Source organism: Sander lucioperca, chromosome 21 (assembly GCF_008315115.2).
Source record: "Sander lucioperca isolate FBNREF2018 chromosome 21, SLUC_FBN_1.2, whole genome shotgun sequence".
NCBI lineage: Eukaryota > Metazoa > Chordata > Actinopteri > Perciformes > Percidae > Sander > Sander lucioperca.
The window spans coordinates 6,440,966-6,508,212 of record NC_050193.1 but is presented as its reverse complement, the minus strand read 5'-3'; the positions used below and the strand labels follow the sequence as shown (position 1 = coordinate 6,508,212).

Sequence of the window (67,247 nt, the reverse complement as noted above, 5' to 3'; positions counted from 1 at the left end):
ACAAGGCAATCAAAGTGCTTTACATAAAATAGCAAACATCAAAAAGCAAAGAGCAAAAATATAAAATAATAAATATAAAAATATTAACAAATACAAATTTAATAAGAGATCAAATACAAGAATAAAATTCACAGTTCAGTATAAAAATTGATAAGAGATAAAATGCAAGAATAAAATTCATGGTACAGTATAAGAATTAAGGAAAGGCAACATCAAAAAGAAAGGTCATCAGCCTTGATTTAAAGAGTTGCGGCATACCTGCACTTTTCTAAAAAAGAAGGATCATTTGTGTAGATAATCCCAGATGTTTTCTGTGAGATTTAGTGGGGAAAAAAACCTTCACAAAACTTCAGCAAGAAATACATTTGTGAGTTTTTTTTTTAAGGTTTTTGAAAAGTTTGACCAGAACAATCATTGGGATGCAGTAAATGGTCCTCCTGCCCACAAAACGCTGACAACCAATCAGAAAATGATTGTGGGCCTGTCAAGCCTTGATCTGTACCAAATTCACGAGGACTGGAAACTAATTTCACGGGTTTGAAAAACATGTTTTAAGGCAGAAAAACTAGACTAATGGAAATGAGTATGATAAATGTGGTGCATTAGCTTAAATGCTAAGTAAATAATAGCACACTGTCAGACCAATGTGGTACTACTATTTTTCACATTAGTCAATTAAATGATGGGACTTTTTTTTAAATGCCCAGCAGAATGTAATAAAACTCTTGTCAGTTGGTGTTGATGAAAATGCGACAACATATAATCTAAAAATAATAATAATCTGTCTTTCTTTTTAAGAGGGAGCAGTTGCAATCCTTTCAACTCACACTCCTTTCAACCCTTCCTGCTTTAATGACTTGCACCTTTTTGCAAAGTAAATGCATTCATTTGCAAAAAGAGCAAGTCAGCTTAAAATTGGCATCAATCACACTTCCCCCATACCTACCACTTACCGATTTGTCCTTCTTAGTGCATTTCAGCCAGTTCATTTCAGCCATTTTCTTGAGAGTCAATTACAGCATTTGCATACAGTAAGCAGTTGTGTTTAAATGAATTTCTCTTTAGTGGATGCTTCCTGCCCATCTGTGCAAGCACCAATGAGAGCCGAAAATATGTGGGACATCCACCTAAACCTCTAATTTAGGCTAACAGTATAGACTAACTGACCTAAGGAAAGTGATGAGTAGCGGCTGCTTGGCTTAGCAAATATGAGGTTGATCACCTGTGATGGACAATTTGCACTGTACTGTATGTGATTTATCCTGAATGTAATGTGTGACAACATCAGTCTTGTAATTCCCCTGGAAGCATAGCCTATATTCCATGGAAAATATACTATGTGAAATAGATTGCTTGAGACATTATTATTCCCCTTCAACTGATGTTACAACCCAGTTATGATGATGAGGACAATCACACACACATCTTAAGGCAGAAGAGAATCAGCTTGGCATTTAAGGTTGTTGTGTTTATGACAGCAATTTTTCCCATGTTCAAACTATTTGAATGGAATCATCACAAACAGTGAATTCCCTCGTGGCAGAAAAGTAAATCTTACGGAGACCCCGTAGGGTCACAGTGGGATTCTTTTGTTAGAACTATTTTTGCGTTACCTCACAAAACTAATTTTGCATTTACCTTGAGCCATAGGAGCAGTTGGTGTGTTCCAGTCCAGTTATAATACACTGCCAGTTTAGGGAAATACCGAATGGAGAGATGATGTGACACTTTACATGCATTTATTGCACATTACTTCTTTCGAAAGGTCGAGCTCCGACAGTAAACAGCTACTGGCTGTGAGCACAGCTGCTCTGCCTAGCTGTAGAGGGCGTGGATGTGGATATTGCTCGGACTACGACTGCATTTATTTTTCCAATCAATGGTGCAATGGATATGGCTACCATAGCTGTAATGTGACTGCACATACACAACCCCATGTTGTGACATGGGATTGTGTGTGTGCAGTGAATTGAAATTAATTATAAATAAACGTGTCAAAGCAATAACCATAACAACCAAATGGTTGGCTACAGCACAGCATCGGTGTACTTCCTTTTTTTAAATAGCACAAATCAACAAAAGAAATACCTTGTTAAGACACCTGCAAAGACCTAAAAGCTATTATAAATGACTAACTGAACAAATGAATCACTTGATATTTTCTCCCCTTTTTTAACATGTGTTAAGCACTGCTTCACCAGTTTAAATATAAGAGGCTCCCAGATTGTGACTACTCACTACAAAGTAAGTCACACACAGAAAATGGATTTCTATAAATGCTGTTGGTAGATCGGCTATTGTACTATGCAGTATTCATAATCCTGGACAAAGCACACCGAAATTCTACCCAGAACAAATGTATATAATGGTGCCTCCAGTTTGTTAGTATTTATTATAGGTTTCAGGCTAATATTTTAACTTAGTAGAACATGATGGACGTGTTTATAAAAAGAGTTTCTGTTTTCAGGCAGGGTGTAGGTTTATGGAACCTACACCCTGAATAAGTACCAACACTCCCAGATGAGCAGCTATAGAATATAAGCAACTTCAACTGCAGCACTCTATATTAGAAAGTTCAGGCAAGTGACGTGAGGGGTTGTAAGGGAGACAGATAGAGTGACAGACAAAGTGAAATCCAGGTTAAGTGAGAAGACACAGATCACAAGCCTTCTCCACTGTATGTCAGTGAGACAAGATGCTGTTCTCTCCCCAAGAAGATCAAAAGAGATGAGGGGGCGAGAGAGAAAGAGAGAGAGAGAGAGAGAGAAAGAGAGAGCTATTTCCTTTTCTTATGTCCTCTCTCTATTCTGTGACAAAATGAGGAAGTTTTCAAAAAAGAAAAAAAGCGCTCTGTCATAAAAACACCATGGGGAAATGGCCATAGGAATGGCAACAGGAGGGTGATCATTTTACAGACGTGAAATGCTATGAGACTAAAACACAGAACTAATTGCATCAAAAATCAAATCTCAATGGACACCTTTATAGTGTTTGGATTACTCGCTCTGGTAGGTGGACTGCACACGTTTGGTACTGTGGATATTCTTATCTTGCATCAAAACTGACTTATATAACTGACATATCATGATTTAACATACATTCTATGTTGTTTGTTTTTTTTGTCAGGCTTACACAAGGATATATCTACATCCAGGTGTAGACTACAGAAGCTCATTCACATACTGTCAACAGAACCTGCTGTGGCTCATTCACACCTGCCTCATCACAGAATTACAGATGACTTCAGCCCATCTGATTCAACATCAAAGTCACACAATAATCACACACAGGCACACAATAAAACAATACAGTACACCATAAAACATAGAGAAAAAAACATGTTCTAGCACTACATCATATGCATTATGGTCAGGAGCTATTGTGAACAAAGCCACTGTGTGTATGCATTTATAAAAAACTAGCACAAGCTCTAGAAAGACCACAATTAAAACTATTTAAATATCACTCATCAATACAGCAAACTGCCCCCAGTGGTCATGTTTTCCAGTTCATCACTTGAAGTGCTGACCTTGTGTGCTCAATGTTTCTTTCTTTCTTTCTTTCTTTCTTTCTTTCTTTCTTTCTTTCTTTCTTTCTTTCTTTAACCTATAGTGACTTTAGTGACCAGTCTAGTCTCAAGATAAGGGGAAAAGATCTTACAGTAATGAAAATCATGATCAGCCAACATGGTCACCAGTATGAAAAAATGTGGTAAAGGCAACACATTCTGTGAGGAACTTACAATACAATACAAAAGCAGTAATTGGTTTTATTTCAAGAGAAACTGGTGGCATTGTAATGCAATCCAAGAATTCTTCACATCATAATCTAAAGCATACAGTAGATGTTCTGATAATACATACTCAATCACAAACAATAAAATGCTGTTAAATTTCACCATGTGCACTTTTAATTTCCATCATACATAAAAAACTAGCTCCCTGTGGTTAGGATTAAGTTACAGACTTTGCATAATAATCTTATCTCATCCTAATGTGAAGGTGTGCAGGGTGTCCAGGGTTAATATAGTTTGTGCAGTATTCCTCTGCTTGTTTGTAACATTATTGGTGCTGCGCTCTCAGTGGAGACGTGGGCAGGAGCTTGATTACATTTTCTATCTCATACTGTATCATCAGTGTAGAAGTATTACTGTTAATACAATTCATAAGAAATGAATTAGAACCTTTTACTTTGCCTTTTTATTAGTGCTGTCAAACGATTAAAATATTTAATCGCGATTAATCGCATTAATGTCATAGTTAACTCGCAATTAATCACACATTTTTCTCTATTCTATATGTCCCTTGATTTCTTTTTGTCCCATTATTTTTTCTCATTTTAACGCTCTTATCAACATGATACAATACTTTTAAAATGGTGCCTGAACCGAAAAATGTATATATATAAATAGCACCTTGTTCAATTGTATTTGTCTGTTCTGTATGTTCAAAAATATAAAACAATAAAAAGTTGATCTAAAAAAAAAAAAGGAGCACAAAACGGAGAAAACAACCACTGGATGGGAAAAGGGTATTGTACAATAACTTGGAATGCACCACGAGGCTGGCGAGGCTGAGTCTGTGTTTTTCAGACAACGGCAGCTACAGTCTGGTGTTAGAATCCTCTCCAGTGAAATACAGTCACACTTTACACCGTTTAGCTGTCAGCATTTTAACCGTGTTTACTCCAGCTGCTAGCTAACAGTAGGTTAACGTTAGCTGCTGCTAAGTGTAGTGTTGACTAGCGTCCCGTGCGGCGATGTTTCAGTTCCCTCTAACGTCCATTTTTGGAGCATCAGAGAGAAGCGCAGGCATTTAAGTGGCACCTAAATAAGGCACCGAAATCCACGTTGCTATTCGGTCCGGTAGATAACGGTCGATAAGGCACTGGTGCCGTATTAGCACCGGGTCTCAGACCCCCCTCCCCCAAATAAAAACTCTTTGGATCTACACAATTCACGTGGATGACATTTTCCCATTCAAAACGGTGATTTTCGACGAAAAGCGACTAGTTTGCAGGTATGTACTACCCAAACAAGTGTCTGTTGTTTTGTTTCCGGTCTAGCTAGATCCGGTGTGGTGTTGTAGTTTTTCTAACATTACTAGTTGTTGCAACAGCATGGGAAAAAAACTACAAAGTTTGCTAGGCCAAAAAGAACGTTAATCTCGTGATAAAAAAATTGACGGCGTTAAAATGGGTTTGCGTTAATTGTCAGCACTACTTTTTATATTAACTGATATCACTTTTTTCTGAAGCAGTTTCAAGTACTGCATTTCTCTCTCACACTCATCCTCTCACTCATTTAATTCAAGGTGGTTTTATTGGCATGAAAGTTTAAAAAAAAATGTTGCTAAAGCAAGAAAGAACAACACAATAAACAGTAATATGAACATTAACACAATATTAGGATTGATTTATATTAATTTCATATTTCTTGTTTCATTGAATGCTTTACATTGTAGGAGTGCAAAAGTACTCTCTCTCTCTCTCTCTCTCTCTCTCTCTCTCTCTCTTTCTCTCTCTCTGTCTCTCTCTCTCTCTCTCACTCTCTCTCTCTTTCTCTGTCTCTCTCTCTCTCTCTCTCTCTCTCTCTCTCTCTCTCGCTCTCTCTCTCTCTCTCTTTTTCTGCCTACAGAGTGTGCTGAATTTTGATATGAGACATTATGTGAGTTCCCATTCCTCCCATAAAGCTGCTGTTGTACAATGCATACCTATAGAATATATTTTCTGTTTAAACGTTGCATACATCTTCATCATGCCCACACATTCATAAAATGATTTCTCCTTACCTCACACATACATGCATTAAAACATATTGAGGCTGGACATTTAATAAGGGTTTAAGTATTCATTTATATGGGAAAGCACAAAAGCTTCAAAGTGTAATCCCTGGAGAAAGAAACCCATCAGGGTATTGGCATGATTCTTTTTTTTCAACTTGCATTAGACACCAAAATACCTTTTTAATAAATATGCAGAAGCATTATAAAGTTTCCGCCAGGGAAAATGCAGTCTTTTCTAGCCTCCACTGCGACAGGGCCCCACCCCTGTCACCTCTAGAGCAATACAAAGTAAAGGTAATTAAAAACAGTCGCCTCAGCCCCACCTGTCCATAAACATTGCAGACTGCATGCACCATGGTACATTAATATGCAAATTGGAGCTAGGGCTGTGATCACAGCGCTTTACTGATCCAGTTATTAAATTAATTTCCCCAAAACAAGTGGCAGGAGCTGCTGAGGTAGTCAATGGTTTTCTCTGAATCTACGCATATTAATGAGCCATTATCAATTTTACATTCATCACAGCAGGGAGAGGAAGGGGACGGCCCACGCTGGTGCCTCCATCCCTGTGGCAGGCCACCCCGCTCTGCAATCTTAGCCATTCACAGGGTCGTCCATCACCAGAGCAACCCCAGGACCCAGGGGGACCAGGATCTCCATATCATCTTGCAGCCCACCATCCCCCCTCCCTCATAAACCCAATCTCATTTGTCTGGCGCCCCATGCACAGCTACACTGAGATGACATGATCAAGTTGTTGCAGTGACAGCAACAGGTGATGTCAGCAGCTAAAATGCTGCAGTCTCTGAGGAGCAGCAGTGTCAAACTGAATGCGCTGGTGAAAGACTGCAATTCAGAGTGAATTACACACACACATATACACACACAAACCCACATACACACTGTGTAGGTCATCATCAACACGGTATGTGATTAGACACTGACAGAAGAAAAAAATAAAAAGTGGTCCCACTATAGGGCAGTGACGCAAAATAAAATGAAAACGACAGGCTAGTGTTATAAAAATGAAAACAACTGACTTCCAATGGTCAAATAAACAGAGGATAGAAGCGGGTGAAATGAAGGTTTCCTCCTGTGTGCAGTGTGGGAACAATTTGATTGTTTGTTTTACTTGCCTTCTTTTATTCGTATCTGAAGTGACCTTGGGCAAAGACTAAAGTAGGGGGACATTAGCAAACCAGCAAGCATCGTTATGGCAATTACTTGGAAATCACAGGTCCACAGGGAGCAATTATGTGCTTTGTGTTTACAATCCTGCATAGGAGAGCAATGGGGGAAAAGAGGACGAAGAGCACACATCGAAAACATTGAGCTATAGGCAAGTAGGAGAAAGTGAAGTGAGAGTGCAGGATGAGGAGACACAGAAAGAGCAAAGTGGAATATCAGCAGAGGCAGCAGATGAGAGGGGCAGCAGTCATGTTTATGAGAGGATAAAGAGGACAAATTTCAATGGCAGTGAAGTGGACTCGTAAGTGTAACTGAGTGAACACTAGTGTGAAAAGGGGGAGAAACAAAATAGCCAATAGCTCTTCTCAAGTCTCCAGAGCATGCATTTCCTGCCACGGTGTTAACTTGGATTTCTAATACAGCATCTCTGTCCTCTGAGGCATACATTTTAAATGGCTCAGTGTCCCCACTGTAGCTGCCCACACTGGCAGATGTGAGCGGTGCCGAGCTGGCCACAACACGGCCAGGCTGAGTCTGGGGCTTGTCTGATAAGAGTGAGGTGGAAGAGGTCACTGAGCTCACTGTATTGAGACATAACCGGCGGTCAATTCAATTTCCTTAAGGACACAGGAGTCCAAAACGCAATCAGAACATTTCATATCACAGCCGGGCTCCTCTTGCCCTTTTCCCAATCTCGTTGGATGAGAAAGGTGGAGGAATGAGTGAGAGATGGAGAGTGTCAGGCGATAGATGTCTGTGGGGGTGGGAACTGTGGAGGTTACTGCAATGGCCCAGAAAATCTTAATTTCCTGACAGTGTTGTGTTTGTAACCAGTGATTAAGCTCCAGCTGATCTCGAGAGGGAACGAGGGGAGGAACATACACAGACAGACAGATTCGGTAAGGCTTTAGCGCTCAAACACACAGGCTAACGCTGTCGGGATGTCGGGTTCTGTAAAAGAGAAGAATCAGCCTCTCCCCAGCACTTTAATTATTCATATAAGTGTGTGCTTGACTTTCAAAAGAGAGTAGGAGCAGGATGGATCAAACACTATGCCGACTGCAACAGAGAAACCACAAAGACGTCAAACCACCCTCTGACACAGAGAAAGAAAGAGTGGAGATGACGTGGAAAAGCTGAGAGATGGATGAGGTATACAAAGTAGAAATCTAAAATTGACTGGAGACTTTAGAATGCCTGTGGACACCCACGGACCTGGAAAAAAAAGTTTGCATCCTCCCCCTACTTAGACCAAACATAGCCAAGATGTGGCCTTGTTTTGTAACTCCTAATTTTAGACCAACTTGCCTTGAATTCTTAATGTAGGCAAATGGGCACAGTTCAAAACTTTTGAAGCTCGTTGGATCAAACTGATTAAAAACCTGTGTTCAGATTGTGGTTATACACTGAACAAACAATGGAGGGCCATGCCAAATGGGCCCATTGAGAGAATTAAAATGTGGTAAATGGCAATTTACCACATTTAAGAAAGTAGATTTACTGTCAACAAAGAGAGTCTGAGTTCATTCTCTGCCTGATCCCTCACATTTCACCGAAGGGGTAAAGAAACTGGTCCAGCTTTTAAATGTCTCCTCTGGATGACATTGAAATTATGTGATTGGCACATAGGCATTATTTTGGACTAGCAATATGAGTTTGTGTGCAAATATGAGCATATTTCATGTGCATACAAGAGCTGTGTGTGTGTGTGTGTGTGTGTGTGTGTGTGTGTGTGTGTGTGTGTGTGTGTGTGTTTGCTTGTTTTCTTATTCGTGGAGCTAAATATGTGTCTGTGTTTATTTTTGTAATGGTAAGAGAAGAAGTGTGAGGCACAGTTGGATCAAAATGAATCCTTGCAGACTAAATATTAAAAAAAAAAACGTTTCAATATCGTTCCGCCTGGTAAATATTCCAATGACAGTTATCAACTTTATTGGTCATAGAACAGACGGATTTCAGTGAAAATACAAATAAACTGAGATCCCTGAACGGATGCTCCCCATCATATGTCTTTTCATAAACCATGCAGCTTATCAATAGTTTGTGGGACTTTATCCGACAGCACAGACAAGGAGTTCACACAAATGGGTGGCTGAAATGAAAGTTGCGTTAGAAAAACCAGGTGCTGCTCGGAGACTGTAAACAACTCCTTTGTTGCAGCAGCAAATTCATCAGCACTGAAAAAGCAGAGCCAGTGAGGGGATGAAGAGGTTGTGATGAGCAGCTGAGCAAAGAAGAGCAACTGATGAAATGATTAGAGTGTTTTAAAGTAGAGACAGGCAAGATGTGGGCTCATAATCAAAGGCCATGGAACTAAGTGCAATCATACAGCTGCTTATTTACATTGATTCAAAAACTCACTCTCTAGGACATTCATTTGAACAATCTGGTTTCTCAAACACACATTTTTTTCTGGTTAAATGTTTATGCAAAATCTAACACCGATGTCAGGGAAATAGCGGTTTCTATAGAGATGCTACATAGATAATGTGACAAAGATGAGAGGTGCAGACACACCAGGGTCAAAGTTTGACGTATGTTATATTCCCTTTGGCCTACAGATCATCAAACTCACTAATAACACTACTTTGAAGTCTGTAGGACACCAATGGTTATGATTATGCAGCGCAGTGTTTTCCTAGTTCTTGCTAGAGAAAAAAAAACACAGAGAGGGGAGAAAGATGCAAGACCAGCCAACAAACAGCATCACTGTGAAGAGAATCTCTGGAGCTTTATTACCAGACTTCAACAGCAACAACTCAACCATGTGAAAGCAAACAAGCTGCACAGGTTTTTCTCATCTGCCTCCCTTTCACCCCCTATCCACATCCTCCCTGCTCCCCTTGTCATCTTCTTCTCTCCCATATGTGTGACTCCCAACACCTTACCTCACCCCTGCTTTGCCAGCCCTCTGACTGACTGCCTTATTTGCTCTCTAATGTTGTCGGGAATGCAGCAACCCTTCTGTGGGTCACTGCTTTGATGCTGAACTTGTATCTCACTGCCTGACAGAAGGAGAAAACAGGGCCAAAATCGGAAGTGGAGAAAGAAATGGGTCTCTTTCATGCCCAACAGGAGGGAAGGAGATAGATGGGAAAGTGGGGGCAGAGGAGGAGAGAAGTCACAGAAGACCTGCCATTCTGAGGTCTTCACAAAAAGAAAAGAAAGACAGCCAGTTGAAGAATACTCATACACAACCACAGCAGGTTCCCCAATCTTTTACAACTTCCATTGCACTAAAACGCAGTACCTGACAGCAGCTGACAGGTTCCGCAGCAGGAGGCAGTGCAGAGGAGCACACAGCACGTTTCCTGTGCATATGACTTGCATGTGCACATCCATGCATTAAATAAGGATTACAGCTGCTGACGTGACTAAAGCAGTCTGCAAACAGGATTGCATAATTAAAATGCTGCTGTCATTAAGACATAATTGGGATTAAGTTTTGTTTGACGTCATTTCAAACTGACACGCCAGTTTAGCTTCTTGTTTGTGTGTGCGCTTGTTAAGAAAATGCTGGGAAAACTATCAAACTGTTAAACGTGCCCTTTATGTATATAAGCGGATGTACCACGTCCACATGGGAGAGGAAATACGAGCACACATCTAAGGGATGGGGAAAGGGAAATGAATGGGGATGAGTGAGAGATTGAGGTCATCCTGCATCCTGATCTTTGTTACAGATGGAGGAGGTCTTTCCAAAGGCTGCCATTTCATGAAGTGAAGCTAGTGATTTAATCACCAATCTATGTCCCACACATATTTAAAAAGAGATGACATTATTGGGGCAGACATGATTGAAAACAAAGAGCTTCTCGAATAATCCCATAAAGCACAAATCTGGTTTCTGTCAATCATCATTCATTAATGGAGAGTTGCTTACTGATTGCATTCTATTACAATTTAAATTCTATTTCCATAACTCAGACAACTGGACAGCATATGGACCAGTAAGGTGGGTGTGGCTGTGAATTATTTCTTCCAAACAGTCGGAGGCACAGCTAAGAACACATTTCATGCCACCACTCACATAACAGAAACTCACCACACCATCCAACCGACACTACACGAGTGCACCTCTGCAAACTCAGATCTGTAAATATAGACGGTGTTTTTGATTAACATGGCCTCTTTAAATAGGTTTTGTCCCACTTTCTGTACATATAATATAGTGTTTCTTATAGTATGCAGGAACACACACATCCAGATTATGCAGGGTCCAGAGTAAGAGAAAAAGATAGCAGGTGCTACTGTGGATTTGATCGGTGCATCTGTGCCTCATAGGACTCCTCAGATTTAATTAACCTCCCAGCTGTTCTGTTTCCCTCATCAAGTCAGTTCAAACATTGTGCATTCGTGCATGCCAATAAAAACCTTTTTTAAGAGATATAACATGACATTGGTATGATAATCTCACTTATAATATTCATACAATTTGTTTTTCTGTCATTAATCTGAACTGAATGAATAGTAGAAGAAGAAGAAGAAGAAGAAGAAGAAGAAGAAGAAGAGATCAAAAAGAAAATGGGGAAAGAGCTGCCAGGACCTAGGAACAACAAATAAGGTCATCATAAAAACACTCAGGTGAATTTTAATGAAATGTAGACATGAATTATAGATTAAGTTCATCTTTGAAATTTTGCTTTTGTGCCATTGAAATAAATACAAAGGGTCTTCTCTTACATGACTGTTCCTCACTTTAGCCATAAAACCAGACCATGCACACATGAAATAGAAATAAAAGGTGTCTGTGTAAGTGCAAACTAAGAACCATACAGGATATCCTTGGCGATGAAGCAGAGCAAAGACCACTTGTCCACTTTTCAAGGTATATTGTTAAAAATAAAACCAGACATCTATATATATATATATATATATATATATATATATATATATATATAATTGGGGCTCTGTATTCATTTCTCTCTCAGTTCCACAGCAGTGGAGTCTCACTGAAGCAATTTGTGCGAGCATCAGCTGTGATGTCAAGAGGGAATAAGGAGATAATAAAGCAAAGATACACCTGAAACAAACACTCAAGGCACCTAATATGGACATGTGATGGTAAACTTTCATTTTATCTCATCTTAACTTTTATATTGTTTGTTCCAAAAGGGTCGACAAGATGATGTGGCAGACGTTTGCTGTCGAGCCACTGAGGCTCAGTTGAATTTTAATTTGGCGTGGTGGAGGAAGGCAATATGAAGAAAGGAGAGAGGGGGAAATGTAAGGTAGCGAACGGCAAGGCAGCAACAAGTCCAATCACTCATAGATCAGAGTCATTCGTCTTAGTCTGAGAGGCACTCATTCAATTATTCTTCAACTGTTTGCTTTAAAGCAGAGCAAGTATCGATTCATTTCTCTTTATGCCAAATCAAGAGAGCAGTCCCCCCAAAACACTCAAGAAAGCAAGAAAATAATGTCTATACTGTAGCAGTCCTTATAATACAAGATTCATGGTGTAGAATCGCATATACACTCTGTCACAGCTGCTAAATTATATTGCTGAAGACCTAAGCTAATTTATTCTTTTCTCATATGTTGGGAAAATCCATCTGGTTTAGTACAAAAGTAAGCAACCAAGAAAGACACACTGCCAAAGCCCAAATACAGTTTATTTAAATGACAGCATGTGACAAATGGTCATTTTAAAAGGCACCAACCAAGCTATTTGGGATTTTACACAAGGCTGTCAGCATTGTTCAAATCCTGAAAAAGCAGCTTCTGTCCTTTTAGTTTGTAGTGAGCATGACATCAGTTTGTAGTGAGCATAACATATACCAGGTAAACACAGGATGAAAAAGCAACAAAAAGGATTTGGGCTCCCCAGAGCTGGCAAAGCGCTGCTGCTACACGGTCCATCCTCAAGGATGAGTAAGAGGAAGGTTTTTTTCATTTCTCTACAGAAATGATTCATGCCATTATGGATGCCGGCGACATAAAGAACAATGAAAATATGCAGTTCTAATGGGTAAAGCAAGTGTGTGCAAGGTGAGTTTGTATATGTGTGCATGAATTACACGTGTGTCGGTGCGCATTTGTTAACAAGGTGTGCATTTATGTGCATTAGTGAGGAAGAGAGAAAGAAGAGGGGCAGAAAATAATTGCTGTAAATTGTTAACGGTGAGAGACAGCTAAATTGCTGACTCATGTACACCACACAATTACACCGCAGGACTGCCTGGCTACCCCATTGTGTTTGAGCTGCTGTTTAGGCTTTTCACAGCAATTCGTTATTTTGAGGATTTTTAATGTTTTCATTCCTAAAGCAGCTATCGCATGTACAGTACATAGGGGAAATAAAAATGTTTCCCTGTAAAGTCTGTAAAGGTTATTCATACTGACTCGTTATGTTTCTCTGGATGTTTTCTTGAGTTTGTGCCTTTGCCTTTTTTCCTGAAATGTTTCCAACAGATCCCATCTGTAGAAAATACATCAAGTCTCTCAAAGACCGCCTTGTCTCTCATAAAAAGCCATTCATTTAGAGACCAGTGCTGAAATGTCACAGAAATATTATTGTTTTTCTTTTTTCGTTTTGCAAGAAAAGAAGGGTTGATATATTCTCTACAGAAGAAAACATTATTCGGACCTGGAGGGAATGCATGCAGTTCAGGCTTCCTTCCATAATGGTGCTGCAGGGGAAACAAGACTATGCATGCATGTACAGTAAATAAATATATAAATTGCTGCCATGTTTGAAATAGCACTTAATTAAAAAATCTCAATTAGCAACAGCTCCAAGCAACACATAAATAGCTTTTGGAAGAGAACGTGAAGTAAAAAATAGTGGGATTTGGGAAGTGATATCAAAATATTAGATTGTATTTTGAGGCATAGCAATGCTATTTCAAAGTTTAGGGTTGACTGGATAAAAATATAGGTATAATATGGAGCCATTTTGGTCCAGGCGATATATATTTATATACACAATAACCCCAAGCGCAATGAGTTGGAGTAAATTGCCACTGCAACAACACTGCATTATACATCAGGCTGTAAAATTGGGTGACAGTCTCCACATATTGTCAGTGTGGCTAGATAACCAAGCTGCGTGCAGTCACCTAAGATGGAGAGGAATGTAATCTGTTGAATGAGACAAATCTTTAAAATAAAACTCATTTCTTCCCCCTTGGCATTGTGCTTTGTCTGCAAAAATGAGGATTTGCAGTGACTTCTCAGAGACTCAGGGCCACTGGTGAACAAAAAGAGTTATTATTCACATCACAGTAGTCCACACACACACACACACACACACACACACACAGGCAGACACAGACATGTACACACACACTGGCTCAGACGTCCCTTTGCTGCACTTTTTTATCCATTGCTATTCAGGGTCTCCTCCCGCTTGGTCCTTTATGACTCCCTGAGCAACTCTTGGGCTGTGTGGTTACAAGAGGTACAAGTCTGCTTAACAGCCCCTGCATATTCAGACGACCTATAATAAAGGAGGGGCAAGAGCAGTCAGACAGTGGGTGGGCAAATCTGACATCAACACCTCCACAAAACTCAGTGACTCCTGAGCTCCACACAGTGAGAGCTGGGGGGAAACCAACACAGAAAGAAGATCTAAATTAGGTCTTACAGTTGAAAGCCTGTGATCAGAAAGAGAAAAAAACTGCTGTTCAGAGTACACTGTTATCCCAAATTAGTTGACTTTACTAGAAATTTGCGTGGAAACCCGTTGCCTTAAACCGTCTAAGTTTTTACACAAGGTGAAACTTAACAGGTCAAGTTGTCTTAACACAGATCTGTAAGTTGATGCAGTAGACACAAGTTTACATTATAAGTCATTACTAAAAATCATCAGTAAACATAAATTATTTTTCCTTGTTGTCTATAATAAGCATGTTAAGTTAAAGCTTTAGTGCGTAACTATTTTATATTAATGAACGTCCGTTACATTCAAGCCATTGACCAATGAGTTGATACAAAGCTAATTAAGACTATCAGCTCCGTAAAAACTCTCTCTGTATTTCTCAGTATGGCTATGTTCAGAAACTGGTCTCGCCCAGCGACTTTCGCACGCAAAAAAATTGAGTGAAGATAATTACCTCTTTTGAAGAGTCCATCATGTTTTTTTAATCCTCTGTGTCCTCCTTGGTTACTAGCAACTGCGTGGAGGAAGGGTGGGGGTGGTGCGCTATCATGGAAGGCTTGTATCATGTGGATGCGCCGACAGTTTTGTTGTCATTCATTAGAATTCCTCATAGGGGAGACAGAAATTATGCACTATAGCTTTAAACATGCAAAAAACATAAACATTAGGCTAGATATCAACACAAAACATTATTTGTTCATATTAATGTTTATTTTTCTTTAAGACTTAAAGAAAGTCTTAAGTCTTACTTTCAGAACAATGTATTCTCGGTCATGGTACAACAATACATGCAAATAAACATAAACACTTAATCAACCATACAAAACTAAAACCCAAATAACATAAATGCACACCCAAAACATTAACAGAACATTATTAAAACACACTTTAACTAGGACATAAACCGTTCAGAACATGTATTTTTTTTCCATGAGCCTTTGCATTGCTTCAGCACAGAACAGTTCAATGACCCCGCCCCTCCCATACAGAAACTTAACATCCTTAGTTATCTCTGATTCATATGATCTGTGCACTGCATACTTAAACTGATTATTACAAACAACTAATGTGATTGAGTAATGAATATGTTTTTTTAATAAAACATGAAAGAATAAGTAGTGACCACTAAAAAGTTGAATTACAGTGTCTTTATAAAAGATAAAAGGACCCCCAGAATTTATATATGTTTTTTCCTACTTACTACACATGTATTGTACATTTCTGCTGGCCATTCTTTAAGACACATTTTTTTGGTATTTTGTATCTTCCTTCTAGGCAGCCATTGGTTTTCCTTAATTTAATTGTGTTGTCAATGTGAAGTGATTTGACTGAATTACAGTAAGTCAAGAGAATTGTGCACAAAAACTGCTTCCAATAAACTTCCGAAGAAAAATATAACAGAACATGCCAGAATGTTTGCAATAATATTTAAAACGAATGCACTTCATTTTTACGTTACAATTACAAACAGCGGCACCCATTATATTTTCAGTAATCAGTAATAATTAGCAATAATAATGAGTTTATGTTCAGAAAATTGTTATGACAACCTTGAATCCTTTAAAAAAAATGCTTCTATGGTTTTCTATTTGAACTATGAAATTATGCTTTTTCTTGCATGCATATCCCATTTGGCCCACAATTGGCACAACAACAGTATTAAAAGGGCAAGCAACTTCCTGAAGTTAAAAACAAACAAAATGCTAGGCTATATTTAATCTCTCCTAAGAAAAGGTGCGTTCGCACGCACATGTGTAATAGAAGAAAATATGGACCTTGAAAAAAGAGAGCAGAAAAATAGGAATTTTGATCACCAACCGGTACGACTTGGCTCATGCATTATGAATGATGTAGAGGAGTGTGATTGGCTCTCTAAACCATCTGCAAAAGCAGTTAAGGAACTGAAGGCAAGAAAAGATGAGTTTGCATATGGGTTTATGGATTAATTTATGGGATAATCAGGAGTTACTTTCAGAAGAGGGTTGTTTAATTAATGTCAAGAGTTTTTTAAAGATGGGCTACAATAATTCACATACTTTCAGTTGGACCATTTAGACAGCAGTCCCATTCCCCGGGGCTTCAGGGCCCCCCTTCTAACTAAACTCAACATTAGCTTGTATATTTCTGAGTGAGCGTAGACAAGAGCAGCATCACCACGGAAACCACAGTCAGCCAAGTATAACCATGGGAGCTACTAAAGTCTACTAAATATATAAGAAATTGCAGAAAGTAAAACTTTAATGAGGCGATAGTTTCAGGCGATATGCATGTTTTTTGAGTATTTGAGTATTATTATTATTATTATCCCTTCTCGACATCCATAAGGTACAAGTAATTTCCAGGGGGAAATTATGTATGTAGTGAGGGAGACAAATAATAACTGCAGCAAGGCAGAAATTGGAATGTGTAAATGTGTGTGTGCATGACTGTGTGTGTTTGTGAGATAAACACAGAGCATGGGAGAGAAAAATGTCCCACATGTTTGTCATAACATGATGGACCTCATTGCAAATACAAACTGACAACCGTGTTTAATGTCTTTGCAATAACTGAAAATTGAACATTGTGGATAAACACTGACAAGGCGTTTCATCAACAGTAAGTGCTTATGATGAACCATCAGATATAGTACAGCAAAAACCAGCTACATGCATGCAGGAGAGAAATTGCATTTTCACTTGAAAAATGCCAGCTCTAAACTTCCATAGCAAGCATATCATGGGGAATGGCATTGAAGCATGTTTATTTCTAATGTCATAAAGCAAAGATATCCCTATAAAATCACCAAATTGTTAAAACTTGTCATCTATTTTGCATACATCCCTGGATTGTCTTTCAATTAATAGTGGAATGTGTCAAAAGCACTCGAGAAATAATTAGCACTTCAGAGTTAATCTTAACGAAGGTAACCCTTCTGCTTACACTGTTAATGCTGCTCACAACCCAGGAGTTATCTATTTTCTGAAACTGCAAATGTAGCTAGATGAAAGTGTTTCAGCTTTTGATGCAGAACACTGAGGAAGATGAATATTTATACAGAGGCACACATGGGAGCACTTCACTATGCAGCTGAAAGCCAAAAATGTAACCAACTCATTCTCCTCCCTTCTTCTGTCAGCCCAAACAGCGCCTCAATCAATTCTCTGCTAAAAACCCCAAACACCACACACCCGCCGCTGTGTCTGTGTATGTTGGGCGTCCTGCTCACACATCAGAAGTAAGAAATCCGCTCATATTCACTCTTTTGAAGAGGCCAAAAAGCTCTATCCAACCGTGTGTGTGTGTGTGTGTGTGTGTGTGTGTGTGTGTGTGTGTTTGTGTGTGTGTCCGTGTGAGAGTCCATGTGATGACTGGAAATTCTCTGCTTGCCGTTTATCCTCAGACAAAAGCGCCTGGCAGAATGAAAGGGAAATTGGAGTGCTTACTGAAGCTGCTGAGAGGGCCCCTAGCCGAGCCACAAATTGCTTTCCTCCTCTCCACTACACAGCCCTAACATGGCTGAAGCCATACATCAATTACCAGCCACCTCAATGGAACATCTCTGCCACTGCAGTACCTTTTGTGGTTTACTGCCAAATGAGTGCTGCGTGTACTTCACATCGTCATAGTCAAGCAGGCAATACTGAAAAGACAGGTGTATTATAAATCTGCTGCCCATCCAAAGGAACTAAGTAGCGGTTGACAGGTGCCGTTGGCATCTCAAGTAGTGGGAGAGAGAAAGCTGACAAAAGGTCTGAGAACTAGAGTGTGACACAACTCACTGATTTCACACTCTGCCTTCTAACAGTAATGATTAGGTTTTAAGGCCGTTTCAGCACCCAGCTTGCCAAGCAGTTTGTGTTATATGATTGCTCTCTGTGTTCATTAGAGAGAGAAAAAAATAGCCTCGCTTTGAACCAGAGTTGTGCTCTTACCCCAATCCCCCCATTCCCAGAAACAACTTAGTTCTGGGCTGTCGTCCATCAGAGTCCAAGCACGGAGAGAGAGAGAGACATCAAACCAGCAATCCCAAGACATGTGCTGGTCTGTCCTCTTCAGTGATTTAAAAAAGTCTGGTGAGTGCACCCTGTTGTCGATTTCATCACAACTGCAAGCTAAATCTCCATCAGGCAATTTTGTCACTGCCACAATGATGAAGCTGGGCAAAAAAAGAGAGGTTGACACTATAAAAGATCTGTAATGTATGAGGCAGTTGGAACTGTGTAGGGAGGTAAATGATTGATGGCTCACCGCTCACACATTTACGCCTAAGTTGGTTTCAATGTTTTTTTCAAACAGAGCCGTAATGGCTCTTTGGGCCTCTGGGCAAGCACACATCTTGTGCTTTCTGTATGTATCATGCGTCCCTTCATACCCATGCAAGTGCATGATTAAGGAACAGCAGCATGTCTGGGGGTCTGACTAGAGCTGGGAGAGCATGGTACATTCTAACAGAGAAGCCAATTAGCAATTTCAGCAGTTGCTTGTTGAACCGGCACGGTGCAGAGGCCTCTGTTAAATTGAAAAACAAAAGTGAACTTGCCAAAAGGGGGCCAGAGTATTTGTAAATTACATCACAGTCACTTTAAGCAATCAGACAGAAGACAAGGTGCAAAGAGTTTAAAAGTGCAAAAGTTTTATAAAAGGAAAGGGAAGACCAACTCAAGAGACACCTGCAATACTAGCCTGAGGTTATAAAAACATGGCACGACTTAGGTTCTCACTTCGTGGAGCTTGATTTTATTCCTTCACTAGAGACTTTTGTTTAATTGCCGTTTGCATGGGAAATCACAAAGCCCTTGGGTGAACATGCAGGAACAGTGCTCTCAGAATTCTGCAGACACACACACACAAGCACACAAAAATACACACCCTCATGCTCTCATACTGGTGCTCTCACTCAGCTTTTTGATTTGGTTGAAACATAGCCCGAGAGGAAATGGATTCCTGTAATCCAAACAGTGTTTAATCTAATTGTCCTTTATTTTCTGATTGCCACTACCGCACTGCAGTTCCTGATAGTGTGAGGACATGATTGCGATATTGTGAGACTGGAGAAAGATGGCTATGTTGGACACCTTGAGAGAAAAACATTCAATTCGAAGCAAAGACCTAAGCCACTGAATCTGCAGTTTGAAGTCCAAGAGCAGGACTAGATTAAGTGAAAACAGGGGGCTGACAGCAGTGGCCTTAATTGTATTTATCACACTGTTGTGCTTGAATGCAGACTGTTGTTATACTCTCTGGAGCGTCTCTTTGTGCTGCAACAGGCAAATTCCCAAATGGAATTGTGATAGTAAACGGCAAGTTTAATACCATTTTAAAGAGAGCCTCAAGCCAGTCCCTGCTTGTGTCCATCTATGTACCATCATATCTGATGTGTGGCTCTGTCAATCAGTCTGTTTAGTTGAATACCCACGCATAAAGATTATGTGCTGAGGATGGGCCCTGCACTAATTTGTGTCTGACCTATTCTCATATGAAGAGATTCACTATAGCTCCAGTGAGGGTGAATCTGCTCCAGAGTTGACATTTAATCCATGCCAATTTATCACCACTGCAGCCCACCCCAGTGGATACTACTGGGTGGCATGTTGCCTCAGAGTGGACCTCTGGCACAGACAAAGAGCAAATGGCAGGTGTTTTTCCTTTTATTTCATTTTGTGTGTGTGCATGGGGGGCTGCATGAGTTGCACACAGGTGTGAGATGTGCTTGTTCGTATATGAATAAAGAAAATAGAGGATAGCTATAGGGAAGCCATTGTTTGCACCTTTTATGGCTGCATGGAAGCTGGCCAACTTTGCTGCTGTGCTGAGATATAGTCATGAATCTCTTTCATAGCCTAGGGAGGAAAAGAACATTACAAAGTTTCTTGAGAAATTCATTACCATATTTGCTGCATTGAAAGAATAGTTGATGATCACTTTTGCTTTAAGTGCATAAGGCCACTGTGGAAGTATTCATTACTTGTTTATAAAAGAAGTTTGCATCTAGAAACCAAGCCTAATAAGAGCTGTCTATGTTCACAGGGCTAAACCTGTCAGACATGATATTTTCCCCAAAATCATCGGCAGCCATCGGGAGCGTCTCCTGCATCTCCTGTGATAATAAAAACACAGATTATATTATTTTCTGTCAGTTTCTTCACGCTCCCTGTGCATCATCGTGATTGATTTTCAGTTAATTCACTGCAGGAGGATGATCAAATATGTGTCCTAGAAAGGTGGTACACCAACAGATTACAAGAGATGCATTCTTTTTCCCATACAAAACCTTGTTTAAGGTGATGTTGACATTCAAGCTGTCACCCTCTGAAAAAGCACATTGACTTTATTTTCAATGATGTGAGGACACCTGGAGAGAATGCAAAACGATTAGGAGGTTCAAGAGTGAAAGCCAATTTATCTGCCAGCATTTACGCAGCATTCATCTTCAGTTCGCCATGACAACATTCTGACATGTCACTTGATTATCTTTTTTAGTCCACGTGAATGAGAGCATCATTCAAGTTATATTGTAACACTTTATTTTACATATTTCAAGTAATATTTGTATCCTGAGTTGAGCCTCTCATGTGTACCGGAATGTGTTGCTACTCTATGTGGAGCAAACCATAAATCTGATAAATTCACAGTGATTCTCATACAGCTCATCTTGAGGAGAGGAAAACAACTGTTTATTGCACTGTCCTCATGGAAAGAAAATGCAAAAAATGTGTCATACATTTTGTCTTTTCCTGTACTCCCACCTCTGTCTCTGCATCCTCATCCTTGCCCCCCCTGATCTGTCTTCTTATTCCTAACTTTGGGCTCTCTGAGGCCCATGACCCATCAGTTCTGCAAAGACCTCTAAGGAGCCATCCATCACCAGGGCCACGCTGTAACCTGGGGATAGATTTCTTCTCCCCTAGCCCACTCATCAATCACCGGGGGGCTACTGTGCATACCCAAGCAGGCTGCAGAATGTGGAAAAGGCCAAGCAATGTCACTCACTAGGCCAAGTAGGCACTTGCAGTCTACTTTAAACAAGTCAGTGACATGACAATATAACTTCTGCATTTGTACTTCAGTTGAGAAACATACATGTGGATATTGGAATGAGTAAAAAAACACAATCACATCCTCTTTGAGGAGACAGCAGAATCCAGTATCTATAGCCACTGTAGGAATCAGCCGAAGGATTTAAATTAGTGAAACATTCATTGAGATTGTATATTGTATTTGCACGTAAAGAAAATAATTGTTAATGATGCCATGTTTATGATTAATCTAATCCAATTATACCAGTAATGAGCAGGAGCAGCAAGACAGCAACCCTGACTAACTACACAAGTAGGGTTGTGATTGAAAGTGCATGCTGGCTCAGACAGTGATGCACAGCTGTGTGTTTGCCTGCGAGCCTTGGCTGAAACAAGGCCTGCACTCTCACCAAATCTCAGCAAATGACTCACAGTTCACCAGAAAGTCATTCAGACATAGAAGCAGTTTGTGAATCGCACATCACAAACTTGATATTATAAAGGGGGAAACAAGAAATCTGTTGACAAATTGTATGAATGAAGGGACTGTAAAGCATGTTTTACAGTAACCGCAGCCCAACTGGCGCGCGCATATGTGACGTCATGAAATCACCGTAACTAAACAATGTCTGAGTTGAAAACGCATCTTGTTGACACGTAAGGTCCCCGTTCATGTGGCACAGACATATTAATTGCATTTTGTGTCTGTTAAGAGGCACAAAGGCACTCTACAACTTGCCCCGACAACTGCCGTTTTAGCTCAGGGGACGCTTGTAGTACGTAGCTGCAGCTACTCCATGTTGCCTGCACTGATTCGGGTCGGGGTTTTTTCTATCAAAAGTACTCATATATAGCGATCAAGATTAACGTAAAAATTCTCCTTTAACCCAGTAAATTTACAAGACAGAGTTGCCGTCACTTTGAGATTCCTGGCATCCGGTTGCCCAGGAGCTCGTTCATCCTGTTTCCCCTTTGTCGTGCAATGCTGAAAAAAAAAGAGGGGTGCACGACCTCGGCTCGCGCGCTATAAATCCGGGCACGCCGGCAAGATCTACGTCATTTTGACGTCACGATGGCGTGCGCCAGGTTGGGAACGGCCAGTATAATTCAACTCTAACAGGGGCCCACGGTGATGCAAAACAATGCAAGGAACAGTGAAAGAGACTCAAGAGAGGTGAGAATATAGGGAGTGTTAATTACTACAGAGAGAGGAAGTGGTGATGCAACAGAGTTGAAAGAGCAAAGCGTTGGGGGAAAAGGGAAGAAAAGCTCATGTTTGCGAGACGGAGTGAGGCACCTACAGCAAACAGTGTTGCATGTCCCTGACACCTACACAAAGAGGATGCAGTGGTAGTTAAAGCGTTTGTCATGTCAAGAGAGAGGCTGAGCACAGTGGCTGATGGCGTTGAGTCAGCCAGTGCCAGGTGTCCTTTTGACATGGGCACCACTCCCCTAAATGACTGGTTAGAGGAGCGAGAGAGAGCGGCTGCCACCAACACCCTTCCAATTAAAACCTCTAATTAATCAGAGCTATTTAAAGAAGCCCATTCATCCCCGACGGCGGGAAGCACGCCAATGAGAAAAAAGATAAACTGCACATCTTTGCCCTGATTTACCTTTTCTCTAAGCTGCCCTCTGGCATTGCTGCTTTCTTCCCACAGCAATGGTAACAGCTGTCACAGTTATGACATACAGAATAAGACTGACCCTAATAACATGCATTTTCTTTTTAATGTAATTATTATGGGCTGGTGTTTTAATGAGACAAATAAATAAATAAATAATAGCTTATCTAGCCTTCACATTAACTCTCTGAGCACACTGGCTTCGACCTCACCTTATGTCATATATATAAAAAAAAAAAAAAATATATATATATATATATATATATATACACATATCTTTTTTTTTTTTTTTAAAGATTCTATTTTGGGCATTTTAGGCCTTTATTTATATAGGACAGATGAAGACATAAAAGGGGTGAGAGAAGGGGAATGACATGCAGCAACCAGGTGAACTAACCAGGTGTCCCTTATGTCATATTTAATATACTTACAATATTTTTGTTTAGAGGCAGAGAAATGCACTGTTTCAACGAGGTCCTCCATGCAACTGTAGACCATTCAGGAGCTTTTTAATCCATCATGGAATTACAGTGTCTTTGTAAAATAAAGAAATGATTATGAGTCCAAAAACAAGTAGTAGTATCTCTAGTATCTCCGCATCGCTTGTGTTTTCAGCATAAAAGCTAACATCAGGGCCTTTCTAAAGAGGGCTTCGTGTGATCATAGCTCTTCCAGAAGTTTAGTAATCCGGCCTTAAACTTCTGTGACTTTTTGTTAACGTTTATGTGGTCATCTTTTCGTATAAAAAGCGATCATTTACTGTTAGCCACCGCCATCTTGGCTGCTGACTGTCTTGACTGAAGGCTGTGTCAACCAATCACATGAAGTCATGTCATGAGACAGGGAGCTTGCTCAGCCAATAGATAACCTTAACCTGATCCAAGCAGGAGGGCCTTGTATGCAGTGTGTGTGTATGTAGGCAGAGCTACAGGTGATTTAGTCAGCACTGGTTGTGTAAATGAGTGTGATTTGGCCTCCTAATGTCTAATAGCAGACAGAAAATGCATTGGAGATGACACAACTAACTTTTTTTTAAATTACAGTGTTTATTTGTGTTTCCCCTGATTGCCAAGACATCGGATAACTCATTTTCAAAAGCCAAAAGTCTTACACATTATTGTCCTCTGTGTGATTTCAATACATTTCAATACAATGTATACATTTACGTGACATACCTGCAGCATACATACATGTCCGGGTTGAGGTTATACAAGCAATATTACAAAAGGAAACCAGGCAACCCAAAGATTGGAAAAAAAAAATGGCTTGGACCTCAGAGGGATCAAACAATACAAGTAAATGGTATGTATTTCACCTGAAGTACAGTACCATACCATTAGGGTTGGGCATTGAGAACCGATTCCTAATCGTTTCAAAAATTACAATTCCAGTGGAATTGTTTCTTTATTGGAATTGTTTGGAGGATTTGGTTTCAAATCTGATCTGATCATGGGTTCCAAATTTAACATGCGCAAGTTTTGGTTTCCGTAGCGGCCAGGCGCTTGTTGTGTTGTAGCCATGGAGCACAGTAAGCAGCGCTCTAGTGTGGCTTTATTTTACGTTGAAAAAGCCCGGTAAAACTTAAATCAAAATAAAACTTTCCTCTTATTTGTGAAATAAGCATGCGACCTGTTTCAACTCAATCCCTCAAAGAATCGGAATCGAGAATCGATAAGAACCGGAGAGGAAGAATCGCTGCCCAACCCTACATACCATACCATATAGTTTACCATTCTGCATTTGACCTTATATTTATTCACAACATTGCGTCGTAGCAGGGTTTAAATAATAGTCTGTGTGTTGACGCCTGCGCAGTATAGTATATACATTCTAGCATAAGAAATAAGATACCATGGGGTCCAGCGGAAGGGGGATGGATGGGTCAACAAAAATGGGGCACCTGGGTAGCTCACCTGGTAGAGCATGTGCCCATATGTAGAGGCTTACTCCTCGATGCAGCAGCTGTGGGTTCGACTCTGACCTGCGGACCTTGGCTACATGTCATTCACCCTTTCTCTCCCCTTTCATGTCTCCATCTGTCCTACAAAAATAAAGGCCTAAAATGCCCAAACAAAAAACAACATATTTTATCCTCTAAATTGGCATGTTCAGCTCACTGTAAGAAAGAAAGGAAAGGTAAAATATAAATTCCCAAAGTAAAGCAACAAGGAAAATAAGATCACATGAGATGTAGTCCCATATTGCCAGACCTATCTGAAGAGTGCTGTGGAGAATGAGATTTGATGATGACCCCATCACGTACAGAACTGACTTTAGTCGTGCAAGATCTTGTATCTCTGTCAGAATTTCCCAGAGCCAACAAAAGCATTTTATCATAGTCCAAACTTTGTGGAATACAGAGCCGAGAACACATTTTGGCAGCCTGTGTTTTCTTCCTGTGAAAAGAGCTCATTAGCTTCTCTTGCCCTCAATTGAGCTTCCCAGACAGAACTTCCTCTCATTCTGAATACAAATCCACCTCCTTTACCCAGATTGGGACACTCGAACACTAACCATAGCCATAACCCTGACCATCTCAAACTTAAATCAAATATAACCACTTAATTAGTTGAACTTTTGGGGAGCACTGCAGTGCCTGGACGCATACTACCCAAGGGGAATAATTCAAGACAGAAACATTGTCTCTAAATGGAAATGTTTCCTCCCTTTATCTTGGGCTACAAAGATGATTATTACTAAAATATACTACAATATGTGCATGTACAATGTTTGTACAATATCCCAAGGGTCAGAAATCCCTGCTGCTCCAGACTTTGATTTAGTCTGCTTTACAAACTATAGGAGGCAAGCTCAGAGACAGTTATATTTACCACTATACTGAGAGTGTTAATATGTTAGTTGTTGCAAGGATTAAAGTTGCATTGGTCTTGTGATATTTTACAGACCAATACTCAGAGAAAACTGATGCCAAAAGTTGAGTTTTCATAATGACAAAAATTACAAAAACAAATTAAAAATGATCTTAATTGTTCTTTTAAACTTGTCTGTCCCCTTACTTTTCTACTGTTGGTCCAGTCAGTTTAGAAAAGAGTACACATGTTTTAGTCTTCATTCAAATGTATTGGCAGCCAAATTGCCTCCCTCAGCTAATAACCCCGAGTTGCATGAAAAATCTGATCTCTGTACACTTATAATAATAATAATAATAACAATACATTTATTTTTTATAGCGTTTTATTAGACACTCACAGACGCCTTACAGTTTTAGTTTACTTATCCATTAAGTGCTTGGCAATTTGACTGAGGAGCTATTAAACTGAATCGCCTCCATTACACAAATATCTAAAATGGGATGACCACTTCTGTGTGTCCTGCAACTCAATTAGGAATGACAATACATCTTACAACTTGGTGTTTACAACTCGAAAGCTTCTTGAATCTTGAAAGATACTCAACTACTACTTAACTTTGAAAGAATTATAACAGCAATGGATAAGTAAAATCTTAAAATCTTTACTTTTCTGATGTTGACTATTATGTAGTGCTCCGGAAGAAGATTATGTCTGAATTATGTCTGTTTTGAGTTCTGCTCATTTGGTTAACAAGGCATCTGGTCTTATCAACTATTAATTAAATGTACATTCTTTGATGCTTCAATGTGAAAAGTCAACAAACATCCATCCATCTTCTTCCGCTTATCCGGTAACGGGTCGCGGGGGTAGCAGCTCCAGCAGGGGACCCCAAACTTCCCTTTCCCGAGCCACATTAACCAGCTCAGACTGGGGGATCCCGAGGCGTTCCCAGGCCAGGTTGGAGATATAATCCCTCCACCTAGTCCTGGGTCTTCCCCGAGGCCTCCTCCCAGCTGGACGTGCCTGGAACACCTCCCTAGGGAGGCGCCCAGGGGGCATCCTTACCAGATGCCCGAACCACCTCAACTGGCTCCTTTCGACGCAAAGGAGCAGCGGATCTACTCCGAGCTCCTCACGGATGACTGAGCTTCTCACCCTATCTCTAAGGGAGACGCCAGCCACCCTCCTGAGGAAACCCATTTCGGCCGCTTGTACCCTGGATCTCGTTCTTTCGGTCATGACCCAGCCTTCATGACCATAGGTGAGGGTAGGAACGAAAACTGACCGGTAGATTGAGAGCTTTGCCTTCTGGCTCAGCTCTCTTTTCGTCACAACGGTGCGATAAATTGAGTGTAATACCGCACCCGCTGCGCCGATTCTCCGACCAATCTCCCGCTCCATTGTCCCCTCACTCGCGAACAATACCCCAAGGTACTTGAACTCCTTCACTTGGGGTAAAGACTCATTCCCTACCTGGAGAAGGCACTCCATCGGTTTCCTGCTGAGAACCATGGCCTCAGATTTAGAGGTGCTGATCCTCATCCCAGCCGCTTCACACTCGGCTGCGAACCGATCCAGTGAGTGCTGAAGGTCACAGGCCGACGATGCCATCAGGACCACATCATCCGCAAAAAGCAGCGATGAGATCCCCAGCTCACCAAACTGCAACCCCTCTCCACCCCGACTACGCCTCGATATCCTGTCCATAAATACTACAAACAGGATTGGTGACAAAGCGCAGCCCTGGCGGAGGCCAACCCTCACCTGAAACGAGTCCGACTTACTGCCGAGAACCCGGACACAGCTCTCGCTTTGGTCGTACAGAGATTGGATGGCCCTAAGAAGGGACCCCCTTACCCCATACTCCCGCAGCACCACGACTTCCATGCAATGTTGAAGAGGCGTGTCAACCAAGACAACCCCTCCACACCCAGAGCTTTAAGCATTTCTGGACGGATCTCATCAATCCCTGGGGCTTTGCCACTGTGGAGTTGTTTAACTACCTCAGCAACTTCCACCAGGGAAATTGACGACAATCCCCCATCATCCTCCAGCTCTGCCTCTACCATAGAGGGCGTATTAGTCGGATTTAGGAGTTCCTCAAAGTGCTCCTTCCACCGCCCTATTACCTCCTCAGTTGAGGTCAACAGCGTCCCATCCTTACTGTACACAGCTTGGATGGTTCCCCGCTTCCCCCTCCTGAGGTGGCGAACGGTTTTCCAGCAACACCTTGGTGCCGACCGAAAGTCCTTCTCCTTGTCTTCTCCGAACTTCTCCCACAAAACCGCTGCTTTGCCTCTTTCACGGCAGAGGCTGCAGCCCTTCGGGCCCTTCGGGCCCTTCGGTACCTTGCAACTGCCTCCGGAGTCCTCTGGGATAACATATCCCGGAAAGACTCCTTCTTCAGTCGGACGGCTTCCCTGACCACCGGTGTCCACCACGGTGTTTGTGGGTTACCGCCCCTTGCATGAAAAGCTACGCCGGAGGTGTGAGTTGAAAGTCTGTCGGACAGGGGCCTCCTGCAGACGTTCCCAATTTACCCGCACTACCTGTTTGGGCTTACCAGGTCTGTCCAGAGTCTTCCCCCACCCTCTGACCCAACTCACCACCAGATGGTGATCAGTTGACAGCTCTGCCCCTCTCTTCACCCGAGTGTCCAAAACATACGGCCTCAGATCAGATGAAACGATTATAAAATCGATCATTGACCTTTGGCCTAGGGTGCTCTGGTACCAAGTACACTTATGAGCATCCCTATGTTCGAACATGGTGTTTGTTATAGACAATCCATGACTAGCACAGAAGTCCAACAACAAACAACCACTCTGGTTTAGATCAGGGAGGCCGTTCCTTCCCAATCACGCCTCTTCATGTGTCTCCATCATTTCCCACGTGCGCGTTGAAGTCCCCCAGCAGAACTATGGAGTCCCCCACTGGAGCCCCATACAGGACTCCATTCAAGGTCTCCAAGAAGGCCGAATACTCCGAGCTCTTGTTTGGTGCATACGCACAAACAACAGTCAGAGTTTTCCCCCCCACAACCCGCAGGCGTAGGGAGGCGACCCTCTCGTCCACCGGGGTAAACTCCACCAGGGTAAACTCCAACGTAGCGGCGCTCAGCCGGGGGCTTGTGAGTATCCCCACACCCGCCCGGCGCCTCACACCCTGGGCAACTCCGGAGAAGAAAAGAGTCCAACCCCTATCCAGGAGTATGGTTCCAGAACCGAGACTGTGAGTAGAGGTAAGCCCCACCAGATCCAACTGGTAGCGCTCCACCTCCCGCACAAGTTCCGGTTCCTTCCCCCACAGTTCCTCCACGTCCCCAGAGCCAGCGTCTGCTCCGTCGAGGCCCCTGATCTTCACTGCCACCCATGTGGCAGCGCACCCGACCCCAGCGGTTCCTCCCACAGGTGGTGGGCCCATGGGTTGGAGAGAGAGGTGCCACGTAGCTTTTTCGGGCTGTGCCCGGTCGGGCTCCGTGGCAAACCCGGCCACCAGGCGCTCGCTGACGGGCCCTCCATCTGGGCCTGGCTCCAGACGGGGGCCCTGGGCTTCCTCCGGGCAGGGTCACTCCATCTCTACCTCGTTTTTTCATAGGGTTTTTGAACCATTCTTTGTCTGGCCCCTCCCCTGAGACCACTTTGCCTTGGGAGACCCTACCAGGAGCACAAAGCTCCAGACAACACAGCCCTCAGGTTCATAGGGACACACAAACCTCTCCACCACAATAAGGTGATGGTTCCAGGAGAGGCAAGTCAACAAACATGTTTAACACAAAGAGTGGCTAATTTCTAACAAGTTACAGAACATCTGAACTTAAAGCAGAACACATTCCTTTTAAAATAGATCATCTGTCATCGTGAGACCACATTTGGGTACACCTCTATGAACATTTAAAGGGGCTTTATTAATCTACTATAAAAAATCAACCAGAAGGAATCAATAACAAATAGATTCCAGGTTCCAAATATTAACTCTGAAAACAATTATTTGAAAATGAAAACCGGTGCATTTCCATTTGTTTTCTTGCCATTTTCTGTTTCACAAAAGTCATCAAAAGGCATTTATCAAATTTCACATCTGCCTGTTTTTTTCCTGTGAAACCAAATATCAACCAAGCAGGTGCTTGTTGATGTAAAGGTCTGCATCTCACTGATGAAAATGTAATTCTCAAAATGAGATCTAATCACCTTTGTTGGGAGTTGTTAAATTTGAGTTTTGTGTAGTCTCAGTTTGAGAATCGGATGACTCAATATTACTTGACTTAAAATTGATCATTATAAAGTGGTTTTACAGGATTTACTCTGAGTGATGAAGCTGACAGCTGAGGCTGTGGCAGTGTTGCATTACGCCTGGCTCCAATGGAGATATATAATCAAAATATGTTTGATTGGTGGAGCTTATCACAGACTCTTTGGATTCACATTATGCAGAATGCCACCAATGTGGCAGGAACAAGCTGGAGAAGAATGGCTGTGGGAAGACAAAAGTAGTAAACAGACTCAAAATTGGCCTCAAGCTGTGCCACAGGAAAGAACATGAGGCAGTGATTATCTGAGGGACTTTTATTTATAAATCAACAATAAAGTTACATTAAAAGTCTTCACAAAGCAGTCACAAAAGTGGGTTGTTTATTCTTCAATTTCTTTCTACATATCATAAAGCAGTTGACTAACTCTGAACCTGAAATATTCCTCATGAAGTGATTGTCCTACCTTGTCTTTAATGGTATAGTGAGATTATATTAGACCACACAGAGCTGCTGAAAGCTTTACAGGTTTCGTCTTTTTTTCCTGCAGCAACCGCTGGAAGATCAAGCTCTTAAATCTTTAATCGCCTGTGGTGCAGTAGGCAGAGAAATAATCACTTATTTTGTAACAGCAGCACCCACCATAATAAAAGAGGTATAATGCATCACTTACACTCTTATGGAAACTGACACAGAATACAGATTCTGAAGTCTTGCCAGAAGACGATTGTTTACAGTACAGCTTGTATGCCAATATTACCATAATATTCAACTAACCTAAAAGGAATGCTAATGATGATCAGGTTGTTGCTCATTAGTAGATCAGTCATGACAACTTGAAGAGCCTTGAAATTAGGTCAGTGAAGTGGAAGGTGAGCATGGTTAGCTTTGTACGATCTTTGGTTCCACAAAAATAAAAACAAATACCTAACCACCACATGCACAACAACAACCTCTGACATCCAACATCAAGGTTTGGTGCTGGAGGCATTTCAAAGGCACAGTTAATATGCCAGCAACCACATAACATCACCACATGCTCTCATGTTAGGCCCTGTTTACACAAATACGCTCGCGGGTGAAAACGACAAAATATTTTATCAGATGTGCCTTTCGTTTAGTTGGCGGCGGCATTTTTGGGGCTTAAAAACGCAAAAAAGTGAAACCACCCTGGAAATCTTAAAAACGCTCCACCACCGCGTTCCCGTCTAAAGGGTAAAAACGCACTGTGCGAGTGTGTGTGTGTGTGTGTGTGTGTGTGTGTGTGTGTGTGTGTGTGTGTGCGCCGCATGTGTGTGTGCGCCACGTGTGTGTGTATGCCACGTGTGTGTGTCTGTGTGTGCATTGTTTGGAGCAATAACTCCACCTCCTCGTCTGTCCAGACAAAATTGTCAGCTTTTGTTGTTCGCTTCGCGCTACTATGGAGAGGAGAGGGAGAGAGGAGGAGGAGTGGGAGACAAGTAGAAGGAAGGTTCTACGCAGGCGCGCGGACTTAGTGGATCGCATTTCACACACTTCTGCGTCACCATAGGCCTATGCACGCAGATCCCCCCCCATAACGCTCGTCTAAACGCGGAATAAAAAGTGAGAACGCAACGCCACTCTTGCGTTTTCTCTTCAGCTCGTTTCCGTCTAAAGATATTTCAGCCTCACATTTCGAGTGAAGTAGCGAAGTAGTGAAATCATGCTCAACCTCTGACTCTGCAGTTGTACGTTATCTAGCTTTTTTTTTATACAAGGTTAGAGAAAATGTTTTAATTGTTTTATTTAAAAAAATAAATAAAAAACAACAACACGCCATTACTGTTTGAGATGGGGTCCGTTATTCATTTGGACTCTTTTTGACTAAAAAGAAAAGTGGCTTATTTCATTCCACTGGCATAATAAATCATATAGAGTATTCATGCTAATTCACACAAAGTGCACGTTAATGTGCAGTCTATCTTTTTCGTACACAGTAGAAGAAAGCAAAATGCTTACATTGACTAGTCAGAAAGATTCGTGAAACAAAGATGAGTGACACACCATAATAAACATTGTAATCCCATGTAAAAGGTGGAGAAAAGATATTAGATACAGTAATAGATTTTATGTCATCTTGTACAAATGAAGCTCAGTCAGCGTAAGTTCATTCGGGAAGATGCTTTACATTTCTCTCTCTCCCAACCTAATCAGCTGCACTGTCATCAGCTGAATGTGGGCGTTTACTCTTTCAGTTAAACCAACCAGATTTTGCCACAATCTCTGTGAGCTATCACGTTGTTGCATTCAAACTTTAAATCTGTTCTACTCTTTGCTGCTGTCAGTTGTCATTTCAGGCAACATCATGCAACCCTCCTCCACCCCATTCACCTCAAGTTCTCATCATTCCCAGCACCCAGGGTTCCTACATGAGAAGCCTCGCTTCACATCACATCCATCCAGATCTTCAGGCTTCCTTTATCCCTTCATCACCTCCACCACTGTCTAGACTCCATCGGGGAAATATTCCTATATATACCCCTTATAATTTAACATTGCGATAAGCGCCAAAGACTCAAACATATCAACCTATTATGCACCATATTTATTAAACTTATTTCTCCTGATTGAACTACAGTATGGTACCTACATCCTTATTTCTCCTGATTGAACTACAGTATGGTACCTACATCCTCTTGACAATGCATCTTCCCAGACCTTTCTGCAAGGTGTATGTCCCAAACCCCAGGAGCAGCTCCAGTCTAATTCCTGTCATCAGGTGAGAGACAATAGACGTTGCTAACAGGTATGGTAAACTGTGTTGCATCTCTGTTGTCTGTTTTAAAAGGGTACATCTTTAATGACTCACAAAGGGCAGAAAACTGCTGTTGAACAGCATGTTGCTTTTCTGTCCACACCCCAGTCATGATGCCAAAGCGGGTGTTGTTGCAGCTGATTGGGGTGTGGCCAGGAGTGCAACATGATTAAAGTATACCCAACGCAGGCACTACAGCAGCTGTTTTATTCTCTATTATATGCTTTTCAGTGTTGATTTCCCCTTTAATGTCCCCCCAGAGTCTGAGGTGCCAGGATGCAGTGTTGTCTTCCAGCTGTAGGCAGGCGCAGGATGTTGGCTGGGTCCAGTGGTCTTATAGAAACGCTGACCTTTAACGCATCTTAAGACTAAAGGCTTTGCATACAAATGATGATCTGATTTCTCAGTCATTTCACCAGTCAGTCAGTGCCACAGCACGCCACCACAGGATGCTCCCTTAGCTAAGCAGAGCTCCATCATTTCTCCCCAGTGACAGAATAATTCAGTTTAAACCTTGTGTTTAATGACCAAGTTCACTTTCATTGTCTTTCTCTTCACTTGTCTGCTGTTGTGAATAAGGTGAGCAGGAAAGTGGGGCACATGCCAATTTGGGGTTATTAAATTAATCATTATAAACAGTATGGTTTTGAAGCCAGTGCAATTAAATCAGGTATGCAAATGCATGGCCTATATTGAAAACATAATTATGCAGAGGAGAGCGGATCTATGCCACTTCACTAAGAATTGATGCAACAGTGCCACCTACTGAGAATGATCTGCATCTACTCTGATCAGTTGATGGTCACAGGCATAGCAATTCATTTCTTATTATTAAATAAAAGGTACTGGAATTATGTCTTTAGCTATTGGAGGCTATATAATCACTGCCTTTCTCCCCTGAAACAATGGCAGGCTTAAAAAAAGGAAGCGACACACTCATTACTGCAATGCCTTTTAAACCTTATTGACAAATACACTGTTTGATTAAAAAGAGTTATTACGTGTGCAGATTATTTTGGGGGCATTTCAGGCCTTTATTTGTATAGGACAGCTGAAGACATGAACGGGGAGAGAGAGAGAGGGGAATGATATCCAGCAAAGGGCTGCGGCCGCTGCGTCGAGTAGTAAACCTCTACAGCAGGGGTGTCAAACTCATTTTAGTTCACGGGCCACATACCCCAAATTTGATCTTAAGTGGGCCAGACCAGTTAACCACTCCAGGAAGATCAGAAACTTTATCTGCCACAGAGTTTCTTGTCAGCTTGATGTTGGCAAACGCAAGTTGCTTCTGCTACGACAGCGTTCTAAGGGCATTGTAGGAAAAATAAAATGTTACGGACCCGGAGAGCGGGGTAATATTTCGAGAAAACCTCAGAATTTCTAAGATTAAAGTCGTAAATTTACGGAAAAAGAAATTGGTTATTATCTGAGATTAAAGTCGTACATTTGGAATTGGAATTAATTACTTCTCTGCAATTTTCACACTTTGCAAAGTCATCCAGTGGGCCTGATTGGACCCTTTGGCGGGCCGGTTCTGGCCCACGGGCCGTCTGTTTGACACCCCTACTCTACAGTATATGGCCGTGCGCTCTACCAGGTGAGCTACCCAGGCACCCAGCTTCCTCTTCTTATGGTGCCCAGTAGCACCCAGCTCACTGGTGATATTTCAAAATTCAGCTGCAAAATGTGCTGAGCTGTGAGAAAAGTTTGGTATATTGGCTGGTCCTATAAACTGTCAAAATCATCGCCATTCTTGCCATTAAACAGCAAGTGTAAATAAAATGTTATATTGTAGAAGAATGGGTGGGTGTGGATGGATGGTCTTGTGATAAGAGGTACAAAATTGTACTTTCCTATGTGTTTACAACATCTAAAACTGTATCCAAGTCACTGAGGAAAAGCCTTTTAGAATTCATGTTATTTCTGAGACACAACAGCTCAGACAGCGTTTGTAAACGTGCACAATTGTGTAACAAAACTAGAAATAACTCCATCATACAACTGATGTCAGAGAGATATAATGTGGAAAAAAAAGATTTGGAATGCTTTATCACACTCAAATCTTCCATCCACCCACTGCCTCATTCATTTTATACTACATGGAGCCACATTTGTTCCCAGTGAAACCACAAAGTTAAGCGTTGCATGTTCACAAGTATAGACTAAACTGTCCTGGGGAGCAGAAAATTTATTGATTGAGTTGTTCTCGGGGACAAACTCTAAAAATGGGTGTCAGTACTTTAAAGGTCAAGAAATTGTACACATTTTACAGGACCGATAGGCACCATGTTTGTTTCAAAAATTTATTTTCCAAGTCCAGAAATGACATAACCACTTCTAACTTGAAAATGTGCTTTACATTTCTTAAGAAAACAAAATGCCTGATATGCAAAAATGGTATATACACAAGGCTTTTAACCAGAAAGGCACCAAAGACACATGAGCAGTTGCTGCTACTTGCTGGCTTTGTAACAACGTAAAAACAGGACGTGGATCGACTTGAGAAGATGTGAAGTAAATCCAAACAAAACATTATTAGCAACATAATTAGAGACTTTTAGTTTTGTCTCACAATGTAACAAATCTGTATTTTAATGGTTACAAAATGCTAATAAGACAATAGTGGTGTTGTGATAGCTAAAATATATATTATTTATTACATAAATACAATAGTCTTAATGTGGCACATTTTATGTTTTCATTATTTACTCCCTTTTGTGGCTACAGACTGACCACTGTGTGCAAGGGGGGAAAGAACAATGTGAGAACATCCTTAATACAAAGTACAGCTTCTTTCAAACTTAAACATTTTATTTATAGAACATACACATTTGTAATAAATTATTTTTAGTAAAAATGTTTAGGTTGTAACTGTTAGAATTAATCAGCTATGACCTTGTTAGTTCTATATATTGGAAATGGACTTAAATGATGATATGGCTGTGTGATTGTCTAAACAGAGTGTTTGTACTGTTGTGTGCATGCGATTTACCATGATGGGAGAGCTGTATACACGTTTTGGTCTCACAAATTGCTGAAAACTAAAAGTGAAGCATTCTCCCCCAAAGCTCACTCATCCCCTGGGGACACTCAAGATCTTAAGTCCAACCATGAGCAAAGTGACGGTGCCATACATCTTCGCAAGTGCTAGTAAAGCTAGAAAGCGGCACGCGTGAGACGAATGAGAACCGAAGGTCAGTTTTGAACTGAAAAAGGTAAACAGGTAAGGTAACTTCCTCCTAGGTTTTACTGATATTAACACTCAGTGTAAAGATGGCAGCAGCACTCATCTTCTCTACGTCTTCCTCTCACATTCAAAAGCTAATGCCTTATTAGGCTGTGGAACGAGGCGAGCACTCGTACCGCGATTGTGCCTAAGGTCCATACATTATTTTTTAACCAAAATAATATTGTGACATGATATTAAAATGTGATCACCTTGCGGTTTAGGTGGCCTAGGTAACTGGGTTTACAATAATGTAATGTTAGCCATGAGGAACATACTGTCAACAGCATTCCTCTGCCCATTTGGGGCGCCTCTCTCAAGAAATCAAAGCACCTTATTTGGATCCCCTTCTGGATACACCAGTGGTCCTGCTCATAGTGCTGTGACTTCTTTATGATTGGTCCCATTGGAAGAACTGCATACAGTGTGGTGAAGTAACCATTTCTTCTTCTTCTCTTGTTCCTCATATGTCTGTCATTTGTTTATGCTGATGGTGACATAAGATGTAGGTATGTAGCCTTCATCCCCATTGTTCCTACGGACACGGGTCCAGCCGTCCCCTTTGTCCTCCTCTACCACAGCCAGCACCTCCCCCTCCTGCATAGAGATGGTCCCTTCACTGGCCCCTGAAAGAGACAAACTAGATGGTAGCAAATATCCCTGTAGCAGTTTATGTATACAAGACTACACAAGACCACAGAAAAAACCTTTGACTGATGCTATGGTTGTGACCTCACTCCTTTTGTCGATTCCAGAAATATTTTCCTCCCTATTTGCTAAACTTTTATAATATTGCCGGAACAGCATGTGGTATTTGCTGATCAGAAGGCAACCTGCTATAATTTTGTTAAAAAGATGTGCATCCATAAATGACAAAAACTTGTACAATAATTTGTAACTGCCATATAATACCAAACTGATCTGCAAATGTCCATGTAGCTCACTAATATTCACATAAATAGTGAACACTTAAAAAAAAAGGAGATTTTTTTACCTGGATAACATCATCAATTCACAAACAATAGTAAATAATACAGCCCGTGACATACCAGGGAAGCTGTACATGGCTGTGCATTTCCCAATAGGAGCAGTTAGTTCCTCATCCTCAAAGTCATCATCAAACTCAGCGTAGATGGCCTGAGAGGGATCAGGAGTGCTTTCATCGGAGTGAGCTCCATCAGGGCTGGAGAGAAAAACAGGTTTCACTGTGCAGAGCAGACAACACACCATTGTGCCAAACACACTGTCTATTAGCAGAATTTAGTGTTACCTGAGTACATCGTGAGCTCCGTTGTTGTTGAATGTGTGACTTTTATAGCGCAGCGTGTCCCCCCGTCCTCCTGCCTCAGCCAGCCAAGTCTACACAAGAGAGTCAAAGTGAAAAAAAGAGAAAATATCTTCAACACTGTTTTATTGTGATGCATTTAATGGTAGATATATTAAGTCGGGGTTCATTTGTAAAGCCCAATTTCACACAAAATGCCTCAATGGGCTCACCTTATCATAATAAGTGATGACCTCATAATTTGAATAAACAACAGAAATCCGGATTACCTCATACTTGTTGAGCTCTCCTCTGAGCCGCTCTATACTCTGGGACGTCTGGCTGATTTGGGATGCCAGACTAGCAGGGTCTCCCATTTGAGGATTTTTCTCATAAACATCTTTCATTTTCCCCAAGGCCTCACTGAAGAGAGGAGAGAGAGAGAGAAACAAGGGAGGAAGGGGTGACTTTCAGTAGAGATTGGTTCCCTGCAGAGCTCAGGGCTGAGTAAACAATTCAAACACAGAGTTATAAACACTGATGTGCCCTGCATGAATATAATATTCACATTCCCACCTAGAGGAGTTCTAACAGAGATGGTTATTAATACGCAGAAGGATACCCACATACACACACAAGCGCACACACCTCTGATCTACTTCCTTTTGCAGCTCTTTGCAAATTTCCTCGAGTTTCTGTTGTAACCTCTTCCTGCGCTGCTCTGGAGGAAGATGGGTGAAATCCTCTGTCACCGTAGGCTGCAAGAGTTCACAGGAAGGGGCGTGTTAACACTGAATTTTGGAACTCTAACAGTTTAACATCAACAGTACCCAGTAACCACAAGACAACTCGAAGCCTGTGGTTTGAGTCCAGATCAAGGTGCAATGTTTAACGGAAATAACATTAGTTTCAAATGCCCTAGTTACACATGCGCTTATTGATGTAAAGCAACAGTGAGCTGAACCCAAAACCAACAAATATGATGTAGCATACTACGCTCTTATAACTTTATATTGGCAGATTTTCAAAGTTCAAGAAATAAAAAATCTTGGATGGAAAAGGTGACCTAAGAAAGCGCAGAGACAATTTAGGCTATTTAGAAATTGGTTTCCTCTTGTGCTACCAAGCATCCCTCCCTTACACCACCAGGTGGCCACCTCTTCAACACAAACTCAAGAGAACGAGCCTTTTGCCACATAACATGATCAAGAGTGCTGCATGTTCAGTCTTTTAAACAAAGAAACTCCAACAGAGCTTTGTGATAGGAAATTTATTATAATGAGATGAGCTCTTGTAATGGAAAGGTGGCCATTTGTATGCTTCACACAACCGAGACCCCCCACACCAGCTTTGTTGTCTATATTACCGTGATCCTCTCTGGAGTAAACTTCTGAGGGAAAAAGAAACAGTATGCATATTGACAAATCTCAAAATATCTTTAAAAATGGTTCTTGCTTTCCACACTGAAAATATGTTTTTACATCTTTATAACATGTATAAATATTAAGAACAGCAAAAGAGCCATTGTGAGATGTAAGATCTGCCATATGTTTAAGTGTTGAAAATGTAAATAGTCGTATTCATCTAAGGATTTCAGTCATTCTTCCAAACGCAGGAACACAGGTTGATGTGCGAGCCCTGATGAGTAGAGGTCTCCTGGCACCCAAACCTTCTCCTCTGGTGACTCACCGATCTCCTGAGTGTCCGGAAGGAAGAGATTCTGGGTTTGACTGTCTTATTGATCTCCTTCAAACAGTACGACAGGGGGTCCCGGCCAAACTTGGGGGAAGGGGGTCCGTTAGCGGGCGAGGGGGCGGGGGGTGTGGAAAAAGGTGGAAGCGTAGAGGGAGAGAGCTGGGGTGAGGCGAGACCGAAGTACCAGTACCCGAGCATGAGGTATGCAGGCAGCATAGGATGGTAGGGGGGGGGGGGGGGAGAAAAAGAGGAATGACAAAAACAACAACAAGGTGACAAGGGAAATAAAAAGACAACATCAACACCTTAAAGCACACCACAAAGCCAGGGAGACAACACTGGAGCAAACCCAGCACACAAGCCCAGAGAGCATAAGAGCACAAACACACATTTGTCTCTTTGGCTCACATCATCACAAACATAAAACACAAACCAAATCCAAAATTTGGACAGCGAGCGACCAACCACAGCTTCTACACCAGAGCCACAGCAGCCCGACACCTGCAGTCAAACTCAAGCCAGGTTGAAGGGTACGGTGAGCCTCAGTGAGGAACTGGGGCAGGCCAACTAGACTAAACCCAGTTGGAATTGCTAAATGTTATCTTTGACAGCCTGGCTCTTATTTTCATAGTTTTACCCTTCATAGGATATTTTAATTTACTCCCCAACCTCATTGTACAGATAAGGTGACACGGCAAAGACACAACTTTACAACCAAGTTAATAAGGCCTCACATCACACCCCAATTATATAAACTACTTAGAAGTGAAAATGAAGAATACAATTTAAAGTATTACCCAAATTGTTTGTGTAAATTTTCTTTACTGGGATTTTTACTCCCCAAATGGGTAATCAGGTATAATGACCAAAACTAAGACCCATTTTAAAAGAAAAAACATTCTTTAATTATCAACGATGGGATTCAATGCAAAAGTGCAAGTTAAACCTGCGCTATCCTTTGAGTCTGACCTATATAGATAAAATATCAATTCATATATCAGTGCAGTTGTTAAAAACAGCCTGCTTAATTACCAGTGTCATTTGTGCATATATATTTTGGGGGCTTGATGAATGCACTGTATGAACTCTCAGAAAGAGGTTAACTTGAAAACATGCTGGAGTAAACCACAGCAAAACCTCTCAGTGTCAGCTGTTGGTCTCAGTGGGAAGGTGGGGGTGGGATCTATTAGCTAAATTACACAGGAGACTGATGTCTTCTAGTCTTCAATAGTGAATGTCTAAAACAGCCCTTCAACAGGTCCCTTGTGTAAATACTGAGAGCTGGAAGTACAGCACTATCATTATGTGAACATCTACTGGGTATGTGCTACTTTTCTTGAAAGTTATGGGAATCTTAGAGGAGAGCAGCTAAGAGTGGGAATGTTTAGGAGCCAAAAGCTCACTCAATCCAATATAGTCAGCCTCCTATTCATACTGCTCTACAGGCCTAATTGGGAGAGCATGACTGATGACACAGAGCAGTGTGCCACACACATACACAGAACAGGAAGAGTGCACAGCAGAGCACAGCCAGTAAGACATGCAGAGAGGAGTGAGACGCTGAACAAGCAAACACTGCGGGGAAGAAAGAAGGGATCATTTAGTGCTGAGGCAGGAGGAGGGGTGGCCGTGAGCTGGTTAGTGGTCAACTACTCATATCAGCAGTTCAATTTTGGACCTCAGCAAGAGTGCTCCTTTGAGATAAAATCCTTGGTTGGCAATGTAGTGAGGCTCTCAAATAGATTCTAAAGACCAAATTCTAAAACATCAATGTTGACATCTATCCTAATGTGTGGTTGGACCTGATCTGACCTGGCAAACCTGGTGTCATCCCAATTGTTGGTACAAAGATTTTATTGTGATGAGAGACATAATGCTAGGTTCTGGGCAGTATAATAGAAGCAGTGTGTTTGTGGATGCCTGTAGAGGAAAATTCAGTGTTGTTTGGGCCCCGTGCTGATGAAAGCACAAGCACAGCAGAATGCTCACTGCCAGTTGTCCTATTGGAAACCACAGTGCAGAAGGAGGGAGGGAGGGTGTGGGTGCGTGTGTGTGTGTGTGTGTGTGTGTGTGTGTGTGTGTGTGTGTGTGTGTGTGTGTGTGTGTGTGTGTGTGTGTGTGTGTGTGTGTGTGTAGGGGGGGTTATTCACTCACAGTCAGGGACAGAGTCATGCAAAGGACCTGTTCTAGAAGTGTTGGGGTGTGTATGAGTTCATGTATAATATAATGAAAGAGGTTCATGCATTATTATACTGAGCTTCAGAGATGAGAAGGTTGTGTAAATATGTATGTGTGCTTGTAGCCACAACCGCAGGTCCATCATGAGTGCCCTCTGCAGAGGGGATTTCCTGGCTCCTTCCTGCTGGCTCTGTGGCTCTAACATTGACATGCAAGGAGTTGCCCACTAATCTGACTGACTGCCCACCTCTGCTGTCGTTGATCATTGATGAAAGGGGTTGCCAGTGCATTCATTTCACAATTACCACAATGCAAAAAAACACATCTCTTCTAGTGAGAGGCCATGCCATTAGGCTAAATTAGCCTAATGTGGAATGTCCTACCTTACTCTTTTTGCTGAAAAGCCAAAAGTTTTTGCTCCTATTCTTTCCCAGAAGTTCCATGGGGCCTTTAGGCGTGCCCAGGCTACTGTCAGATGAGGCCCGGTTGATGCCCTGACTGTAGTCCTCAAACTCCACATCTCCAGGACGTTCAAAGCCTGATTTGTTCTGCTCTATTACAACCATGGAGTCCTACATCAGATGTAATTATGGATAAGAGCAATCAAGAGTTATTTTCAAAAAGATGCACAGTTAAAACACATGGGCTGCATAAAGCTATGCTGCACATTAAAATCCATATAGCATTTTTTGAGACCAACTCACATTCCTCTCATTAACATTAGTGCCGGCTTTAGTCATGCCTTCCAGGCACTTGCCAATGATAGGCATCACATGCTTCTCTGTGTCTGAAAACAAGATGTAGCCTTGCGCCAACTTCCGTACTCGCCTCTCATCCAGATCCTGCACTTTCTGGTGAACACACAAACAACATCTGCTCAGACGCTGCCATTATTAGGGTTGAGACAATACATAATACACAAACCATAATATACAATAATACAAAACTTTAGCATGTGAATAAGTGAAAGAAAAGCAACTGTTTAAACTGAGGAGTTCATCTCTAGTTTTGAATCAACATACTGTAAGTGCAACTTTTTTTGTTGTTCAGAAATCAAAAAATTCTAACGTCCGCGTAAATTGGCTACAAGCAAATTTGCCATTGTGCATGTTAAATGAAAATAACTAAACAGGATCACAGTTCAGTCTCACAATGTTAGTAACGTGGTTATTTAATGCAATTGCATTATACCACTCAATTCATTTAGCACTTTTGGCAAACTAATGTTATTATACTAACCAGTTATTACTGTACCATATGTTAACTCAAACAAACCTTGAGGGCAGTAATTATGTTGCCATATGTAATTCACTTACATTGAAAATGAGTGGCATATCATTAAAATAGAACTGGTTCTGCTCCTTGTTGTACTTCTGAAGCTGAGCAGCGTAGTCGTTCTTACACTCCTCCGCTACGTGTGCTCTCATATGAGCCTGCTGTTTGGCCTGGAACCACACAGACAGCACAGGTTCATAACCAAGTGAATCTGATTCTAATTATGATCATGGTAAATAGTCCTTAAAATGAAGCATCCCCCCGCCCCTTTTTACTTTTTCAACATCCGCCTTTGTAGCGTTGATATCTTGATCAGTCTTCTCTGCGTACTGTGCTGCACGCTCTGCTTCTCTCCATTCCCTCTCAAAGCGCTTTTTAGTCTGGTGTGCAGAAAGAAAAAGACAGAGAAAGAGAGAGAGAAAAAGAGAAAGACCATGTTCAGTTCAATCAGCTAAGTAAGATCATTGCCTGAATGAAATATTAGGAGGATTTACTATTTTCAGCAAAGCATTATTCACGGTCTTTCTAAAAACACGGATAGGGGAGGTAACATCTCCAATCATAACTTAATACGTCTTGGATTGATGATAAGAGTATAAAATGGGGAGGTGATTTCCACTCTGTCCATCTGCTTTTACTATAGAGAAATACAGCCACCTGACCAGCCACACTGAACGTGCAGGCATCTGCTTACAGATCTTTTTTTTCATCTTTTATCATAAACAAAGACGAAAGGGACTAAGCTCTGCTTATCACAATAAAAAATGTAATCATGAAAGATGAAGAATGATGGACACCTCTTTAGGGAAAATGTATTTTAGAAAATCTTTTTAAATTCTGTGTCTGGACTTACACTGTCGAGCTGCTTGTAGGTGCTCTCCAAACTCTGTTGGGCCTTCTTGGCCTCCATCAGATACTGCAGACATTCATAAAAATAGACCGTGTGAGAGGACGGGAGGCAGGTCAGATAACAGAAAGAGAGACAGCCATGTGCAGCGGCAGATACTGAATAAACAATGACCTCCAAAAAGCAACACAACATAACAGATAAGAAAAATACCAGTGTGTCTTTTCGAGACACCTCTGCAGGGGGAGCCTGTCCACGGCTGCAGTGTTCTGCAATCCAGTGGGACAGAGCCAATGCATTCCTCATAGAGAAATGGCACACCACCGCTCGGATCCTGCCTCCCCCCGGAGACATTAAGTAAGGCTTCCTTCCTGCCACAACAGTGAGATCTCCACATCTCCACTCCTTTAAATCTCCCTCTATTCTCCTCCCACCCTGTACACTTCTCCTCAGCAGTGTGTGCTGTAGACTCCAATTAAAGAAAACAAAGACTCAATTGGCATGTTTTCAGGCTGCTGTTGAATATGGTGCTGCAGGCACACATAGTATTAAATACATTTTAGAGCTGCAACTATTAGTCAATCAATCGATCAACAGAAACTTAATCTGAAACTATTGTGATAACGGACTAATCATTTAAGCCTTTTTTAAAGCAAAGATGCAAAACTTTGATTGTTATAGGGTTTCAAATGAGAGATGCCTTTCTTGGTTTTACATTATAGTAAATTGGATATTAACTGTTAACAAATAAGACATTTGATTATGATCGGCTGTCATTTTCTAATGTTTTATAGACCAAACAGTTTTAACAATATATATAATAGTTGGTAGTTTAAACTATAACAAAAATAATTGTTAGTAGAACCACTCAATGGGACTCAATCACTGTATCAAAGGCAAAAATTACCCAAAACCCTTACTACAACACAATTGAAAAGCTACAGAAGGTGTATTAGAGGGTGGACAACAAGGCTGTGGGAACATTTCAACAAGTTGCCTTAAAAAGGAGCTTGAATGCAGTGTGTTTAAAGCTAAAGTTTTAGTCTCAAACACACATTATTTTACCTGTGATAATATGCCTAACTCGCAGCTGCAAAGATAGACTTCAACCAGCCTAACACAATGCACTCCTGATCCACTCACCATCTTTCGCTCCTGCTTGAGCTCTTGCAGGTACTTGGTGAGATCAATGCAAATGTTCATCATCATGTTCTCAGCAATTAGCTCTCTCTGGCCCGCATAGTCGTTCATCTCATTCAGGATTTCCAAAAAGGACTGGTAGCTGGACAACCTACAATTTAAAAAGGAGGAGAGAGGAAAGGGTGGAGAAATAAAAACACAGTGATGGGACCACTGACAAGATGATACATACACAGGCTCAAAGACAAGTCAGCAATGGGCCAGGTCATAACTTCCTTATTCCTGCTTCCTTCTCGGGGCATTTAAATGGCTCCAACAGCAGCACCACACTAAAGCATTAATGACACTAATGAAAAGGCGATTCCTAACTATTTGAAACATGATATTATTTGTCAGTCCTGTTTTCGTTTGTTAGTTCCCTTCAGCGAGAGCTTAATGAGCTATTAGGGCCAGGGTGTAAATCTAAATTGACCTAGAAGGCGCAATTGCAGCCGACATTCTTTCGCAGCTAAATGCAATTTCTGTCTTTTTTAAATTATAAAGCAGGTCAAGGTGATATACAAATACTGTGAAAGTATCAAAACACTCAATACACAGAGAAATGCACACAGCCCGTATTCAGAAACTGTGCCTTTAAACAAGCCATCAGGACTTCCGTATAGTTGTGATGTCACAAATATACATATTTATATAGTTAAAGTGCCGCAACAGTGCAGTTACAGCCATTCCCCGGCTGCAATGACGGTGCAGAGACTCCAAGAGCCCAGATGCCAAAGACCGGGAAACGCTGACCAATCAGAGCAGACTGGGCTTTTTCGGGATGGGCTTAAAGAGACGGTCATTAAAACGGAGCATTTCAGGCAGAACCTGAATACAGGTATATTCAGACAGACATTATGAGAAAATGTGTATTTTGAACGTTAATGCATGTAAACATGTTCTAGTAGAAATCCAAATTACAAGTATGAACCTGAAAATAAGCATAATATGGGACCTTTAAAGGAGAATTCCGGTCAATTTCAACACGTAGCTCTGTTGTTTGTAAATTTGGAGTGCTGTCAGTAGCAAAAAAAACTAAAACAATCAGTGCTGCCTACACCGTGTTATCCTCCTGCTAGCGTTAGCACCCAACAGGCTTAAACAGGGCAAGTTTTAAACGTGTTTTTAGCCTCTAAACATGCTCGGAATGTCATTACAAGTGCCTACCCATGTGCAATGATTCCTTCCGAGGGAACACAGCGAATCTGACTGCAGTAGATGTGACAGAAAGGCAAAAAAGTTGTGTTAATCCAGCCAGTGCACATACCTCTGTTTATTTCCTGTTTTCCGGTCAAGTCCACACTAGTCGATTGTCGAACTCCTACAATCCAATATTCCAGTCAAATTTGCTGTGTTCCCTCGGAAGGAATCACTGCACATGGGTAGGCACTTGTAATGACATTTCGAGCATGTTTAGAGGCTTAAAACACGTTTAAAACGTGCCCTGTTTAAGCCTGTTGGGTGCTAACGCTAGCAGGGGGATAACTTGGTGTAGGCAGCACCGATTGTTTTAGTTTTTTTTGCTACTGACAGCACTCCAAACAACAGAACTACGTGTTGAAATTGACCGGAATTCTCCTTTAAAGAAAAAGTAAAAACTGAACCTCTTCAATCATCTATAAGTTTTCTTTGAAGATATGCATTGCAGTGGCTCACCTGCACTCTGGTTCATCTTTGCCGATTCTTTTCAGGTTATATTTCTTTGAAAGGTTCCTGTGGACAGTTAAAGGGCATTAAATAAATGAGTAGACAAATACATAGCACATTATCAATGGGAAAAGATGGATAACAGCTGAAGAAAGCTCACTAAATTAAACTATTCTTATAACCACTGGTTTTATACAATAGTATTAAAAAAAGCAGTCTTCTATGAACACATTAAAAAAGCTTTTCTTCCTTCTTTCACTCTCTCTTTCTCTCTGACCACATCCAGTCTGTCATGTGCCAGTCTGCTCCCACTTCCTCTCCTCTCCAGCAAAGCTCAGCACTACAACAGATGTGGGCCTGGCAAACTGGGATACAATTGGGAGAGGGAGCACCGTGGATGAAGAGAGAAAGAGGGAGAGAGAGAGCACACACTGCAGCTGGAGAATGAGGCCAGTGTTTTAGAGACAAGTTAGATTCTGTCCCAAAGTAGTCATAAGACCCCACGAACATTTTATAAACAGCCTTTTGACATGCACCCATGCAAACACACGCTGACCCATCTGCTTTGAGCAACACACTCGCGCACAAAAGCATTTGAGGCAGGCAGCACGGGAGAACAACGACAAAAGCAAGGCCTACCTCAGTTGTTTGGCATAGTTTTGCTCAATCTCTGTCCTCTCCTTCACAAATTTCACATACTTCTCCACCAGCTCCAGGCCAGATTGTGTGTGCTTCTCAATGATGTCATATTGGTCCTGGAGAAAGAAGCACAAGAGACAAATAAGGAAAAGATATTAAGCAAATACAGGATATGGAACGTGTTAACTTCTGGGTAATAACTGATACGTTCCTCTGGTTGAGTCTGAGGTCATCTAAATGAATCTTGGAGGGTAATAAACTAAACATATTGTTCTTGCATGTTGGATTTCACGAATGCTCTCCACATGTGCTTAAAAATATTGGCAATGATCTCTAAATTTCAGCATAGCTTTAAATCACAGGGCACCCATGTTGTTAAATAAATAGAGGCCAGTCGCAGGACACAGGGTCACAGGCAGGAAAAAGGAGGTGCTCTTCTGATATCCTGAGAGCAATGGGACATACTATTAATTACATCAAATGAGCTTTACAGAGTCCTTCTTAATGTAGCTATTTTACATATTTCATGACTACTTTCAAATTCATAACTCCCGTTGGCACAACTGAATTTGCTGACTTTTCCTTTTCATATGAATATGACAGAGGTATTCTGTGTTTCTTTTCCTCTTTTGTTCCCTTCCCATTTGGAAGAGCACTTTATGACACATTGAAGCTGAGACAACTCTGTTCAGAGTGAGAGATGATATATAAGATAATATTCTCTCACTCTACACTCATAACAATTCCCCCAAGCTTTCTGTGCTTCTGACTTTAGTACTGAGGAGGGGGCATGTTAAAAGGGGATTCCTGACAAGTTGGGTCATGTTCTTCTGTACCCTTCCTGTCTTTCAGGTAAAACAAAAGAGACAAACCCCAAATGAATGACACAACATTTAGCTTAATCACAGAACACAGTTAAAGGTTAAGACAGAGGCCTGTAATCCATCACCCCAATAACATCTAACCAATAGGCAGCATTAAGGGTTTAATTAAGAGTCATTAATTACGGAGCAGAAGTAAGGATAGTCAACACAGCCAATTTACAACTGCAGTTTCCAATTTCCTGAGGTGCTTGTGTTAACAGCAGATTTTCTTCTCAGATGTGGAAAATATATTTGACTTGTGAGTTAGAAGAAGAATAGTAGCAAAATAACCAAATGTCAGGGTTTTAGGACACTACTTTGTTTAAATGTAGCCCTCATAAAGTGCCAAAGGAGTGACTTTTTGTTTATGAATGATTTAAATGAAAGCAGTAGTTGTCTGCATCCAGCCCAACCTCACCACATCAACAGAAACAGAAGACTAAGGCTGCAAGTATGTCACTGAGCATAAAACACACTGAATCTAGGATTAGATTCCTAATTGGTGAAAAGTTAGTGTGCTGCCTCTAACCCCAAAACTACAGTTTTACCTAGTAACCTCAAACACATAAAATAACCAAGCAGCAAAAACAGAAAGGAATCAAAATACAATTGAAAGAATAACAAACTGTGGAAACAAATGATTTTTTTGAGATCTTGATTATAGATTGTTAATTTGCGTGACTAAGGAGGAGTTTATGCATCATATTTTCGAAAGGCTATGATAGCGGAAATGGAAAGTTATATACACTGCACTCATCTCTTGATACAGGCCTTTTGCATAGATAAATCTATTATTTGCATATTCCGTTTCAGGACTACTGATCAGTCTGTGGCAGAGTGTGCAAAAAAAGGTCAACTACTATGGAGATTGATGGAGAGGTCTGAAATTGTTAGGCAAGCTGCTGTGGGTGTAGCGTCTGTGTAGGTTGGACAGCGGGGAGATCCCCAAACCAGTATTCTGTCTCCCACTCTAGAATCTGCCAATGCTGAGTTCCATTCCAATATCTGCATTTCCATATACAACACAGCTGCACAATGCATACCTAATCATGTTGATAAATCTTACTTGATTCAGGTAAAATATGCTAGACGACTGAACACTTCTAGGATAAAACACCCTGCATCGCAGCTGTCCATAAACGGTCTTTATGAGGTATACCTGGCATAATGTCGAATCATTGTAGCTGTCATCAATAGATCTTTTTGGGAGTGTCAGTCAATGTCCTGATGCCTTTCTCTAGAATTATAATAGTCTGTCATGAATATTGTGAGGATGTTGTGTCCCAGTTTGGTGCCAAAAAAAAACATTTATCCATTGTTGAGTCTACAGTTATCACACCAGGGAAGAAACAACACATTTTACTGGATTGTTTTCCTATTATTTTTGTTCCAATGGTAAAATTGCACTTTAAAAACATCTCACAGGATTATGAATGATGTAAGTAGCTGAGTGAATGGAGCCTACCTATTTGCGCAGTCAATAAAAGATTTTGTTTTGTTTGTGTGTGATCAAACTATCGTAGAACATTGATTTTACAAGGATGTTGTCGAGCTACACATTAGTGTATCTGTCACTTATAAATAACCCCTAAAGTTATAAGGGGACACTAATTCTTCAATCTACTGACACAAACTAATTAATTCCACCTCATGTATGGAATTCAAATTTAAAAATATAAATAAAAAATATCCTGGGTTATATATTTCTTATTGTGACATAATAGTTGTATGCATGTTAACCTTTTCCTCTATGTATGTACATACATACATACATACATATGTTTCTCAGGTTGAAAAAAATAAGCCTTGGATGAACTATAAATGGCAGAAAAAGTAGCATCTGAGAATCTCTATAAATTAACTCTGACTGCTTGATTCAAAACAAGAGGGCTCCAATTAGAGAAAAGCCAACCTCATTAAACTGTCTTAAAAAACACATTGAGATAGCTTTCAAGGACATAATCATTGTCTCATCAAACATGAGTGGCTGTCACACTACTGCGATTTATAACCACCCAAAGCCACAGTCAGAATTAGCTTTATAGCTCCCCATAGATTGGGTTTGTACTGAACTGATTTTCATAAATCACAAACATTGTTTGTATGAATCTGCTCCTGACTACTTTCACATGGGCAATGGCTTTGATTAAACAGCAAATTTCATGTTTCTGGTAGGGGTGTAAGAAAAAAAATGTATACACTTGAGTATCGCAATATTTTATTTATCAATACTGTATAGATTTTCAAAAACGCAATATTGATTTAAAAAGAAAAAAAAAAATGTTTTAGTTTACATGCAAAAATATTCATGTAAGACAGTGGTTCACGTTTATGTTGTGTTTAAACCCCCTACCGCTAGATGGCTATGCTGAGACGTACCACTAGTGTCCTTGCCTAACAGTGCCTAGCCGTGCCTGACTTTTTGCTAGAAGCTAACAATGTAGCTATGGCTGAACTTTGGCCTACTTTAGCATATACAAATTTGCTCACTAAGAACCTGTGAACCACAATCCCAAACTGGCAGTTTGATTTTCTGTGTACTGAATTGTTTACCTAAAGTAAACTTCTTTGACTTTTATGCACATCATGTCTTTTTTTAAATATTAGTTTTTCTAAAATTATACTTAAAATAAATCACAATATATCGCCTTACGCACTGTATCGAATTATATTGCAATATATTGAATCGTGACCCATGTATCGTGATATGCATCGTATCGCCAGATTCTTGCCAATACACAGCCCTAGTTTCTGGTAAAACATCCTGACTATTCCATTATTACTTCAGCCCTACTTCCATGCCTGTACATGTAATTTAGACATTCTGTGTAGCTTCTACATATTGTAACACATTCCAGAGGAACATTTAGTGGCATCTTTCTCGCCTACACTCATTTCACCATGTTTGATGGGTAAGCTAAATGTTGTAGTTCTGCCATAGTAATTATAGAACTTCCAAACCAGGAAAGCAATAACCTATTTTTTGGCACAGATTTAGGCTAAGGGGTGCAGTAAAATAATGCTACATCATGCTTTAAAATTGAGGTCTAAAAGTTCTTATCTAAACCTAGCAAGCATCCTACGTGTCCTTTAAACTCCATCTTCCAATACTTCCAGTAATACCAAAGAGAAACTGGCATCAAGTGAATGCCACATAACTTCAAGAAGAGTCACTCTATTACCTGGCACATATTGTGGAATTTGTTCTGTATGTCTGAATGATACATGGTGCTAATAACAATAAAAACTTGATCTCAAAAAAAAAAAAAAGGAGTCACTCTGAAAGTCATCAACCTAAAAGGCTTGGGTGGATGTTTCAGCCCTGAGTCACCCTGTCTAGAAACTTAGGGGCCCTGCCCGTCCAGATCTGCCACACTGTAGTTCAGATCACTCAGGATTGGCTTGTTAGCACTCACGATCACAGCTAATGCTTAGACACTGATCTGCACTCAGCAAACGTGTCTTAAAATAGCCATTGGATTAACAGTGACAATCAGGGGACAGATGCCATTGAGCTGACTTGGCCCTAGAGACGACTCTTCAACCCAACATTAACAGAATTATGCCTGCAGGGTTTTGTCTAACAGGACAGGTGAGGCTATAGCCAAATAAACCTGCTGTATAAATACTTTGAATGAAATAATTTGTATTTCACACTGACTGAAGAAAGAATACTGGCTTTTGTGTGGAGAGTTTCCAATGAAACAACTGCATGCGATGAACAGGAACGATAGAGCGTCTGATTAATACTGGGGTACGAATGTTTCTCTGATTTAATCAAAGTAGGGCAAAACTAATTAGGCTGTTGTACCAGCATGTAGGATGAAAAAGGGACAGGGGAAGAGGCCTAGGGGGAGACTGTAATGAGGTCACAACCTCCCTATCCTCATCTTTGCAATGCTCCATTTACAGGTTCCCTGAGAATGTGCCTGTGTGAGTGTTTGGCTTTATCGCCATGGTACAGTGCTGCTGGCACACAGTCATCAAGGTAATACGTTATATGGGGAGATTTTTTCAACAGGGTGTGTTTAGATTCTGGATAGTGTCACTACTGTTCCCAGGAAATGGCTCACAGTCTACTAGACTGCAGCACGCCGATTTGTTTGGACCTACAAAACAGCCCCACATCTTTTAAAATTACCAGCTGAAGCAGTTTATTTTAATTGTTATAATCAGTCAGTCATTCCAATAAAAACCATGTCCTAATGAATTTATTTATATAAGCACTCAATCCAACAAATCACACCTTATTGGAAAATCAAGCTGTCTTGATCAGTTGAATAAATAATCTTGGCACTCAGGTGGACACATGGGGCACTTCATCAGTGGTGAAGCTTGTTGTCAAGGCAAATTATAGCATCCGATTTTAGCTCTATGGAAGCAGTGCCAGACTGTAAACACTGAGACTGGGTACAACCCACCTCAGCACACTTAAAACGCTTGTGTTTGTGTAGAATAGTATTCCGACACCATTTTCAGCCTGTATTCAAATTAATAGCCCTAGTTGTTGTCAGTCATGCAGGACATTTAACGTGGAAATTGTACTTGTTGTCCAAGTTGCTTTTGATTTAGTATGTCTAGATATCACTAACAGTAGGTGATTTATGTCTGAAATTAGGCTTACCGGACTATTTTCTTTACAATGCAATAATAAGTTTTGAATTTATGTAACTTTACAGCTGTTTGCCTCGTGCACTGCAGACATCCCACTATAAAAACACTGTGGAGTAACAGTAAAAAATAAAGATCCACACAAAAGCCAGACATCCGATCGATGTGCAAACGTGGATCCAAGATGAACTACTCCACTTTCCACAAGAGCAACATGTTTGGTAGTGGGCTTCAGCCAACCCACTCCTTGTTTCATCTATAAACGCTAAAAAAAATTTTTTTAAAAAAAGCTGTCCGAAAATGGAACTGCGTTCATGAATGCGAAGTTTTGCAGCGTCTCAGCGCTTCTTCAGACACGTATTTCTCACCAATAGCACGTTTCGCGACTTTCTCAACGAACTCCACCTAAGAAATTGCATTATTTTCATCCTGACAACTATTATTACCAAAGCAAGCCGGATGATGGACTCACCCAAAGCTCTGTGCCCCAGTCCATGTTCAGCTTGTCGGCCAAGCTGTCTGACTATCCCGAATACAAAGAACTTCTCCAAAGTTATCCCAGCAACTCGGAGGACGGCCCTCTGGTAAGTAATCCCGAGGTGATAAATCAGTCGTAACCACTACGCACTCCGGTTTTGATTCCTTCAACAAATGATGTTAACCTGCATCATAGGTAATTAACTAGGGCTGGCAGTCGCTTGTTTAGTTTGTCCAAATATTTTTCATAGCGAAGGAAAGAGGGATAAACTAGCTTTCATATCCGCGTCACTCCCAAATCCTGAATCTTAAAGGGCCAGTGTACTGAACCACAAGCGACATTGGCCAGATGTCTGCATCCTTTAGCCTGGTTTTAACCTGGTTTATAAGTGTCATTGAGCAAAGCATTGAGCTCAAGCGGCTTTCTGCTGTCCTAAAATTCATCATCAATCATTACATCCTCAAAAACTGTTGCTCTAAGCCTAACACACTGATGCTGGTGGAGTTATTCTAGGTAGAATGGCTTAAGATCTGAAGACTTGTTTCTGTACTAACAATACATTTTAACTGACTACTTAAATCCTAAATTATTCATCTGAAATTAAGCGACTTGAACAGTACTCGTTCCAAAATCAGTCATAGCAGTCATCCCTGTCCTTTTTCATGTTTATTATGTAGCTGTACAATCATATTATAAAAGACCTAGCCTATATATTTAGGATTAACTCTGGCATTGACAATTAAAGCTACATTGTGAAAGCATAAAAATGTGAAATCATAAAGATGATCATTGTGAAGTATACACATAGAGCAGTGAAGTTTCCAAATACACACACAACACATAATAGGCTATTGTGTAACTTTATTAAGAATTTAAAAAAAAACCTAGGTTAGAATTGAATGTCCCACAAAGAAAAATGCATGTTATAATACACCTGTAGCACTACTTGGTAAACAAGACTTCTCCTAATTATTCATTTTGACATTGGTCTTCATTGGTGTAAACCTAGAATCATACCATACCAAAGTTAAAATGTAAATACAATATTTACAGGTCATTCTTGTCATGCAAGAAGACAAATGACATTAATCTTACCCATGCAGCAAGTAATATATACCCTAAGCTTGCACCCCGTTAGACTGAGGAGTCATTGGGATTTCTGAACCATCATTGGCTTTGTCAGGGACAAAACTATATTGTCCATGTTTTTTGCTGTAGCTGTGGACACTGATCAGGATGATGAGGATGAGGACGGCGATCAATATAATTAGCAACCACCAAATGGTTGGTGAGGAGACTGGACTGGTTTTACCTGTAAGTCAAACAAGATATAACAACAATAATTGAAAGTTTACTTGTCACTTCTTGATTCCATAAATGTTTTTTTTCTTTTCTGCAACCTATGTATAGCACAACATCAGCATCAGTTACCACTTCACTGTATACATTTCCATAAATGTTCTGCACATAGTCAATAATGATACCTTTCATCGTCAGCGTGACATATCTTGTCACTCTCCCAACTTCATTGATGGCATCACAGCTGTAAACACCAGCATTGGTTGACGTGGCTCCTGTGATGCTGATGCCCTTCTGGCGCCCCCTGATGGTCTCTTTCACATTCACTGCAGAGCTGTAGTTCAAAAGGATCTTAGGGACAGGGTTGCCCTCAGCACTGCAGTCAATAGTCACATTTTCACCCAGGTTCACCTCCTTATTGTCAGTTCCCTCCTTGAACACAGGGGCATCTGTGGAGAGAAGGGTGAGAATTGAGAAGAGGAACATATAATCCCAGATCACTTATTCACAACTAGTTTTAGTGGAGGGTTCCCATCAGCTAGACAGGACAACTTGTCCATACTGAACTCATGCTCCACACCAGCGTAACTGCCTGGACAAGCTTTGAGCACTGGTTTATCTACAATTAAACGTTAGCATACATTAATCAAAACTTTATATTAGTGGGATGTGTTTAGCTAGTAAAAAACAAAAATAACTATATAAGTGGACAACTCACAGTACACAACAGCCATGTAAGGAGATGAGGTTACAGTAGGGTCGGTCTCTGGTCCATTTTGTCCAAGCTGTAGATCAGCCTTGCATATGAAATGTTCTCCGTTGTAATCTCCCACCGGAGTGACTCTTAAGGTAGAGGACACATTTGCTGGGACCTTACTGGTCTCGTTAAACACTTCTGCGTGCACAGTTTCATTGCCACGGTACCACGTCACTTTGAGCTTTTGCACGGGAGCCACATTGATGATGTTACATTTCAAGTGGTACTCTGTGCCCTCCACCATCGGCCCATTATCTAACGCAGAGACTGACACAATGTCTGGAGTCTCTGCAAATAAAGCAGGGGGAAATAATTAGTCGAAAGAAAATAAATGCCAGTATAGCTTTCATCTTTTGAAGTGACACTCTTTAAAGAGTTTTTGTAGGCTACAGACATCATTAATTAACTTTACATTATTGTGTCAAACATTTTGTAAGACAATCCCATCGAGATGAAGACAGAAGATAACATATAGTATAGTCTTTAGCTTGGTACTCACTATAAAGAGTGATGTTTAGCTTCTTAGAACACTGGTAAGTATCTTTCAGATTAATGAAACACAAAGGGTTTATCTGCCAGTCTTCCAGTTTTTCAACTGTCCAGATGACAGCAGGACCTGGAGTTGATGTGGCTCCAACTGGTGCTTCCCAGCCCATTTGTTGAACATCTGCATCTGTGCTGCAGTTAACTGAAGCTGGATCTCCAAATCTCACCACCATTTCAGCAGGCGTCACTACTAATGGGCAACCTGCCATTCAAAAGTATGCATATTCAATCAGAGCTTAATTTTGCTGCACAATAAATACATATTCCATATCTAAGCTAATAATAAAGGACACAAGGATGTATACCTCTAGGTATCACATGAACATGGATTTGCTTATTTATGCTTCCCAGATTATTGGTAGCTGTGCAGTTGCAGGTTGTGCTGCTGATTACTCGAGTGATTTTGAGATTATTTGTGTTCTCCAAGATATTTAACCCATCACATGTCCAATGAAAGTGAGGAGGAGGGTGCCCCTCAGCATCACAGTTCAGGGTGACATCATTATATTCATTCACATAGACATCTTCCGTTTTGTTCTTGAGCTCAGGAGCATCTGAAGAGGCAAACGAAAGCTTGTTATTTGTACAAATATTTACATGGTAGAGAACCATATTGAGGAAATTTATAACATTTCTGCTTATCTGGAAACAACAGCGTCCACTTACAGTGCACAGCAACAGTGTATGTGTGAGAAGTAACAGGTTGTGATCCATGTGACCCAAAGTCCAGCTGGGCCTCACATCTAAACTCAGCTCCGTTTTCTTCTCTGCTGATGTTGACTGCAAGCGTAGAAGACTCATTTACTGGTGTTTTGGTTGTGTTGGTGAAAGAGTCTATCCTGATGGCTTGATTGTTTTTGTACCACCTCACAGTGAGGTTTTGAACAGGAGCAACATTGATGATGTCACATTTCAAGTGGTACTCTGTGCCCTCCACCATCGGCCCATCATATAACACAGAGACTGACACAATGTCTGGAGTCTCTGCAAATAAAGCAGGGGGAAATAATTAGTAGAAAGAAAATAAATGCCAGTATAGCTCTCATAATTACTTAACTTTTGAAGTGACACTCTTTAAAGAGTTTTTGTAGGCTACAGACATCATTAATTAACTTTATATTATTGTGTCAAACATTTTGTAAGACAATCCCATCGAGATGAAGACAGAAGATAACATATAGTATAGTCTTTAGCTTGGTACTCACTATAAAGAGTGATGGTTAGATTCTTAGAACACTGGTAAGTATCTTTCAGATTAATGACACACAAAGGGTTTATCTGCCAGTCTTCCAGTTTTTCAACTGTCCAGATGACAGCAGGACCTGGAGTTGATGTGGCTCCAACTGGTGCTTCCCAGCCCATTTGTTGAACATCTGCATCTGTGCTGCAGTTAACTGAAGCTGGATCTCCAAATCTCACCACCATTTCAGCAGGCGTCACTACTAATGGGCAACCTGCCATTCAAAAGTATGCATATTCAATCAGAGCTTCATTTTGCTGCACAATAAATACATATTCCATATCTAAGCTAATAATAAAGGACACAAGGATGTATACCTCTAGGTATCACATGAACATGGATTTGCTTATTTATGCTTCCCAGATTATTGGTAGCTGTGCAGTTGCAGGTTGTGCTGCTGATTACTCGAGTGATTTTGAGATTATTTGTGTTCTCCAAGATATTTAACCCATCACATGTCCAATGAAAGTGAGGAGGAGGGTGCCCCTCAGCATCACAGTTCAGGGTGACATCATTATATTCATTCACATAGACATCTTCCGTTTTGTTCTTGAGCTCAGGAGCATCTGAAGAGGCAAACGAAAGCTTGTTATTTGTACAAATATTTACATGGTAGAGAACCATATTGAGGAAATTTATAACATTTCTGCTTATCTGGAAACAACAGCGTCCACTTACAGTGCACAGCAACAGTGTATGTGTGAGAAGTAACAGGTTGTGATCCATGTGACCCAAAGTCCAGCTGGGCCTCACATCTAAACTCAGCTCCGTTTTCTTCTCTGCTGATGTTGACTGCAAGCGTAGAAGACTCATTTACTGGTGTTTTGGTTATGTTGGTGAAAGAGTCTATCCTGATGGCTTGATTGTTTTTGTACCACCTCACAGTGAGGTTTTGAACAGGAGCAACATCAATGATGTCACACTGCAGTTCGAACAGTGTCCTTTCCACTGTAGGTACATACCTTGTAGGAAAAAGGCTGACCATTTCTGGATTCTCTATCAAAACAAAATGAGATGTAGATTATTGCTTTGGCTGTTTTTTTCTATTACATAACATTCATTTGAAATTACACTTACTGTATACAGTTATTTTAAGGTCTTTGCTGCATTCATGAGTGTCATTTAGCTTTATTTTGCACTCTGCCGCTACATCCCAGTTTGACAGTGGCGCTTGGATATAACTATTGTCATATTCCATTGCAGAGTTTGTGTTTCCAACAGTCCAGTACATCCCCGCATGATCCTCCTCTGTGCTGGTGCAGTTTATGAACACTGACTCTTCATATTCTTTTATAACCTCAGGGGGATCCAGGGTGAGAGGGTTGATATCACTGGGGCATAAACGGTCTGCATCTGTTGATTGACAAAATGGTAATGCTTTTATTGGACTTTAAAAGTGGACTTTGCTGCACTCTGGTGGCTCAGATTACCAATGCATGCCAATTACACAGAACTGTGTGTAAGGCTGAATTCTAGCTCACAGTACTCATGTTTCCAGTGATAACAGTGCTGAATCACAGACCTGTCATACAAACTCCACCACTGTTCGATCAGCACTGACACATGTAGGTCCTTATATAACTGAGCGATAAACTGCACCTGGTCTTAATTTTAAAACATTAAAAAAATAATGATCTTCCTATGTACAGTAATAGTCATGCTAAACATTATGATAAAGGTTTGTAATTTAATAAAGTGGGATAGTCTCTTGAGATAGACATCTTGTTTTAGGATTTTAAAAAGTACAACTAATACAGCATCTTTCATATGTTCATGTATTATTATACATTATATTATATTATACTATATACTTGACTATACTGTACCATACTATACCATATAACACTTGATATTCTATGTTATTCTGCTGTAATACACTATATTATAGTATTACTGTTACTACTATTACATTGGACCTTATACAATGTCTTATACTGTAAATCATACAGAAATATGTAAAATATGTTTCTTACTACATAATATACTATTTTGGATTTCGATTTTGCAATTTAATAAAGACCACACTAAGTATCATTACTTAATCACAATATATATTATCCTGGTGTACAGTTCACATATATATTACTCGCTGCTATTAATCATACCGTGTCACTTACCTCGTAACTTTGTCTTTAATTGCTTTTGTATAGTTCATTTCTTGTTTTAATTCTACTCTTATATATATATATATATATATATATATATATATATATATATATATATATATATATATATATTACTTATAATAGCAGTATAAATACTTCTTATTTTATTTATTCTAATTTTTTCTATTTATCTGTACTTATGTCTGTCTTTGTGCTGCTGAAACACCTACATTTCCCCTCTAGGGATCAATAAAGGCTCATCTTATGTAGAAAATCAGTTCAAGTACTTTACAGACAGTATTCATATACCGTATTACAGTAGTATTTATATACAGTATTATATATGCTGTCTTATTAAACATCTGTGCTGTGCTAAGACTATAGTTGATTTGCTAAATTGTTCTGATACTTTTTATTTCAAAATGGACTCCACCACACCCACTGCGGTTAATATGGTTTACACAAGTCAACCGTCAGTATAGCGGAAGTTTTTACCACAAACATTGTACTTTTGCCATTTAAAATCTCAAAGTTTTAATAACATCTAAAGAAGGCACAATTTTTTTTATCTGTTTCCTTTATTGTTCAAAAAAGCCAAAGACTACATACATGACATCTTCTTTAGATTGTCTTCACTAAATGTAAATTAAAGTGGTAACACTCAAAATAATCAAGTTAACAAGTTAGATTAAAAATATAATTGAGATTGAGTTAAAAAAAAAAAAAAATTCAGTGTATCTAGTAAACCTTTTTTCTTTCTCTTGTCACCATCACTCTTGTCTCATCAATCATCTCTTGTCACTTGGTAACACGTGGAGCCATTGAAACTATAAGCAAGCAAGAAACTACCTTAGTATTTTTATGTTTTATCCCTAGCCGCAGCACAAAATAAGGTATAACATTTAAGACCCACACAGAGCACCTGTTGAGCATCACTCACCACACAGGGAAAACATGAGTATGAGGAAGCCCAACATCCTGAGAGGCAGCATGCTAGATGAGCATGCGGGAGGAGGAGGTGGATGGAAGAGATGTGTTTCAGGATGGACCCGTTGATGCCCAGCTTCAGTACCTGGATAAGATTAATCCTGGCTCAGAGCTGGCCTGATGGTAATGACCTGTTGCTGATAGTTACACGAGTTTAGGGCGATAAAAATACCAGGGGAAATTCTACGCCCTGAACAGGAAACGCCTGACAAACGGAAATGTGACACCCAAACCACAGTTTGCTTTTTGTGGAAAAACATCCTCTTCTTCAATATTCTGTGTATCATTGACAGTTTTTTTCTAAAGTATTTTTAAAACGGTCATGCAGAAGACACTTTGGCATCATTTAATTTTTTTATTTTTAACATTTGTACATTGCAAATTGGAAAACATCAAATTTTGACAGGACATTGCACAACAGAGGACAGACATGTCAACACAGTACGTTAGTCATTATACAACGATTCACAGTCTATACTCACGTGGCCTCTAGTCAGCATGTAGAGACCCTTTTTTACTGGCTCAACACTGTACAGGGATAACACTGAAACATATTCTTTAAGGCCCTCTACATCTGTCTGCATCAGTTCATCATTACGTTTCTTTCTTACACATCCATAATGCAACTATGTTATGTGGGTTTGATCATCATGGAAACTCGTTTGAGAGAGTAGGACCCTCCATGGAACTCTGCCCAGTAGACCCCATCCTGGTAGCGGCTGCGATAGTGTCCACCCCGATACCACACACCATTTAGATTGGAGTGTGCACACATGTGGTACCACCAGCCTCCTTTTTGAAAATGAGCGCAGTTGCCTGGTGACACAACAGAGGAACAGGCTTATTAACAGAAAAAGGTCAAAATACCAATAGATAGCTAACAAACAGATCCAGGGGGAGAGCAGACCGGTATAGCCGTCCTTGTCTCGATCCAGAGTGGTGAAGGCCTTGTTGTTGTGCCATGAGAGGGAGTCCCCTGCGTTGCCGTGGTATTGTCCTAACCGCAGTCGGTACCAATCGCTCTCCGGTTCCAGGTGAAAGCTGTCATACTCAGCAAACACCTGCCGGCCCTGCCAGTCCTCCAGAGCCACCCGTAGCTTATATTGGGCCTGTTTAGTCAGCCAGTAGAGATGTTCCAGGCCAAGCCAGTACTCTCCGTCTAGGTTCCCAAAGCCTTGCTGTAACACAGCAACACACCGGTTTAATCTTGTTCTTTTTCCTCTGACTCTAGTGCAGCAGGTCAACGTTTTCACTTTCCCTGCAAAATATTTAAACATCTACTGGATGGATTGGAACAAAATATTTAATTTGGTGATCCTCTGACTATTTGGCTTTTAGTGAAAGGTTTCAACAACCATTTGATAGATTGCCAAGAAATTTGGTAAACACAATAACTTCCTCCACAGGATCATTTGTAATAACATTGGTGATCCGCTAGTCTGGCTTTACATCTAGCACCATCCTCATGTCAAAATTTCAATTTGTCCAAATACTTTATGACAAATACCTGCAAAACCAATGACATTCCCATCAGTTTCTGCTGTGGTTTGTGTTTGGTGCTATTATTAAATGTCAGCATGCTAACACGCTAAACTAAGATTCACCTTATACTGCTCCCAAGTCCTGAAGAAGTTGACCGAGCCATCCTGTCTTCTCTGGATGACCGTCCACCCTCCCTGAGCCTGACTCTGCTCGCACCAGGCCTGCAGGAGGCGGTTGGCACTCTGTGGACGGAGCAGATAGATCCCGCTGGTGGTCTCACCTGATTCCAGCACATGCTGACAGTCCCGCCAAGGCCCTGAGATGGGAGAAAAGTATTCGCAACCAGGTGAGGCTGGAGGAACCATAATAAGAAAAGCATCATGCAGATACAGTATATGATGTAATATGGCCAATAGCTCTCAGTTGGAGTTGATTAGTCGGGGGAGCAAGACAGAGTACAATCAAGACATAATGGATCTTATCAACCTGTAATATTTTGTTTTTTCATAGTGAACCTTTGAGATAAGCTGTCAGTTAATAAAGGCTTACTAAGAAAGAAGAAAAAAAATTACAGCTAGCAAAATTAAAGCCACAATCAAAGCATGTGGATCACATAATAAACTTCAACATTTTAAACGTTCTGGAAAGTAAATGCAACTAGCCTAAAGTGTGTGTATTATTATTAATATTATTCATAGTTCTCTTATCTTCACTGTTATATAATATATATAATTCCCACCGTTTACCGTGTCATTGCATTATACCTACTGCTATAGTTATTATTAGTCATACTTCTTCTCTTACCCCCCCGACCAGTCGAGGCAGATGGCCGCCCACAGGAGCCAAGTCCTGTCCAAGGTTTCTACCTGTTAAAAGGACGTTTTTTTCTCGCCGCCGCGAGTGTGGTCTAGACCTTACTCTACCTGTAAAGTGTCCTGAGATAACATCTGTTTGATAAAATGGAATTGAATTTGAATGTTGAAATAGCTTCTTTAGACCTTAAAATGCCCTGTTTTTTTATTTGTAAACCTTAACTGCAAGCTGCCGGGTCCTATGCAGAGATTCTGCACTAATTAATTCAACTGGGTTTGCTCAAACCTACAGCTGACAAAACAGGATACAAAATGTAAACATTTCCTGTGTCATTGACACACAGATCAACGTAAGCTTACTGAACAGCAGTGTTAGAGGAGAGCAGTTGTAATGCTGTTTCAATAACTAAATCAACTAGCTGCATTACATAAACTGCTTCAGAATCTAAAGAACACAATGACATGCACTTCTAAATGACACAAACGTGAACCAGATCACTTCATTTGTGAGTGAAGTGGCTTCTGGGGACTTATTTTGTGTAAAACTCTTTTTGTGTGGCAATTTTGGAAAACACAAGGGTGCCTGTTAAGGTGGTTTTGGAATACGGAATCCGAATTGGTTTTAGCGTCAGGAAGATCACAGACACAGCAACTCCAGCTTATCTTTTTAGAGCTGTGGAATTTCCCCCCACCGACACATGTTCAGTGTCTCGTGTCACAGTGATAAGATGAACATAGGAATCTGCACGGAGAAATTGTATACATGGAGGAAGATCTCCCACACTAAGGGATAATGCCAACATCCCTGATGAGCATTTGTAGTCCATGCTCAGTCACATTTATACGGACAAGATTTGGCAATGCATAGTCTTTCAGCAGACCTTTTAGCAAGACTTGAGTCACATACCCATGGTGGAGTCACTTTGGTTCTGCTTACTTGTTGGAAAGACTGCTCAATTTTCACCCTGTCATTTCAAACATTCCAGTTGTGCAAGTATACAATAGCCGTGTCATTTAAAGCTCCAACAAATGCTGTGGTTCATGAGTGTGTCTTCATTATGAAGTCCTCTCCGTTTTGATAAGAGCTGCTGGCTGCTTTTGACATTGTTTAGGCATTCCCAGAGAGATAGGGCTCCCACCAGCAGGTCACTGACTCCTTCAGCTTCTGCTTATCGAAGCAGCTAAATAACTCTGACAGAAGACTGACACGCTTATACACAGCGGTTTAAGTCTAATCGAGGACTTCTACTATAAGACATGCTTTACGTGTATATACCTGGAGTCTTTGTGACAGGAAAACTACTGAAAGGAGGGTCTGTGGTGTTGGCTGGAGTGGTGGGGAGGGAAGGAATAGTTTTTCCCTGCTGTGGTGGAAGAGCACTTTGGTCTCTTTGAACATCATTGGTCATTTCGTTGGCTTCAGAGCTGTAATTAGGATGCACATTAGGCTGGCTTTTGGGTGGTTCAGTCGTCACCTGTCCAGACCAACACAAAAACAACACACTATTCTCAGTTCCAGTTTAAAAACCTAATATAAATGTGCAACATGCAGACCACAATTTGTTCCTATACCAGAGAGGCCTGTGTGGAGTCCCTGCACTGGCACTGCTTCTCCAGACGAGCAATAAACTGGTTCTGGGAGCTCATCATGGAGGTGAGGGCTCCATATTTCTTCTCCAGCTCCCTGTAGTTACTGGACACCTGCAGCGCCTGACATGTTGCCCCACCCACAGAAGACATAAGGATGAGTTTGATTACGATTAGGATAAGATGTAGCTTTGATGTGACAGTTCTCTGCTTACCTGTGTTGTAGCGTTTAGCAGGAGGTTCTCCACCCTTTGCTGCTCCAAAGCCTGATCTTTCTTGTGTATGACTTCATGTAGCAGCTGGGCATACAGCTGGGCAATGCGAGAATTCATGCTGCTACTCTCTTTGCGCAGGGCTCTTACCTCCGTGGCAAGTGACCCCTCCTGCTCCAGTTGGCCCCGGAGCTTCTCCAGCTGCTCCTGCTGCCGTCTGAGCTCCGCCCGCAGCGCCGCCACCTCTGACTGGTTGGTAGAAGCAGACTGCGTGTTCAAACACAGCGCACCTGTCAGTTTTTGCTGTGGAACAATGAAAGTGTAGGAGCAACGGCCTCCTTTTGTATCTGACGATCGTGATGAACGTTTCTGAGTGTTCTCGCCATGAGCCCCCTCCTTTTGTCCTCCAGCTCCTGGTATGTCCACACAGAGTGTTAAGAAAAGAGTCAGACCTATTGTCAGTGTCTTCTCCATGAATGTGTTACACTTCTGATGACACCCTGGTAGCAGAGGAGGAGAGGACATGATTAGAATTACCACAGCAATACTAACACATAATAACAACTGATACAAAGACATGAACTTTGTATTCAAGGAAACAGCCTGTTGTGGGTCTGGACAACATCTGGTCAACAGTCAAGACTCTTGACTGTTGACCAGATGTTTCCTTGCAAAGAGAGAGTACACACATTTACACCCCTGGCTAGAATGTATTGTTAGCAGGTCAACACTGAAGGGACAACAGTACACATCAACCAGCCAGAATAAACACACCTCTATCTCACGGTCAACAGAAGAGTTATTTACACTTCAAACAAATACTTTTTTTCTGCATTAAACAACAATTTTATGGTATGATTAAACAAGCGATTAAGTGCAACTTGATGTCATAACCAGTACATTTCAGTCTACATTAAAGTGGATTATATTGACTTGCCGTAGCAGCTGAAAAGTGTTCAGGACGTCTTTGTTCTCCTCCAGTGTATAACTGCAGCTCCCAGGATGCACAAATGTAAAATAAAGGCTAACGCATTTTCAAAATTCACATGCTCAAGGACCAGGAAGAGTCAAATAAACAAGCTGCTTCTTCCCAAATCAAAGTTGTCTGTGGCCCTCTGTTGAAGTGAAGATGAAGGCAGAGAAATTTGGGTCACGAATGAATCTCAAGAAAAAAAAACATATGACACCCAAGTTTTGACAGCAGCTAGACTACCTCTTCTTGTCCGGAGGTTCTGTCTCAGGATCTCTGAAGAGGGAACTAATTACAAACTATCTGATGACGCCGCCTCCCAGTACCTGCTCTTTAGCTGGATGTCTCCTCCCTCTGCCATCAACCATGCCACACACCACACACTCTGTCCCATTAGGAGCTGAACTAGTGTGGTATATTCAAATGCAGTGGTTGGGCTGCAACCAATTATTCTTTTTATTGGTTTTGTTAATAGTTGTGTCTATAAAATGTCAGAAAATAATGACAAAAAGCGTATTTTTATTAAATGTCTTTTGTTTTCGTCATTTTGTCAATAGTCCATAAATCAACGTAGCCTACATGACAAAGAAAAGCATAAAATACTCACATTTGAAAAGCTAGAAATAGTAAATGCTTGTTGTATTTGCCAAACAAAAAAAACAAAAAAACAATAATGCAATTATCAAAATAGTATCTTCAAATAATCGTTTCAGCTAGTTTATACTTTCACCCAATAACAGAAACATGCATGTTCTTCGTCTTCTGACATGCAGCATCAGCTTTCGATCTATAGGAACTAATATCTTGGCAACACAACACATTAACATGGCTTTATCTTTCATTTGACTAAAGTTTGCTGTAGGCAGTATTAGGAAAAGTAGCCTACTCTTACTTTTTTTACTTGAGTAAAAGTGGCAAAAAAGTCCTGAATTCAAAGGTTTACAGACGTTAAAGGTCCCATGACATGGTGCTCTTTGGATGCTTTTATATAGGCCTTAGTGGTCCCCTAATACTGTATCTGAAGTCTCTTTCCCGAAATTCAGCCTTGGTGCAGAATTACAGCCACTAGAGCCAGTCCCACAATGAGCTTTCCTTAGGATGTGCCATTTCTGTGTCTGTAGCTTTAAATGCTATTGAGGAGGAGAGAGGGGGGGCAAGGTGGAGGGTGGGGGTGTGGCCTTGACCAACTGCCACTTTGCTCGTTTGAAAGCCATGATGTCTCTCTCTCATGGGTGGGCCAAATTCTCTGGGCGGGCAAAGCAGAGAAAGGGGAGGTAACCTTCCTCCTTATGACCTCATAAGGAGCAAGATTCCAGATCGGCCCATCTGAGCTTTAATTTTTTCAAAGGCAGAGCAGGATACCCAGAGCTTGGTTTACATCTATCGCCATTTCTAGCCACTGGGGGACCATAGGCAGGCTGGTGGAATGCATATTAATGTTAAAAAACCTCATAAAGTGAAATTTTCATGCCATGGGACCTTTAAAATATAAAAATATACTTAAAGTATCTCTTTGGGCCCCTTTCAGAGTTTTGTTTTATAAAAAATGTCAGAATATCGAAATATTATTACTCATACATACATTACATAAGCAGCATTTTAATGCCACAGCTGGTTGAGGTGATGCTGACTTTAATTATTTTCTATGCTGCTGGTTTTTACAACTTTAATCCATAACAATGCATTTTTTGAACTGATCATATTTTTCACATGAAAAATCGTAATTTGCAAAGTAACTGTTACTGTCAAATACTTGCAATGGAGTAAAAAGTACAATATTTGCCTTCAAAATGTAGTGAATTAGAAAGTGTCATAAAAGGTAAGCTTTCATTTGTTCATTCATTTGTTGGCGTAATATTACACAGAGATCCAGAATTGTAGATGCTTTTCACCCACAGTACAGCACTGCAGCTTTCTGCTGTATGTGATAACATAGTGATCTGGCCATTTAAAAAGAAAAATCCTTTTTGATGCATTACATGTTGTGAGTTGGGATATTCCATTTTGTTGCACTGATGGCCACACCCAATCTACGGAAGGGTTAGTATCTGTGTAAGGTGGGGACAGATCATGCAATAAGTTAGCAAACAAAACCGTCAGCTTTTTGATCTTTAAATGCTATCCCAGCTGTTTGGCATTTGCATGTAAAGCTGGTGTTACACCATATTCTTTGGCCATCAATGTTGTCAGTAAACACTTTGAAATAACATCTTTGATATTGCAGAAGTTGCCATCCTGTAATATCTGCTACTGACTGAGCTACAGACCTGTCAAAGATCCTTCAATGATGGGGTGGAAATGTGACGCATACAA

At 40.8% G+C, this 67,247-nt stretch overlaps 3 protein-coding genes across 4 annotated transcripts; all 3 read right to left on the bottom strand.

The window, feature by feature from the left end:
- Positions 1–35,309: 35,309 nt before the first annotated feature.
- On the bottom strand, positions 35,310–53,243 carry trip10a (thyroid hormone receptor interactor 10a). The gene is made up of 16 exons (XM_031312676.2): positions 52,932–53,243; positions 46,986–47,101; positions 46,356–46,412; positions 44,664–44,811; positions 43,527–43,589; positions 42,949–43,053; positions 42,715–42,843; positions 42,103–42,249; positions 41,782–41,970; positions 39,215–39,379; positions 38,892–38,915; positions 38,174–38,283; positions 37,816–37,948; positions 37,532–37,620; positions 37,311–37,444; positions 35,310–36,887 (listed from the first exon to the last, which is right to left on the bottom strand). The coding sequence occupies exons 1-16, from the start codon at positions 52,953–52,955 to the stop codon at positions 36,736–36,738; spliced, it is 1,785 nt and encodes a 594-aa protein (XP_031168536.1). The 5' UTR covers positions 52,956–53,243; the 3' UTR covers positions 35,310–36,735.
- A 538-nt stretch (positions 53,244–53,781) lies between these two features.
- On the bottom strand, positions 53,782–60,058 carry icam5 (intercellular adhesion molecule 5). Of its 2 annotated transcripts, XM_031312784.2 has the most exons (11): positions 59,825–60,058; positions 57,857–58,132; positions 57,458–57,775; positions 57,097–57,345; positions 56,745–56,993; positions 56,206–56,523; positions 55,845–56,093; positions 55,493–55,741; positions 54,955–55,281; positions 54,422–54,685; positions 53,782–54,249 (listed from the first exon to the last, which is right to left on the bottom strand). In XM_031312784.2, the coding sequence occupies exons 1-11, from the start codon at positions 59,874–59,876 to the stop codon at positions 54,056–54,058; spliced, it is 2,745 nt and encodes a 914-aa protein (XP_031168644.1). In that variant the 5' UTR covers positions 59,877–60,058; the 3' UTR covers positions 53,782–54,055. The 2 variants fall into 2 exon arrangements, with proteins under 2 accessions (XP_031168644.1, XP_031168645.1); XM_031312785.1 differs by lacking the exons at positions 53,782–54,249; positions 54,422–54,685 and adding an exon at positions 54,733–54,855.
- Positions 60,059–60,280: 222 nt separating this feature from the next.
- angptl6 (angiopoietin-like 6) lies at positions 60,281–65,389 on the bottom strand. The gene is made up of 7 exons (XM_031312786.2): positions 64,902–65,389; positions 63,968–64,464; positions 63,738–63,875; positions 63,442–63,640; positions 61,476–61,669; positions 60,779–61,049; positions 60,281–60,687 (listed from the first exon to the last, which is right to left on the bottom strand). Exons 2-7 carry the CDS (start codon positions 64,436–64,438, stop codon positions 60,503–60,505), a joined length of 1,458 nt encoding a protein of 485 aa, XP_031168646.1. The 5' UTR covers positions 64,439–64,464; positions 64,902–65,389; the 3' UTR covers positions 60,281–60,502.
- Between the last annotated feature and the right edge of the window lie 1,858 nt (positions 65,390–67,247).

What these genes read in the sequence shown, in the direction of transcription:
- trip10a (XM_031312676.2), bottom strand. Translation starts at nt 52,955, where the DNA reads ATGGACTGGGGCACAGAGCTTTGG. An exon ending in GGAGCTCACGATGTACTCAG is followed by an intron (nt 37,445 to 37,531) that starts GTAACACTAAAT and finishes TTTTCTCTCCAG; the next exon opens with CCCTGATGGAGCTCACTCCG. An exon ending in AGCCATGTACAGCTTCCCTG is followed by an intron (nt 36,888 to 37,310) that starts GTATGTCACGGG and finishes TGTCTCTTTCAG; the next exon opens with GGGCCAGTGAAGGGACCATC.
- icam5 (XM_031312784.2), bottom strand. Translation starts at nt 59,876, where the DNA reads ATGCTGCCTCTCAGGATGTTGGGCTTCCTCATACTCATGTTTTCCCTG. An exon ending in TGTTCATGTGATACCTAGAG is followed by an intron (nt 56,994 to 57,096) that starts GTATACATCCTT and finishes TTTGAATGGCAG; the next exon opens with GTTGCCCATTAGTAGTGACG. An exon ending in TTACATGGCTGTTGTGTACT is followed by an intron (nt 54,686 to 54,954) that starts GTGAGTTGTCCA and finishes TTCTCTCCACAG; the next exon opens with ATGCCCCTGTGTTCAAGGAG.
- angptl6 (XM_031312786.2), bottom strand. Translation starts at nt 64,438, where the DNA reads ATGGAGAAGACACTGACAATAGGTCTGACTCTTTTCTTAACACTCTGT. An exon ending in TGCTAAACGCTACAACACAG is followed by an intron (nt 63,876 to 63,967) that starts GTAAGCAGAGAA and finishes GCAACATGTCAG; the next exon opens with GCGCTGCAGGTGTCCAGTAA. An exon ending in GGACTTGGGAGCAGTATAAG is followed by an intron (nt 61,050 to 61,475) that starts GTGAATCTTAGT and finishes GCTGTGTTACAG; the next exon opens with CAAGGCTTTGGGAACCTAGA.